This window comes from Microtus pennsylvanicus, chromosome 15 (assembly GCF_037038515.1).
Source record: "Microtus pennsylvanicus isolate mMicPen1 chromosome 15, mMicPen1.hap1, whole genome shotgun sequence".
Lineage (NCBI taxonomy): Eukaryota > Metazoa > Chordata > Mammalia > Rodentia > Cricetidae > Microtus > Microtus pennsylvanicus.
This window is the reverse complement of record NC_134593.1, coordinates 1,655,550-1,727,638: the sequence shown is the minus strand read 5'-3', so window position 1 is coordinate 1,727,638 and position 72,089 is coordinate 1,655,550. Positions and strand designations below refer to the sequence as shown.

Below are 72,089 nucleotides of genomic sequence, written 5' to 3'. Positions count from 1 at the left end.
TTTTCCTGCTCCCATATCCACCCTTCCTCTATCCCAACCATCCCATTCCCCCAGGCTGCCCCATCCACCCCTTCTCACTTTTCTCTCCCCATCTCCCCTTCCCCCCATCCCAACCCACCCTCAAGTTCCCAATTTTTGCCAAACAATCTTGTCTACTTCCAATATCCAGGAGGATAACATTATGTTTTTCTTTGGGTTCGCTTTTTTATTCAGCTTCTCTAGGATCACGAATTATTGGCTCAATGTCCTTTATTTATGGCTAAAAACCAATTATGACTAAGTACATCCCATGTTCATCTTTTTGGGTCTGGGTTACCTCACTCAGGATAGTGTTTTCTATTTCCATCCATTTGCATGCAAAATTCAAGATGTCATTGTTTTTTTTTTTTTTTTTTACCGCTGAGTAGTACTCTAATATGTATATATTCCACACTTTCTTCATCCATTCTTCCATGGAAGGGCATCTAGGTTTTTTCCAGGTTCTGGCTATTACAAATAATGCTGCTATGAACATAGTTGAACAAATGCTTTTGTCATATGATAGGGCATCTCTTGGGTATACTCCCAAGAGTGGTATTGCTGGGTCCTGTAGTATGTTGATCCAGAATTTCCTGAGAAACAACAACACCGATTTCCAAAGTGGTTGCACAAGTTTGCATTCCCACCAGCAATGGATGAGGTTAACCCTTACTCCACATCCTCTCCAGCAAAGGTGTTTTGGATTTTAGCCATTCTGACAGGTGGTAAGATGGTATCTTAAAGTTGTTTTGATTTGCCTTTCCTTGATCGCTAATGAGGTTGATCATGACCTTAAGTGTCTTTTGGCCATTTGAACTTCTTCTGTTGAGAATTCTCTGTTCAGCTCAGTGCCTCATTATTAATTGGGTTAATTAGCATTTTAAAGCCTAGTTTCTTGAGTTCTTTATATATTTTGGAGATCAGACCAAAATATATGTTTGTCTGTTGCAGGGTTGGTGAAGATCTTCTTCCAGTGGGTTGCCTGTTTGTCTTAGTGACAGTGTCCTTTGCTTTACAGAAGCTTCTCAGTTTTAGAAGGTCCCATTTATTCAATGTTGCCCTTATGTTTGGGCTACTGGGGTTATATGCAGGAAGTGATCTCCTGTGCCCATGTGTTGTAGAGTACTTCCCATTTTCTCTTCTATCAAGTTCAGTGTGTTCAGACTGATATTGAGGTCTTTAATTCATTTGGACTTGAGTTTTGTGCATGGTGATAGATATGGATCTATTTTCATTTCTTCTACAAGTTGACATCCAGTTATGCCAGCAGCATTTGTTGAAGATGCTTTCTTTCTTCCATTGTATACTTTTAGATCCTTTATCAAAAATCAGGTGTTCATAGGTTTTTGGGTTAAAATCTGGGGCTTCTATTCGATTCCATTGGTCAACTTCTCTGTTTTTATACCAATACCAAGTTGTTTTCAATATTGTAGTTCTGTAATAGAGTTTGAGGTCAGGGATGGTAAAGCCTCCAGACGTTCTTTTATTGTATAAGATTGTTTTGGCTATGGTGGGTTTTTTGTTTTTACATATAAAGTTGATTATTGTCCTCTCAAGATCTGTAAAGAATTTTGCTGGGATTTTGATGGGGATTGCATTGAATCTATAGATTGCTTTTGGGAGAATTGCTATTTTTACTATGTTGATCCTCTCAATCCTAGAGCAAGGGAGATCCTTCCATTTTCTGGTATCCTCTTCAATTTCTTTCTTCAAAGACTTAAAGTTCTTGTCAAATAGATCTTTCACTTCCTTGGTCACAGTTACCCCAAGATATTTTATGCTATTTGTGGCTATCGTGAAAGGTGATGCTTCTCTGATTTGCCTCTCTGCATCCTTATCCTTAGTGTATAAGAGGGCGACTGATTTTTTGGATTTGATCTTGTATCCTGCCACATCACTAAAGGAGTTTATCAGCTGTAGGAGTTCTTTGGTAGAGTTTATGGGGTCGCTTATGTATACTATCATATCATCTGCAAATAATAAAAGTTTAACTTCTTTTCCAATTCGAATCCCCTTGAACCTCTTATGTTGTCTTATTGCTATTTCTAGATCTTCAAGCACTATATTGAAGAGGTATGGAGAGAGTTTGCAGCCTTGTCATGTTCCTGATTTTAGTGGGATGGCTTTGAGTTTTTCTCTGTTTAATTTGATGTTAGTTGTCGGCTTGCTGTAAATAGCTTTTATTATATTTATGTATTACCTTTGTATCCCTAATCTCTCCAAGATCTTTATCATAAAGGGATGTTGAATTTTGTCAAATGCTTTTTTGGTGTCTAATGAAATGATCATATGGTTTTTTCTTTCAGATTATTTATATGATGGATTACATTGATAGATTTTTGCATGTTGATTCAGCCCTCTATCTCTGGGATGAAGCCTACTTGATCATAATGGATAATTTTTCTAATGTGTTCTTGGATTCGGTTTGCCAGTATTTTATTGAGAATTTTTGCGTTGATGTTTATACGTGAGATTAGCCTGTAATTCCCTTTCTTGGTTGGGTCTTTGTGTGGTTTTGGTATCAGGGTAACTGTAGCTTTATAAAAGGAATTTGGCAATGACTCTTCTGTTTCTATATTGTGAAATACATTAGGGAGTATAGGTATTAGCTCTTCTTGGAAGTTCTGGTAGCATTGTACATTGAAACTATATGGTCCTGGAATTTTTTTGGAAGGGAGGTTTTTGATATCAGTTTCTAATTCTTGGCAACTAACAAGTCTATTTAGATTGTTCACCTGGTCTTGGTTTAACTTTGTTATATGGTACTTATCTTAAAAAAATGTCCATTTCTTTTGCATTTTCCAATTTTGTGGCATACAGCCTTTTGTAGTAAGATCTAATGATTCTCCTAATTTCCTGTGTCTGTGGTTATGTCCCTCTTTTCAGTTCTGATCTTATTAATTTACATGTTCTCTCTCTGTCATTTGATTAGTTTGGAAAGGGGTTTGTCAATCTTGTTGATTTTCTCCAAGAACCACTTTTTGTTTCATTATTTTTTGGATTGTTTTCTGTGTTTCTATTTTGTTGATTTCAGCCCTCAGTTTGATTATTTCCAGTCTTCTACTCCTCCTGTCTGAGTCTGCATCCACAGTGCTACAGGCTACTACAGGAGAAAGGTAATCACTCAGTTAAATGTCCTGTGACCTGTTGCTGTGACCATCCTGCATGATATACTAGTAAAACAGTGGCACCAATGTTATATGAGAAATCAAGTACTTTTTATTGAATTGAATGCAATTTGCATGATCTGAAACACTTTGAAACCCTTACCTGACATTCCTAAAGTAGACATGAACCTGAGACTAGATAGGTCAAGGACCTAAGGGAAAGCCTATCACTCTGTTGAAGAATGATAGAAATTAAATGCATTCTAAAGTTATACTTCTATAACCAAAGTTGAGGGCCTCTTTCAGTAAAGTCTCTTATCTTAGCATGTAAATTTACAAAGAGACCAAGAATGGAAAATGTGCAGAGAGTAAGAGACATTGGAACATTCAGTACTAAAAAAGGTTAAATTTTCATCAAACATATTTTATCAAGGCTCTTGAATATATTTATAAGAGGAAGAAACACTGTAAGAGCCAAAGGGGTCTCCAAATGAAAAGTATCTTCCAGATACAATGTGAGTGATGCACATATGCACTAACAGACACTATGGTAGCTCAAACTAGATGTCCAGCAACAAAAATGGAATGACGATACAAGCTTCCAACCTTAACCAAGATGATTAAGATTTTTTATTTATGATTAATTGGTTTTTTATCAATTTACAGTTGACACTCAGTGGCAAAAGGAAAATCAAGCTTTTCCTAATGGAATCTAACTGGTTATATAAGTCATAATCCAGAGTGTTCCCCATGTCCAAGTGTAGTTGGCCAATATTAAAATAATTCAATGGTTTTTTTGTGATCTTTTCTTTTCTTTTGCTTTCTTGTTTATATTGCTATTGTGGTTTTGTGAATTGTTTTTAAAATTGGCCCTCTCTCCAAAATCCAAAGAAAAAGCATTTTGAAAGAGAGAGAAGAGAATATATTAATAGTGGGTGGGAAGGTACAGATCTTCTAGGTGGAGTTGGGGATGTTGAATAGACCATGAATATATATATATATATAGCAAGATTATTTCAAACAAACAGACAAAGACTAATTAGGCTTCTAGTTCAAGAGGGTTAGAGTCCATATTGCCAAAGTCAATGTTGGTAGAGACAGCTGAGAAATTACACCACATTGAATAACAGGAGTCAGAGAAAACTCGGGGAATGGCAGAAGAGGTTGAAGTCTCAAAACCTGCCCCATGACATACCACATCAAGAAGGCTACACCTCCTAATCTTCCCAAATAGTTTAACAAACAAACTGGAGAAAATGTATTCAAATATATAAGATCATTATCTTATCAGTCATATAATTACATTCCACACTGGACCCCACATTAAAGCAAATATCTCAACTACAAATTTCCAATATTCTTTAGTTCTCAATGACTGAAGTCCTTGGATACTTATAGCTATCTATTTTTTATAATCAAAAATCAAATACATTACTCTCAACACACAATGATGCAGAATCTATTACCATTTTTATAGGAATAATAACAGTATACAATGAGAAAGTACTAGAAAAATACGACTAAAATCTAGCTGGGCAAACTCTGAATCTTATAACTCCATGTAAATTGTGAAAGTGCTTCAGTGTCTTGGCTCTTCCAGTGTTGCTGTCTAAAATAAACTCCCCCACTCAAGCTAGTTTCAATCCCAGTGTGCAGGTACCCTTGTCAGATATCCCATAACTCCGGAACATTTAACATATTTGGGTATTACAGGAAACTCTATAAAACTGTGAACCCAGAGATTGTGTTAATTAAGCAAATTCAACTACTTGACAAAATCAGAGGGCGTCTGGAAGATGGATAGAGAGACACACAGGAATTAGTTGGCAGGGACGTTGAGTATGGAAGTAATTTTTGGTTTGTTGCTCTGGAAGGATGCTCTTTTTCTGAGATTCTGGTGAAGGAAAAAGGTCAGGGAGTTTCTCCACAACCTCATTGAGCTAACAAGTTTTACCCTGCCTCTGACTCCTGAGTCTTTATTGGTAAAATCATAATTGTTTATGTAAAACAATTGGTGGCAAATGTGGAACATTAGGTCATGCCAGTCAGTGCTGCAGGCTTTGCTGCCACCGCTCCTCCACACATCCACATGAGATGCTCTGGCACTGTGTGCTTCTTCTGCTGCAGTGTATTCTGGTCCCAAGCACCTCACAGCCTGAGCAAGAGGCAGCTGACTAGTTCATTTGCCACGACCTATGTGGCAGCTGCCACTGCTGTGAACAAACTGAATTAATCAGAAGATTAGGTGAAATACCTGGAGAGTTCTAATGGGGAGTTAAATAATATTAAAAAATCTTTCCCATGTTAAATATAGGAAATATCATAATGTAGGAGTTAGGACCCTGCATAGTGCTACTGTGGATATCTTGCAAATGGAAGCAGTAAATGAGATCAATGATTTACCTGGGATTGACAGAATGCCAGCTGTGACTACTATTGGTGTGGTAATTCACATTTTAACCTTCACAGCCATGGTTGGTTTTTTTATGTCATTGAAGAAAAATTACAGGAGACACATGTGGATAGGGTGAATCCAAATCTTAATTTCTTTCTTTCTCTTATTGTTTTTTATTGAGCTCTATATTTTTCTCTGCTTCCATCCTTGTATTTCTTCTCCCCCTTCAACCCTGCCCCAAGGTCCCCATGCTCCCAAGTTACACAGGAGATCTTGTTATTTTCTACTTCCCATGTAGATTAGATCTGTATAAGTCTCTTTTAGTGTCCTCATTGTTGTCTAGGTTCTCTGAGATTGTGGTTTGTAGGCTTGTTTTCTTTGCTTTATGTTTAAAATCCGCTTATGAGTGAGTACATGTGATAATTGCCTTTCTGTGTCTGGGTTACCTCACTCAAAATAATGTTTTCTAACTTTATCCATTTGCCTGCAAAATTTAAGGTGTCATTATTTTTTTCTTCTTTGTAGGACTCCATTGTGTAAATGTACCACATTTTCCTTATACATTCTTTGGTTGAGGGGCATTTAGGTTGTTTCCAGGTTCTGGCTACGACAAACAATGCTGCTGTGAACATAGTTGAGCGCATGTCCTTGTGACACGATTGAGCATCCTTTGGATATATACCAAAAAGTGGTATTGCAGGGTCTTGAGGAAGGTTGTTTCCTAATTTTCTGGGAAATCACCACACTGATCTCCACAGGGGTGTACTAGCTTTGATTCTCCCCAGTAATGCAGGAGAATTTCCTTTTCCCACAACCTCTCCAGAATAAGTTGTCATCAGTATTTTTAATCTTGGCCATTCTTACAGGTGTAAGATGGAATCTCAGAGTTATTTTGATTTGTATTTCTCTGATGACTAAGGATGTTGAACATTTTCTTAAATGTCTTTCAGCCATTTTAGATTCCTCTGTTGAGAGTTCTCTGTATAGAGCTATACTCCATTTTTTATTGGATTATGTGTTCTTTTGATTATCAATTTCTTGAGTTCTTTGTATATTTTGGAGATCAGACCTCTGTCTGATATGGGGTTAGAAAAGATCTTTCCCCATTCTGTAAGGTATCGTTTTTGTCTTGTTGACCGTGTCCTTTGCTTTACAGAAATTTTCCAGTTTCAGGAGGTCTCATTTGTGAATTGTTTCTCTCAGTGTCTGTGCTACTAGGGCTATATTTAGAAAGTGGTCTCCTGTGTCAGTGTGTTCAAGTGTACTTCCCACTTTGTTTTCTATAAGGTTCAGTGTGACTGGATTTATGATGAGGTCTTTGATCCATTTAGACTTGAGTTTTGTGTATGGTGATAGATATGAGACTATTTTTATTCTTTTACATGTTAATATCCAGTTATGCTTGCAGCACTTGTTAAATATGCTTTCTTTTTCAATTTATTCTACAAGAATTCTAATGCAAAATTAAGATATTATCTTAGAATGGATCTTTTTAACCATTTAAACCAAGTAAAAATTAAATCCTTTTGTGGAAAAGGTCTCTAAATTAGTTGTAAAAGGAAAATTGAGTCTCTGTCAACTAGCAGATATAGTCCTAGCAGAGATTATAATGGGTTTTACAAGTGATGAAATTTAAAAAAATTATGGGAAGATGTTGAACCTTGGCAACAAGTTTGTACTAATTTTTAGGAGAGATTAATAACATCCAAAAGTGATAGGATTAACCTTATAAAGAGAACTACTTAGATCTTCCCCTATTGTACAGGACACACCAATAACTGGAGCCCATACATTATAAAATGATACAAATCAATCAGGAAAGGCATGTTACAAATCAGAAGATTTAAGTAAGGTGGAACAAAACCCTTATAATTCTGTCCAAAAGGCAGAATTATATGCTATTCTCATTGTACTAAGGGATTTTAAAGAACCTCTTAATATAGTTACTGTTTCACAATATGCAGAAAGAGTTTTCTTGCATATTTAAACCACTGAATTTATATCTTATGATACAGAATTGACATCATTATTCTTACAGGTTCTAGATATAATTAGGAGTAGGCTCTGTCATATATATATATATATATATATATATATATATATATATCACATATCCAAACCTATATGGGTCTGCCAGGTTCTCTAGACAAGGTAATGCAGAAATTGACTGATTATGGATTGGAAATGTGTTGAAGGCCTTAGAAATTCATAAGAAACATCATGTAAATAGCAACAGTTTAAAGAAAGGGTTTCCTATTACATGGCAACAAGCTAAGGAGATTATAAAGAAATGTCCTACTTGTTATTTCTATAAGTGAAATCCACTACCAGCAGGAAGTATCCCAAAGGGTACTCAAAGGAATTAAATGTGGCAGATGGATGTGTTCCACTTTGCAGAATATGGAAAATTAAAATACATACACCACATCATTGACATTTATTCAAGTTTTCAATGGGCAACTGCTTTGAGCACAGAAAAGGCTGATTCAGTAATCATACATTTATTAGATGTTATGGCCATCATGAGTATACCTGCACAAATAAAGGCAGATAATGGTCCAGCATATGTCTCTAAGAAAATGAGACAGTTTTTTGCTTATTATAGTATAAAGTATGTTACAGTTATACCACACAATTCTACAGGTCAGGCAGTTATAGAAAGTTCAAACAAAATTGTAAAGTATATGCTAAACAAACAGAAAAGAATGGAAAATACCCCCGGAAATAGATTACATAATGCTTTATTGTCCTTGAATTTTCTTAATGCTAGTTTGAAAGGAACTACAACAGCAGAGAGACACTGGATAATAGAAAATTCTTTTGAATTAAATCAGGTGATGTATTTCAAGGATGTGTTGACCTCACAATGGAAACGAGGAGATGTATTATGATGGGGAAGGAGTTTTGCTCTTGTTTCGACAGGACAAGGAATGTTACAGATAGTATCAAAATTAATAAATATTCAGTTTAAAAAATAAAAATCTCTTGAGAAAGAGAAATAACAGCTCATCTACAGAGGTGAAAACCAATCAGGTTATAAGGAAACCTCATAAGGGTTGGGGCAGGGTTCGGTCCTTGTCTTTGCAGGAAAATACTCATCTTCAGAAAATCAAGAGACCCTGTACATCTAGATGCCTAAAGAAAAAAAGATAATTATCTAGATAGGATCACAAACCAAAGAGAATTATTACTTGTGAGGACAGGTTATCTCTGGGTCAGAATCTCTGAATATTATTTAGAATAATAGTCATGACTCACTTAAAAATCAAAGCTGTCTTTGGGCGTGGACTCTTAAAGTATAAATGCTGATGCAAAGCATGCTTTCGGCCTTTCTTCTGGCTGTCGGATTTGGTTGCTATTCCCCATTCAAGCAGAGGACTGTGATCTGAGAGTGTATCCCTAATAAATAACTGTTTATTACACTCAATTCTGAGCTAGTGTGGGATTCCATTTTAACATCTGTCTTCAGATAAAATAGAGCTAGAGGCATAGATATTTCACAAGATAAGTTTTTAGGACAGAACCAATATGCTGAATTACAAAAACAGCTTTAATTTGAAGACCATATCTTGGCCTTACCAACATTTTTGAGTCTTAAATGCTTGGGACAAGTTTGAAGAGTCAGAAAAGAGGTCTGAGTCATTCACTAAAGTTATACCAGGTCTCCCATTCATATTTTTTATTACAATGATTGACTTCAGTTTTAAATAGAATGATATCAGTTTTAAGAGTCAGATGACTCTTAATTGCATTTTTGGTGTTATTTCAGAAATGTAATTGTTAATTTAGAAAATGTTAGTTCAGAATGTAAAAGGTTGGTTAGGCCTTTCAGAGTAAGATCAGCACCAATAGATGAGTGAATTGGAAATATGGCTGATATTGGATATATTTCTACGTTTCTAATTGTGCTTGGAAGATAAACTTCTCTTCATCAGACACAGAGCTCATGTTACAGAAAGTCAAATGCCCTCATTGTAATGTTGGCAAAATTACAAGGAAAATTCAAGTCCCAGCAAGAAGAACAAATTCTCTCTCTCTCTCTCTCTCTCTCTCTCTCTCTCTCTCTCTCTCTCTCTCTCTCTCTCTCTCTCACACACACACACATACATACACCCCCCCCACACCCCCACACACCATTTATTACAATTTTTTAAGACTGTGGTCCACTTAATCCAACAACTGCTGCCTATGAAAAGAAAATACAAGAATTCAGTAGTTATGTAGTCTATGAACCTGGACATTTCTGCTGGTTTTCAGTAAATGCTGAACTTCTAAAGAAATAGACTCTGCTGCCAGTGAATGGACTTGCTAAAGAGGCAAGAGTAATCAGGCAAAAACGCAGAAGTTTCTTTTTAATGTCCTTATATAGGCTTCAGGTAGAAGGCATGGTAACATTAGAGGAGAATTTTCCCACCTCAAAAGATCTGGATTAAAGGTGACTTCCATCCTCTATTTCCAGATTTGAAGTGGCCTTCCCATTTCAAAGTAAACAAAAGTCTCTCAGAGATGTGCCCCTGCATTTTTGGATTTTAGTTAATTCTAGCTGTAGCTACATTTACAGATAAGGTTAGTCATCACAAAGCATGTCAGAGCTTAATTTATGGGGGGTAATTAATAAGAAATAAAATTTTGGAGCTTGTGATGGAGATATATGTTAAGGTCCTACTAAAACTGAGACATTGAACCCTCAGATTCTTAAAAGTTTATACCATGTGAAGAAAAAGTCAATATGCCCTTAATAGAGGATACATTGCACACACACACACACACACACACACACACACACACACACACACACACGACCTGAAGTATTTTTTCTTCCCTGCCTTTGTCTGAGGGCATTGATCCCTTATAGACAAACTAGAAGTGACATTCCTTCAAGTCTATGACAGTCCAGTCCAGTTATGGTAATAGAGATGTCCCCCATGGCCTCTAGACCTATAACCAGACCGAAGTTTAAGCAGAATCCTAGAGGGGACATAGAAAGTATATTCATGAGTATGTGTATTACACAACTAAATTGCTTAATGAGTTTACTAATTAATTAAAACAGAGGTCCGTGGATAACATGTGGTAAGGAAATTTAAGGCTGTGAAATAATAATATAAGGAAACTAAAACTGAATTAGTATGAGTTTATCCATATAGACATGCTAAATGGAGAGTCTATGTTTAATACCAAACTGTGTACAGTTAAAAAAGGTGTCAAAAGTTTGTTTGACTGAATTGGCTGAAACATTTGTTAAAAGATGACATACTGAAATATCTGGAGATGCCTAATATCCTTTGGCTTAGTGTTGATAAAGGGATTTTAAGACTTTGAGAAATTTCAATACAAGAATTATTTGCCATGAAAAACTTAATCCTCCACATTGTGGAGGCCAGGATACATTTACTTTATTAATACTGTAATCATCATAATAAAAATGTTAGAGAGTCACAAGCACATTAGAAGTTTTGTTATTACTCTAGAGCCAGAATTAGGATTGGAGCTACTGTCGCTCAGTTAGATGAATTAAACACAATAAGTTTAATTATGCCCTATAATACACAGGTGGACCACCACATGCAAAGTGAGAATAGCTAACATAATGGGCAACCTAGGCAAAGAAATGTCTGTAATGACCTGACTTGACTACGGTGTCTTGACTCCTATGCACTTTGGTACTGGATAATCAGTTGTAGTATTACTAGGAATGAAATAAAATAAGAAGCCTTGCTGTGGGACAATGGTCTTCTACCCTGTAAGGATCTGTCACTTGCATTGATTTAATAAACTGCTGATTGGCCAGTAGCCAGACAGGAAATATAAGTGGGGCAACCAAGCAGGAAGTATAGGTGGGGCAACCAGAACAGGAGAATTCTGGGAAGAGGAAACAGTCTGCAGTTGTCACTCAGATGCAGAGGAAGCAAGAGGAGAATGCCTCACTGATAAAAGGCACCAAACCATGTGGCTAACAGACAAGAATTATTGGTTAATTTAAGATGTAAGGAGAGGGAGGGGGAAAGGAGTGGGGGGAGGGGGAGAAGGGTGGGAGGAGGGGGAGAAGGGTGGGAGGAGGGGGAGAAGGGTGGGAGGAGGGGGAGAAGGGTGGGAGGAGGGGGAGGGAAATGGGAGGCTGGGAGGAGGTGGAAACTTGTTTTTTTTTCTCCTTTTCTCAATAAAAAAAATTCAAAAAAGAAAAAAGAAAACATGAGTTACTAGGCCAACTAGGTCTATAATCAATGTATACCTTTGTGTGTTTCTTTGGGACTGAATGATTGTGGGACCAGGTGGGAAAGAAACTTCCCCTATTCTCTCTAGGGCTGGGATTAAAGGCATGTACTGCCATCATTAAAGGCATGCACCACCCAGTTTCTATGACAAGTAGTGTAACTGCAGGCATTAAAAGTGTATTTCATTATGGCTACGGAGATTAAAGGAGTGTGTCACCATAATCTGGTCTGTAAGGCTAACCAGTGGGACTGTTTTACTCTCAGATATTCAGACAATCTTTATTTATTAAAATACTATTAAAATCCATTACAAAGTCTAGATCTGAATATGCAAAAAAATCTCAGAAATAAATGAAAGAAAGACAACATTGGATCATGAAACCAGGGGACCTGGGCTCATGAACTAATTTCCATACTTGAGCCAGTTTTCAAATTCAGATACCCATGATAAAGTAATGATCAGATTCCATTGAAGAAGGACCTTGCCAAAATTTCTCAGTTTTATTGTTAGCATTTCTCTAATCCTTCCTTTCAGAGACATGCTACAAGGGTAATTGTTGAAAATCAGGTAGATCCAAGGGTTTCCCTGAAACTCCAATCCATAAATAAGGAACATAGTTCCTTGAGTAAAAGCAGGAACTTGTTTGAGTCAATAAAAGCCTGGGCCCAGAGCCTTGGTAAGAGCTTACAACTTTATCCTGTAAGCTCAATTCTTTTTGCCCTAAGGAGCTCTGATTATCAGTCTCTTTCTTGGTCTTCTTCCTTTGGACCCTGTCACTAAATACCAACCTGTTGGTACAGGTCAGTAATTACACACTGGGTGTAAAGAAATAATGAGAGTTTCCAGGATTGTTTTATTAGCAATTTTCAGTATGTGAGTCATGACCCTTTGTATGATCGAACAACCCTTTCATAGGAGACCCATATCAGATATTCTGCATATTAGATATTTCATTATGATTTATAACTGTATCAAAATTACAGGTATGATGTAGGAACAGAAATATTCTGAATTGACACTAACTATATTGGGCTCCCAGGAGTATTGTGGCTCTCCTGTATATGTAGAGGTGTATGGTAGTCAAGTGATTAAAGGAGTTTTGGCTAAGCCAAAGGTCCAGTTGTTTCACAATTCATCATGAGTTTACCCCAGTTATAGAGTGCACTTTGCAGATACATATTCTTAGAAGTGTGTGGAATTCATACACTATTTTTCTGATGTGTGGAGCAGAAGTTTATGCTTGGGAATATCAATTGGAAACCATTGGATTTACCTGTACTGTGAAAATTATTCAGCTAAATCAATATTGTATATCTGCAGGAAATGCAAAACTAGTGTCATGTTCAAGGACTATTTTGGAGATTTGGAAGAACCACATATCCAATTAAAGAGGAAACATGATTTGGAAGCAATATTCTTCCATTATCTCAGATAACTATTCATCATTGAGATACAACTTTTGCATGCAATTAAAAATTAATAAAACAGAACATTTAGCCACTAATTTATGGTGAAACATGAGCTTCCCATTATTAAGTTGATATTAATTGAACAATGAAGTCATAAAATAAGGTATGCACACACAAATCCATTAAATATATATATAATATATATATTTTTCTGATAGAGTGTCAAGATACATATGCAGTACACCATAATTTATATTATGTCTTCTGATTTAATAAACATTTTCAATCATTAATTTTTCAAACAAAAGAAATTCTCATTATTGAAAAATGGTCAAAATACAAATGATTAAAAATAATATTAAACCATTGCTACTAATACAGTAGTACAATAATATTAATTTTTCTTTATTAGTGTATGGTTCAAACATAAAGTGTTAAACAATATATTATCCACAGTCTTTAAATTATCTACCCATTTTGTGCAAAGGCTGAGATAAAGTGTATAGCTCAGTCTGTAAGTTCTACATGAAGCTGACTTGTTGGATCCATAATTTTTTCATAGCTTTCTTCATTTCCTGATTTCTCAGTGTGTAAATAACAGGATTCAGTACAGGAGTGATAACAGTATAAAATACAGCAAGCACCTTATTGCTTGCAAAACTACCAAATGGCCAGGCATAGATGAAGATACAGGGTCCAAAGAACAGAGTGACCACCATTATGTGGGCAGACAATGTGGACAGAGCCTTGGAAAGCCTGCCAGGTGATTTATGCTTTACAGTGACCAGAATGACAATGTAAGAAAGGAGCAAGAGGATGAAACAGATAAAAGACAGCAGCCCACTGTCAGCAATGACAAATAACTCCAGAGTGTTTGTTTCAATACAAGCAAGCTTGATTACCAGGGGGAGATCACAAAATATGTTATTTACAATATTGTGGCCACAGAAAGGCAAATTGACTATCAATACCATCTGACTCATGGTGTGTATGAAACCAATTGTCCAGGAAAGTAATACAGATACATGCAGCAACCTGTGACTCATAATTGTCCTGTAGTGCAGGGGTTTGCATATGGCCACGTATCTATCAAAGGCCATGACTATCAAAAGTGTTGCTTCAGCACCCCCAAAGAGGTGCATGAAGAACATCTGGACCGTGCATCCCCATAGAGAGATGCTCTTGTGTTCTGCAAGCAAGTCTCTGATCATCTTGGGGGTTGTGACGGTGGAAAGACACATGTCCAGAAAGGAAAGGTTTCCAAGAAGAAAGTACATGGGAGAATGAAGGGTAGAATTAGCTGTCACTGTGGCTATAATGAGAATGTTACCCACCACAGTTGCATCATAGATCAAAAAAAATATCACAAAGAAGAAAATCTGAAGTTGCGAATCTCCAGAAAATCCCACTAAAATAAATTCTGTCACAGATGATCCATTTTCATAATCCATTTATTCACTTCAGTAAGCTTCTGGGAGTTTTTTTAATTCAAGGAGGTGGGAAAAAAAAGCAAGCCACAGTTATTGTTAGTATGGACATATTTTTGTTATAAGTACAATGTCAATTGATGATCTGAAAAATTCAATGTTTAACATATCAATATGACTGAATATAACTTGAAATGATTTTAAGCATCACTCACCTTTAAACAATAGTCTCATATAAACTAGAAAGCATTTGAAAGGGTGAAAGTTTCATCATTTTATCTTATCAAATGATAAATTTTGGTAGATCCTATTTTTCCCATTCTTTTATTCACCCAGAAATAAAATTAAAGATTAGATGGTAATAACTTTATTTTTCTCATATATACCAATCTCCATTTCACTTGTGAAGGCGTAAGTCACAAACAATGCCAATTTGGGATTATGATTAATAGGGTGATATTTATTTAAAGGGGAAAAAACTTACAGATCACTTTCAGCCCTCTGCGTAACCAGGAAGGAAGTCAAGTCACCGGCGGAGCAGGAAGTGAAGAGAGAGAGGAGAGGGAAGTGGCTGCTTTTTTAAAGGGAGAGAGACCACGCCCCAAGGGGCTGGTATCTCAGCGACGATAGGCTGGAGGAGTGGGAGGACCTCCCGCAACACCTCCCCCTTCTGTTTAAATAAGAGAGTTCTAAACCTACTATGAAATTATATACAATAAGTACAAATATGCTATTCTAACTAGCTTAGGTCTTGTATAATAAATAACTTGGCCAAGTCATGAGAGAAAGTAACTACATTTATATAGTCTTCAACCCCATCAAAGATCTGAGAAGGGAAATAATGTTACCTGGGTAATTAGGAAGTTCAGTAAAACAACTTCCAAAACATGCAACAAATCACAGAGACAAGTAGCTACCTAGGCAATCACCCAAAGTCACATTAGCAGCGTTGAAGCAACCAACTTTGGCTAAGGCCTAACATAACTGACACACCATTTTCAAAGGCAAGCAACTTTCAAAACTATCTTACCCTGTCTTGGCAGGATAAGACAGCCCTGTTTTATCCATTGATGCATGCTCTGTATCTTTGTCAGTGGTTGAGGTATGGGCATTTCTTTGCCCCAAGGCCAGTTCTGCCAAAAAGAAATGCTCCAGGTGGAGTGTCTTTGGTGCTCAACATTCTCTCGGGAATAGAGTGGTGTTGCCAGGAGCAATTGTGTCTCACTACCACAAAACTCTGAGTTAGATTAAAGGCCATTTTCTACAGCTCTTTGAAGAAGTTGAAGATTATCTATCTATACTGAGTATAATCTCTATATATCTAAAGAACCTGATTAGTCTAATTATAAATGACAAACTTAGATGACTATTAGTCTATATAATTCTCAATATCTATCTAACTTAAAGACTAAGACAATAAACGACTGTGAAACAAATGAGGACAATGACCTCCAAATATAAACAATGTACAAATATACATTGCAGTGGGTAAATATATACCAATACACGAACATTATATAAGTATCTTAATCAGAGGTAGAAATGTACACTGCAATATGGTAAATATATACAATATATATATGTCAATACATAAAAAATGTTTTAAACAGAGGTAGAAACATGAATGCATACAATAGTCAATACAATTTAACTTTGTATCAATATACAAGAATCTATATCAATATATTTGTCTAACAACAGTAACTCACAATTACAAATCTATTATCCCATCATCCCTCTTTTTTTTTTTTTTTCAAAATGATCCCTGAGCTTATAAAATTCCTCCCCCAACCCTCAATCGTATACTAATTATAATCAACCCCTAAATGATGTCCCTAAACCCAAGGGCAAACTTTACTGGGAGAGGGGACGTCGTCCTCTAAAATTACTTCCAGCTGTCATAGGGGCGACGTTCTTTCTGGGGGATCCTGTGAAAGTAAAATGATGGTTAAATTTCAAGATCAATGTCTTTTAAAATTGCCAATAGTCTCTGAGTATTTTGTGGAGGTCTGGCCAGAATGTTGTACAAGATGTGCACCATTTCAGCTAACCAAGTTGGAACTGTCTTGTGCAGCTGGTACCCAAAGCAGGTCTTGTTGTAGCGCTATCAGTATCTGACGTCATATCAACCAGGTGTAGTTGTTGTTATGGGGCCCCATCTTCTTCCTGGAAACTTCAAATGTCACTTCAGGAAAAACTCATTGTTCATTATGAAAAACTTAAGCATTAATCATATAGACATATATATATATATATATATATATATTCAATGAAAGACATGATAGATATATTCAATGAAAAGTATGATAGATATGAAGAAAAGCAAAGATGTTTTCTAAACTCATATTTCTTTCTGTCCCACATCATGGCTCTTGACATGAGACAGAAACTCCAGAAACTCTGGGTTTTTCTCTTACTAACAGGCTTGGAATTGGAGAGGGACTGAGCCAGAGTCCAACTTCAAAACCAGCTTTATAAATTTAGAAATATGGTTTAATATTACTTACACAACCCATTCAGTTTTCTTGATATTTCCTATCGGGCAGGTATTTTTCCATCTGTCAGTATCCAAACATCCAGGGTCCCTTGAATTTCTCAAAGATGAGTGTTTTCCTGTGGAGATAAGAACAGAACCCTGCCCCCATTCTATATGTTTTTCTTACCACCTGTATGAATATCATCATTGTGGATAAGTTGTCATTTCTCCTTTCCAAGAGGTTTCTCCTCTTCAAATCGAAACTTTATTAATTTTGATGGTATCCACAATTTTTCTTCTCCTGTGGAAACAAGAGCAAAACCCCTTCCCCAACGTAGCACATCTCCTGGCTTCCACTGAGAGGTCAGCACATCTTTGAAATAAATCGGTTGATTTAGTTCAGCAGACTTTTCCATTATCCAATGTCTTTCTGCTGCTGTCGTTCCTTTCTCATTAGCGTTAAGAAAATTCAAGGTTAATAAAGCATTATGTAATCTATTTCTGGGGGTATTTTCGGTCCCTTTCTGTTTGTTCAGCATATCCTTTATAGTACGATTTGATCTTTCTATAACTGCCTGACCTGTAGGATTATTTGGTATACCTGTAATGTGTTTTATATTATAATAATCAAAAAAGCGTTTCATTTTCTTAGATACATATGCTGGACCATTGTCTGTCTTTATTTGTGCAGGTATACCCATGATGGCCATAACTTCCAATAAATGTGTGATTACTGAATCAGCCTTTTCTGAGCTCAGGGCAGTAGCCCATTGAAAACCTGAATACGTGTCTATGGTGTGGTGTACATATTTTAATTTACCAAATTCCATAAAGTGGAACACATCCATCTGCCAGATTTCATTTCTCTTAGTGCCCTTTGGGTTACTCCCTGCAGGCAACGGTGTTTGATTATAGAAAGAACAAGTAGGACATCTCTTTATAATGTCCTTAGCTTGTTGCCAAGTAATGGAAAATTCTTTCTTTAGGCCTTTACTATTGACATGATGCTTCTTATGAAATTCTGAGGCCTGCAACACACTTCCAATCAATAATTGATCAATCTCAGCATTGCCTTGGGCTAGAGGACCAGGCAGACCTGTATGGGAACGGATGTGTGTTATGTACATCGGACAAAGCCTGTTCCTGATTATGTCTTGTACCTGGATAAACAATGAAGTCAACTCTGTGTCATCTGGTATAAATTCAGCGGTTTCAATATGCAAGATAACTCTTTCTGCATATTGTGAATCTGTAACTATATTAAGAGGTTCTTTAAAATCCCTTAGCACCATAAGAATGGCATATAATTCTGCCTTCTGGACAGAATTATAAGGGCTTTGTTCCACCTTACTCAATTCATCTGACTTGTAACCTGCTTTCCCTGATTTATTTGCATCAGTATAGAACGTACGGGCTCCAGTTATTGGAGCATCACGTACAATTCTAGGAAGAATCCAAGAAGTTCTTTTTATGAGGTTAAGTCTACCACTTTTGGGATAGTTGCTATTAATTTCTCCCAAAAAATTAGCACAAGCTCTTTGCCACGGTTCATTGTCTTCCCATAACTTTTTTATTTCTTCAGTAGTAAAAGGCACTATAATTTCTGCTGGGTCTATACCTGCTAGTTGACGAAGTCTCAGCTTACCTTTTATAATTAATTCAGAGACTTTTTCCACATAAGTTTTTAATTTTTTACTTGGTTTATTAGGTATAAATATCCACTCTAAAATAATATCTTCCCTCTGCATTAGAATCCCTGTAGGAGAAATTCTGGAAGGCAATATGACTAGGATGCAGCTAAGATTTGGGTTCACCCTATCCACATGTGCCTCCTGTAATTTTTCCTCAATCATTGTCAGTTCCTTTTCTGCTTCAGCTGTCAGTTCTCTTGGACTATTCAAATCTTTATCACCATCTAAGGTTTTGTTTAAATGAACTATTAGATCAGGTGTTATCCCAACAGCTGGTCGTAGACTGGAAATGTCTCCTAACAATCTTTGGAAGTCATTAAGAGTCTTTAAGCGGTCTCTCCTAATTTGTGCCTTTTGCGTTTTAATTTTCTCTAACCCTATTCTGTAACCTAGGTAATTAATAGAGTTTCCTCTTTGAATCTTTTCAGGGGCAATTTGTAATCCCCACCTAGGCAAGACTTTCTTTACTTCTTCAAACATCCTTTCTAAAGTATCTTTATTTGAATCAGATAACAAGATGTCATCCATGTAATGATAAATAATGGACTTGGGGAATTGTTTACGAATTATTTCCAATGGCTTACTTACAAAATATTGGCACAGTGTAGGACTATTGAGCATACCCTGTGGGAGGACAGTCCATTGATATCTCCTATTGGGCTGAGAATTATTATAAGTAGGCACTGTAAAGGCAAATTTTTCTCTATCCTTTTCTTGTAACGGTATAGTGAAAAAACAATCTTTCAAATCAATAACTATAAGAGGCCATCCTTTTGGTAACAGAGAAGGCAAAGGAATTCCAGATTGTAGTGAGCCCATAGGTTGAATTACTTTGTTGACAGCTCTTAGATCTGTCACCATTCTCCATTTACCAGATTTCTTTTTTACAACAAACACAGGAGAATTCCAAGGGCTGGTTGATTCTTCAATGTGGTGAGCATCTAGTTGCTCCTGCACCAGCTGTTCCAATGCCTGTAGTTTATCTTCAGCTAGAGGCCACTGTTTGATCCATATTGGCTTCTCAGTTAGCCATTTTAAAGGTAGGGCTGTTGGTACCTCTAAAGGTTTGGTATTTGCTGTATGTTCTTGTACAGCCTGAATGGCTAGTGACCTTTTTCCATAATACCTCATCATATACTTCCCAGAATTATGAGTTCCTGGAACTACAGGAATGTTAATCTGGGTATTCCATTGCTGTAGCAGGTCACGGCCCCATAAATTTATGGCAATATTGGCTATATATGGCCTTAGTCTTCCTATTTGCCCTTCGGGCCCTATGCATTCAACCCATCTTGTGCTTTGTTTTACACGAGATAGGGTTCCAATTCCCAGGAACTGAACATCTACCTCTTGAAGAGGCCAATTCGGATGCCAAGATTCTGGGGTAATGATACTTACATCCGCACCTGTGTCTAATAAGCCTTCAATAAAAGTGCCATTTATACAGACTCTTAGCTTTGGTCTTTGATCATTAATAGAAGTCTGCCAAAATATACGTTTACTCTGTCCAACTGGGTTTTTTGACTCATCCTCCACATGGATTTCATCATTTAGACCAGTATTACTTTTTACAGCAGAAATTGGAGCTTTTAATTTTCTTGGTGAGGCACGTTCTCCACTGTGACTGGGAATGACTGGGCCACTGTTGGCTTGGGGGCCTGCGAGAGGCCCCTCAAGGAGTTTCCCGACGGTATCGGGTTGCCTTGTTTGTCTGTTGTTGACCTGCATTCATTGGACCAATGTCGGCCTTTACCGCATCTCCTACATATACCTGAAGGCCTAGGTCTCCTATCTTTGTCATTCCCAGAGGAGATAATATTCCTAGAAATTCTGTGCCTGCAATCCCTTTTCAGATGTCCTAATTTACCACAATTAAAACACCTGGCAGTTTGATGTCTCCTCATTGCTGTGGAAATCGCTTCTCCTACCCAAGATTCATCGTTATAGCTAAACATCTCAACATTCATCGTATGCTGAATCCATTCATCCATAGGTGCTGATCTAGACTTTAAAGGCCCAATTATCTTTTTGCATTCTATGTTTGCATTCTCAAAAGCTAGAGATTCAAGAAGTATTCGTCTAGCTTCTGGGTCTGTTACCCCTATGTCCAGAGCCTTAATTAATCTTTGCAAAAAGTCAATAAAGGGTTCTCTCTGTCCCTGCCTAATTCTGGTATATGATTCAACCCTTTTTGCTGGATCTTGTATCCTATTCCAAGCATTTAAAGCTGCTTGGTGACATAGACACAGTACTTCATCATCATAAAGAGCTTGGACCTGTGGATCAGCATATTCTCCTGCACCAAGAATTTGATCTTGGGAAACCTCAATACCTTTTGCTCTTCCTTGCTGTTCCATATGTTTGGATTCTTCTCTGAAATAAATTCCAAACATCAAGGAAGGTCCATTATCTAAAACTGCAGACACTAACTGATGGAAATCATGGGGGGTAGCTCTAGCATTAGAAGCCCAAGTCCTTATCATTTCCTTTACGTATGCAGAGTGCAAGCCAAAATTAACAATAGCTTGCTTAATTTCTTTTAGATCATTCATTGCTATTGGCGTCCATCTAGCTTCTCTGACTCCCTTTGAGCCTTTAGAAGTTGACGCTTTGTCAGAATTAAGTATAGGGTATGCTGCTAAAACCTTTGGTAAGCCAGTTCTAATAGCTGGTGTTGGCATTGTATTCTGTCCTTGTGCCTTATTACTCTGTTCACCAGCTCCAATCATTTCTTCAATCATTTCAAGTCTTTTTATTATTGTCTCTTTTGAATCCTTAATCTCCTGACCTGCATGAGTTTCTAGTAAAGATTGTATGGTTCTTAGGAGTGCCATGATCTTCCTAAATGATAGAATATGCAAAAAAATACTGAAACCTAGTAACCAGTAAATTAAGTTATCCCCATAGTCATATAAACCTTGCATGATATAACCCATTGTATTGGTAACCAGAACAGTAAAATTCGCGTTGGAAACGGGAACTGCCATATTACCTATTATCCAGCAGGTGGCGCTGTTGCCAAGTCTCGACGAAAACACGGTCCTGTTTCAAAGTCCGCCTAGTATTTGTTAAAAACTGGAAAATGTAAGTTGCTCAACAAAGTAAATGTAATTAAATCAATTCCAGAGATGGAACCAGAAACCAGAATCCAGGGGTAGGGAAGAGCAACCTGGAAGCCGCTTATGCCTCCACGTGACAGAGTCACCCTGAGGGGTTGCAGCTTTCAGCAACCACGTGCTCTGGTTCGCGCCACTTAAGAGCTGTGCTTGCAAGGGAGATTTGAAAACGACTCAGAAAAGAGCAAATCACGCGGGCAGAGACTTCGCGGGCCTGTGGAGTTTAAATCCACAGGCAGCGGCTGAGGAAGCAACTGCTCCCGCCAAGCTGAACAAGCGCCCGCCAAGCCGAACTTGCGGCCGCCAAGCCGAACTTCCGGCCGCCAAGCCGAACTCGCGGCTGCGAGCCGGGAGAGGTTCTAAAACCAAACGTTGGGCGCCAAATGAAGGCGTAAGTCACAAACAATGCCAATTTGGGATTATGATTAATAGGGTGATATTTATTTAAAGGGGAAAAAACTTACAGATCACTTTCAGCCCTCTGCGTAACCAGGAAGGAAGTCAAGTCACCGGCGGAGCAGGAAGTGAAGAGAGAGAGGAGAGGGAAGTGGCTGCTTTTTTAAAGGGAGAGAGACCACGCCCCAAGGGGCTGGTATCTCAGCGACGATAGGCTGGAGGAGTGGGAGGACCTCCCGCAACACACTTGATTCCTTAAACTCAGATGATTCAACTATAACTATGATGCAGAATCATACCAATACTTTAATCTTTATTTCTTAAGAACTCAACAAAGATTGCTTATTGTTTTTTAAATAAAGACACAAGTTAGAATTCAATTTGTATATTGAAACCAATCTTCAAATTCATTAAAAATCAGTTTTCCTTTTAATCCTATCTGATATTTTATAAAAATCTCAAGAATATATATATTCAGACTCAGATTGTTTTAAACTTTTTTTGTCAAGTGCTTCATTGCCAGTTAAGAAAGATGGGCTCTTGTGGAAAATGTATGTATTTGTACATACTAGTTTAGAAGCAAATAACTAACATGGTGTCTCAGTTTTCATATATAAATTATGTTTGTATTTTAATGAGTAATGTTAAACTATCTCAACTGGCCTTTTTACACATCATAATTTGGGGGTAATAAAACATTATTAATTATAGGAAAGTGTTTGTCAAGTATTAGACTTCACTCTAAATATTTAGTGGACATTAAAGTTGTTTAGTGCTCATAACAAACATATGAAACAAGAATATTACTGATGCCATGTATATGTAAGGAAGCTATGATGTACAATTTATTGAAATAAGTATATAGCTAACCAGAATGAATGCTAGTGAGTAAAGCAGATCAATCTGACACCAGAATCTGTGTTTATATCAATATGACAAATGCATTAAAAATTCAAAGAATATATTTTTTTAAACTGTAATAAAGAGTTTAATTTTATCATTATGAAGTATTCTAAAATCAAAGACAATGATATATGCGTCAGCCATATCACACAAAAGACATTTACAATGGTTTACATTTCCTTTTTATTTGTTTCTAGAATATTGCATATTGCAGATTTTTCATGAATGAAATATGGAATTGAGCAGATCCTTTTTCTACAAAATTATGGTATAAACTCGCTCAAATTTCTATCTCATTGTTAATAATCCTTACAGGTGCACAATTTGTAAAGTTACCCCTTAAGGTCTGAATGTGTAGCATGCTTCAAGGCATGAGAAATGAGCTAAAACCAAGCTTTCACATAAACCTACATAGGGACTGACACAGCACTGGATGCTGGTAAACATCTTGGCACAGGGAGAAATTAACAGGTGACACAGCTCAGTCCTGAACAGGTTAAGTAGAAACCCTCTTATATTATTGTTTCTAACCATCCATCCCAAGTTACAGTGCTTGAAAAATAAAACAAATGCGACACAGAAAAACCACACATTTGTTCAGTACTCACCAGAAACACAGCTGTCATGGAAAAAAATGTCCATCAACTTGGTTAATAATCAAATAGCATTTTCTTCCAAATAGGAATCCCCTGCCAACAGATTTTTCTGATTAAATAACTAGTTGGGTTAATAAAAATTCACATTAGAATTTCTTTGTGGTTGGACAGATAGACCACTTTCTGTAAAGACAAAAGCAGTGGTGGCATCCTGCCATACCTGGCATCTCAGCACCTGGACACTAAGGCAGGAAAGTTTAAGAATGCCCTGAGGTGCTACATCGGTGAGATCCTTGTTTCATGGAAAACAAACAAAAAGCCTTAGCAAGCATGCTTGAGGCCCTAGCTTTGACACAAAACAGAAAAGTGCAAAACCAACAAGAGATGGCAGTAAGCGTGACAGACGACTCCACTAGTCAGTGGTGCGTGAGGAAGCTGCCATAGTATAAGAGCAGCCTACAGAAAGTTCAAAATCCACTTGTGCTCAGCTCCACAACCATATAAAGGGCGTCCCTCATCCCATAGTTTTAGCTTTAGCCTGCCTCCTGATCTTTTGAAGAATTTGATAAACATTCTTTGAATTCAAAAGTCTCATGTGAAATTCTTACAAGGTACAATTCAATAACAAAAGAAATATCTTTAAAATGTACTTAATTACCACTGTTCTTATGTAACCAAACTCTGTTAGGAAGAGATTTATAATCTAGAAATACATAATTATAAAGAAAGTAAGTCATGTGAGAAAAGACTTAACCTAGTGTAGGAATTATGCAAAAACAAAATAAAGATTATTTTCATGTAACATCTTGAAGATTGAAATAAACTTTATGGTCAATTAACCAAAAAGTAAGCAATATGGATAACATATGAATATCTATAAAATGAAATCTGTTAAGTACTTCTTTAAAATCTTTAAAGTACTTTTTAATTGCTTGAAATCGAATCCATTTCCCTCTAAGGCAATCCAAAGCATGTTGCAGATCAAATCTATTGCATTTTTTTTCACATTTTTTGCAGTCATTTGATGGGGTACATACTTTGACCGCCTCTTTTATTTGGAAACTAGCTGTTTTGCTTTTCTTACAATAGGTAACAATCATGATAAAATTCTTAAATTCTTTACATTTTCTTTTTTCATTGAATGTACAACATCTTATGCTTTCTCCCTTTTATTCAATGACCACTCTTTTCTTTTTTTTTAGTTTATGGTCTAAGGATTATATTTACAGAGATTTTATAAATATCTGATTAAGAACACAATGTCATTCTCTATTTCCTCCTCAAATGGTGAATATACACAAGTATTTATATACTCTGTAAACTACCTGAATCTTGAAAAGAACAATAGTCCTAGTTTAATCTTCGTTATATTATGGGCTTTATGAATGATCATATGACATTTCTTATATTCATTGTAATTACTCATGAACAGACTAGTGTCAATTTTTTCTCTGCAGTATAGTCCTGAGAGCATATTTTCTCTCAATTTTCACAGTAATTGTTAGTTCTAGTTTACCACAAATTGATATTAAGTAAGCTCTTAATTCCAGGATTTGATGGCTTCAAAGACTAAAACTTTCTTCTGGCCAACACAATTATTAAAATGCCATTTTAGTCATACTGAAGTTAATGAATTTGTTTTCTACAACACTTTCACTTACCTTTACTAACATACAGTATGAAGATCATGATATTCAAGGTAGTATATAAATTGAACCTACGCTTCTTATTTTCTTTAATGGACTGCATATCATTCTTCAGAGTATCTCCACTTCCTTTAAAGATGTGGATCATTTACTGGAGATAGATTTTGGGAGTATTGGGAATGCAAACCTCAGTGGGAGTTGTTAGAAATGAGGCTATTGTGACTTTAACATGACCATGAGAGATTCTTGCATTTAATTTCTCACCTTGTAATGAGCTGTGTTTCTTCATGTGTGGTGCCTTCATTATAATAGACATGATATTCTTGGTGTTTGGTAGTGATATGATAAGTTTAGAATGATTTTATTGAGTTAACTTCCTTCTTATACATTACTTCAAATCATTCCTATTAACTTCCATTTTGTGAATTTTTTTCAAAGAATAATTCATAAACAATTTTAGTACATTTTCAACAAATAATTTTATACATAAATTGTTGATAATGAAGGAAATGGAAATTTTGAAATATTAAAAAATGTTTAATAATTCTAGTGGAAATATTATATGAATATCAAGTTATAGTACAGAGCTATCATCATGACAATAGTATGGTACTAGCCCAAAAGTAAACATAGATAAATGGAAAACAGTAGAATACACAGATTAGAATCCATGCTTTTACAGGCACTCAATTTTTTACAGAGGTTCCTGAAGCACCACACACTGTAAGAATGTGATGGAGGAGGGTTATCTTTCTATCTGTTGATTTCATTGGTTAAGCAATAAAGAAACTGCTTGGCCCTCATAGGTTAAAACATAGGTGGGTGGAATAAACAGAACAGAATGCTGGGAGAAAGAAGCTGAGTCAAGGAGTCGCCATGATTCTCCCATTCCAGACAGACACAGGTTAAGATCATTCCTGGTAAGCCAGCTCGTGGGCTACACAGATTATAAGAAATGGGCTAGTCCAGGTGTGAGAGTTAGCCGAGAAAAGGCTAGATATAATGGGCCAAGCGGTGTTTAAAAGAATACAGTTTCCGTGTAATTATTTCAGGGCATAAGCTAGAGCTAGCCATGTGGGCGGCCAGGTGCAGGGGACGCAGCCCTGCTGTCCTTATTTCAACAGAGTGGTGCCCAACGTGGGGCTAAATCCACTTAAAAACCTGAGAAGGCTTTAAAATAAGGGAGAGAGAATTTCACACAGATTTTTGCTGTTTGTTGGTGGCATGCCGTAGAGAGATTTCCTGATTCGGCATCAGCAGCAGAAAAAACGCTGTGTCAGTTTAAAGCACAGCTTCCTGGGGCCGTGCTGCCAGCGTGAACTCTGGCTTTAAAGCATTTCAAGGGATTTTATGGGACTGGATGTTTGTGTTGCTGCTTGGGATTGGAAGGAGAGTGCTTTGAGACCGTGCTGATGGCTCAGCACTCCCTGCCTGCACCTGGGCAGACAGCCGCATCAGGCTTAGGCAGGTGGAAAGGCATGGCATGTTTTCAGACTGCGCATTGCTCTGCGTGTCAGATTTGGCTGTTACTTGGATGAAAAGAATTTCTGTGCTGCACGCTCAGTCTCAGAATTAAAATGCTGAGTGCCGCTCCTACCTGGCGACCCCAAAGCTAGCACAAAATGGTACGTCCTCCATTTTGAAATTTTCCTGACTCAGCAGCAGGAAAAAACTGGCTGTTTTAAAATGCTGGCTTTCTGGGCTGTGCCGCCATTGCAATCTCTGTGTGGCTCCTGCGGGAGACAGGGCTTTTGAATGGAGCATTTGGAGTAAAGTGCTACGATTTGTTTGATGGCAACTAGACTGCTGTGTGCCTAAAAGGGGGACATTGCATGCCGCAGCTTAGAGGCACAAGCAGCTCCGCCATGTTGGACTGGGCGGGGCCAGCAGGCAGTAGCTGTTTTTGACCTAGGAATGTCACAGCTTAGATTCTTAAGCGCCTAGTGATTTAAAGGCGCAAATCAAAAGGGCTCCTGGATAGTAAAAAAATTGCGGATTTACAATAGGACAGATTCAGACCACTAAATGAGTCACACTGTTGGATGAATGTATGTAGGCTTGAGAGAGAGAAGAAAAAGAATATAGAGAATAAAGTTAATGGTTTAAAAAAAAGGTACAGTCTTTAAAGAGACAGAGTGCAGATAGTTATAGATTAAGAGAAATAAAGAAAAATAAGCCACGTAAAAATGGAAAATTCACAGAGAGTCTGGATTCTTTGTGACATTGTGTTTTCTTTAAAATTTTTGACTGTGAAGGAGCTAAGTACATAGAGACATTTCATTACATGGGCTGCCAAGCTAAACCAGAATGGATATAAGGGTATTACGATTTCAAAATTTGGGTCTAAGGATATGATGCTTTGGAGAGGGTCTTCTTGTGTTTTCACAGAGGACCAGACCCTGTGGATTGCATCTATCCCTATATGGTATGATACACCACGACCTCCCGAAAAGTTCCTGTGAACACCCTCAAAAAATTACTTCACTCAACTGCCAACTGAGATAAACCTGGCACACAGGTTACACCCTAAATGATCTGATTAACAGTGCCCCCATTCAGCAGGAAGCAGTTTGGAGACAAAAAACTGCGCCCATGTTCCCAAAATATTGTTTATAAATGTTCTTTTACATTTAAAGGGGGAAATGATATAGGTATAAATAATTTGCATTGATATGGATTTTAAGGTCTATTTTGTTATATGTATATGTATTTCTGATATTGATTAAGGTATTGTGATTGTGTGGTTCATTTTTAAAATATAATGTATAATTAGGAAATATAGGTTGTTGATGGATAATCATTAATAATAGTCAAGTTTGTAGTCATGTTACTTAGATTTTCTAGATATATAGAGATATATTTCAGATAGGCATTCTTCATAGCTCTCAAAGGCTACAGAATATGGCATTTAAAATATTTTAATAACTTAGGACTTTTCATGACAATGAGACATGTCTGCTCCTGGCGGCACCAATCTACTTCAAGAGGAAGATGGGCATCGAAGAGGATCCTTATGGAGTTTGATAGCCATTTGGGCAAGAAATTGCTCCTGCCTGGACTGTTGCATAAAATGGACACAGAGAACCCACAGAGAAAGGACTGCTAAACTTGCCTAAAGGTGAGACGGTCTTTTGGGGTGCATGACTCATGAAAGAGTCTGCGAGACATTCTGCAGGACACAGCAGTTAGTGACTGAACTGTCTTTGAAATTTCCTGCTTCATGGAAATGTCTGCTGGATACTATGGGCCTGAAGGCTGAAGATGGATGCCCCAACACTACAGAGGAACTTTGGGTGACTGTCCAGATAGCGAGATGTTTCTGTCATTTCTAGAGTTTTGGACTTCGTGTTTGCTTGGTAATATTATATCCTTCTGGAGTCTTTGATGGAATTGAAGAATGGTTACTATAGTTATAGTTTTCCTTAGTTGTGATAAAAGATATAAATATTATAACTGTAATTCTTGCTTGATAACTGTTTTGCTATATGTAATTTTACTATGTTAAAGTTAAAGCCTTTCTTTTTTGTTTAAACAGAAAAAGGGGAAATGATGGAGGAGGGTCATCTTTCTATCTGTTGATTTCATTGGTTAAGAATACAGAAACTGCTTGGCCCTCATAGGTTAAAACATAGGTGGGTGGAATAAACAGAACAGAATGCTGGGAGAAAGAAACTGAGTCAAGGAGTCGCCATGATTCTCCCATTCCAGGCAGACGCAGGTTAAGATCATTCCTGGTAAGCCAGCTCATGGGCTACACAGATTATAAGAAATGGGCTAGTCCAGGTGCGAGAGTTAGCCGAGAAAAGGCTAGATATAATGGGCCAAGAGGTATTTAAAAGAATACAGTTTCTGTGTAATTATTTCAGGGCATAAGCTAGAGCTAGCCATGTGGGCGGCCGGGTGCCGGGGACATAGCCCCGCTGCCCTTATTTCAACAAGAATGTTTGTGTTTAGCAAAAAGTATTAGCAAAACTGAATATGTACATGCAGGAGGTTAAAACTGTCAGCTCCAAATAGCTCAAGGACCTCAATATAAGATTATGGACTTTAAATCTGGGAAAAGGAACTTTAGTTAAGAAATGCTAAAATACTAAGTGTACATGAGGACTTTCTGCACTTTTGGGAAGAACTTTAGAATATTCAGCCTTGCTGAAAGGAGTACAGTACTGGGCATTGAAGTAACATGGTCTTGCTCTACACCCAATTCACTCTCTCTACTTCATGCTTATTTTTGAAAATATGAGCTCTCAACTTCTTACTCTGACATAATGTCGCCTTTTTACATGCTGCCTATGATGGATTCTTATACTTCTGAAACCTTTAATCCAAATAAAATCTCTGTTTTATATAAATTACCTTTCTCAGGGTTTTTGTAGTGGCTTGAATTAGTATAGGTCCCATAGACTCATGTGTTTTAATGTCTGGCACATAGGGAATGGCAAAAACAGGAGGTGTGGCCTTGTTGAAGTAGGTGTGGCTTTTTTTGAGGAAGTGTGTTAATGTGGAAAGGCTTTGAAGTCTCATATAATCTTAAACTAGGCCTAGTGAGATAGTTTACTCTTTTGCTGTGGGAGCTCCTTCCTTTAAGGACCACTTGGGCGTGGTCTCTTTTGCTCTAAAAAGCAGCAGGAGCCCCTATCTCTCTCTTTTCCTTCCAGCTCTGCTTCTGACTACTAGACTCTGTTCCTGGCCATGCAGAGGGTTGCTGTCTAGGACAGTGATCTGTAAGTTTTCCCCTTACATACATAACACTTTTATTAACCATAATTCCAAACTGTTGCTCATGTGGATTTAAACTTTATGCCTCCTGGGCTCTGTGCACCTAGACAGTCTCTGCCCACCTGGATTGCTATTTCCTGAGTGGTTTTTAAATACCCTTTGCAGCACAGCACCAAAACAGCGCTAGTCAGGGTGACTCTTTGTTGCTTGGCAGTGTATGTGGCTTCTGGGTTGCTGTTCTCTGCCCCTGGATTCTGGGTTTCTGCCTCCGTGTATGGGATTGATTTAATTACATTTACTTTGTTGAGAAACTCATATTTCCCAGTCTTTAACAAGTACCAAGGCAGACACTGAAACGGGACCATTTTGTCATTTTTGCATTGATTCTAGATGCAACTCAGCAACAGTGCCACCTTTTGGATAACAGGAACAACAGCAGCATTGGATAATGGAAAAAAACTTCTGAATTGAATCAACCGTACATTTCAAGGAAGTGTTGACTTCACAATGGAAACCAGGAGATGTACTACATTGAGGAAGGGGTTTCATTCTTGTTTCCACAGGAGAAAAAAAAATTATGAATACCATAAAAATTAATAAAGATTCACTTTGAAAAGGAGAAACCTATTGAAACAGAGAAATGACAGCTCATGCACAATGGTGACACCCATACAGGTGGTAAGGAAAGCCATACAGGTTGGGGCAGGGTTCTGCTCTTATCTTTGCAGGAAAATACACATCATCAAAAATTCAAGAGACCCTGGATGTTTGAATGCTGGCAGAAGAAAAAATGACTATCCACTAAGGAGCACATAGAAAACAGAATATTGGAGGTAGCGTTGGAGTATCCAAAGGGCCTCTGGTGACAAATATAAATGCTATTTCAGGTTGTTTTGCCAATCAAAACTATCAATCATATTTACAGAGGAAGAAAAACATTTCATGAAAAAAAGAAATTTAAGAAATATCTATCTACCAAAACAGCTGCACAAAACACTAAAATGGAAACGTAGGTCTAAAGAGGTTCACTGCAATTAACAGGTCACAGGGAACAAATAACCTGAGAACAATAAATGAAAATAGGGTAAACTTTCTGGCCATGCAGTGGGGTCTTCTCTCCCCGGCTACTGCCTTTCTCTTTTTATCCCATCCCAGCTTGCCCTCAAGCACCCCTTTCCCTCTGCGGGGTCATATGATCCCCCAATTCAGCCTGCTTCGGGGCTGAGGGTCTGGAGACAAAGTGGTGAGCACAACTTTGTTGTTTCCTTGTTCCACTAAACCTGAATCCAGCAAGCCCACCTTGTTGTCTGCAAGGTCCCTGGCCAGCAAGTAGCCCTGATCCTGTGTGTGCCAGACCAGCTGGCCAGCCACCCTGGAAGGGAGCACAGGCACCCTCCAATCCCCTAAACTCTCTGGACATTCAGTGGGGGCTTCTCCCTGGCTACTGCCTTTCTCTTCTTATGCCATTCCAGCTTACCCCCAAGCACCCCTTTCCTTCTGTGGGGTCAAAAGATCCCCCAACTCAGCCTGCTTCAGGGTTGAGGGTCTAGGGACAAAGTTGTGAGCCCAACTGCCGCAGGAGTTTCATTGTTCCACTGAGCCTGCACCTAACCAGCCAATCCTTTTGTCTACAAGGTCCCTGGCCAGCAAGTGGCCCTGCTTCTGTACCAAAAGTTCCAACCGGAAGGGTAAGTGACCGTATGGCCAGATACCCCAAGAATAGAGCACAGACACTCCCAATCCCCTAAACTTTCTGGCCATTCAGCGGGGCTTCTCCCTGGCTACTGCCTTGCTCTACTTATCACATCCCAGCTTGCCCCCCAAGCACTTCTTTCCATGTGCAGGGTCCTTAGATCCACCACCACAGCCTACTTCAGGGTGAAGAGGATCTGAGAGATAACTCCAATGCTGAGGGGTTCTAAGAGATGGCAGACCAAGAAAAACTACCAAGTACAGAGATAGCCATAGCAAAGATCGAACCAAGCTGCTGAGACTCTCCTAACAGCATTTGAAGGTAGAGATGGGCAAGTGCAAATGCAAGAATTCCTCCAACTATCTGAAAAGTGACATGATAACACAAGAATTCAGTGAACATACAACAGGAAGACTCGAACACCCTAATTGAGAAGAAGTAGAAGAAATAGACTTTAAACATAACATCATGAAAATGTTAGAGACCATTAAACAGGAAGTAAATAATTCCTTTAAAGAAATGGATGAGACAACTAACAAAAAGGTAGAAAAAATGAATAAATCTCTCAAAGATACCCAAGAAAACCAAGAAAAAGCAATCAATCAAGGTAAGAGAAACAGTCCAAGACTTGAAAACTGAAATTGAGGCAATGAAGAAAACACAAACCGACAGATGGCAGGATATGGAAAATCTGGATAAATGAACAGAAACTACAGAAACAAGTATAACCAACAGAATACAAGAGATAGAAGAAAGAATCTCAGATGCTGAAGATACTATAGAGGAAATAAATGCAGAGATCAAAGAAAACAGCAAATCCTAAAAAATCTCATCACAAAACATTCAGAAAATCTGGAACACCATGAAAAGACCAAACCTAAGAATGATGGAGATAGAAGAAGGAGAAGAATTACAGCTCAAAGGCCCAGAATATATATTCAACCAAATTATAGAAGAAAACTTTCCCAACCTAAAGAAAGATATTGCTATGAAGGTACAAGAAGCATACAGAACACTGAATAGACTAGAACAAAAAAAAATCATCCCCTTGCCATATAATAATCAAAACACAAAAATACAGAATAAAAAAAATATTAAGAGCTGCAAAGGAAAAAGGTCAAGTAACATATAAAGGTAACCCTATCAGAATTACACCTGACTTCTTTTTGGAAACCATGAAAGCCAGAAGGTCATGGATAGATGTGCTGCAGAAACTAAGAGACCATGGATGCAAGCCCAGACTACTATACCCAGCCAAGCTTTTGTTCACCATCGATGGAGAAAACAAGATATTCCAGGATAAAAAATTTAAACTATACAAACCCAGTCTTACAGAAAGTACTAGAAGGAAAACCAAAACCCAAGAAACCCAACAACACCCACAATAGCACAGACATCTGACAACCCTCCACCAGCACAACTCAAAGAAGGGAAACACACAAACTCTACTACCAAAAAGAATAATGAGAGTTAACAAACATTGGTCATTAATTATTATCAATGTACTAAATTCACTTATAAAAAAGGACAGGTTAAGAGTGTGGATGCGAAAATACAATCCAACATTCTGTTGTATATAAGAAACACACCTCAACCTCAAAGACAGACATTTACTCAGAGTAAAGGGTTGGGAAAAGGTTTTTCAAACAACAGACCTAAGAAACAGTATGTGTGGCTACATTAATATCTAACAAAATTACTTCAAACTAAAATCAATCAGAAGAGATGGAGATGGACACTTTATACTCATAACAGGAATAATTTATCAGGATGAAGTCTTAATTTTGAATATGTATGTCCCCAATAAAAAGCATGCACATATGTAAAAGAAACATTACTAGAACTAAAATCACACATCAACCCCACACATTAATAGTAGGAGATTTCAACTCTCCTCTGTCATCAATGGACTGGTCAACCTGACAGAAACCAAAGAGAGAAATAAGAGAACTAAGAAATTTAATGAATCAAAAGGACTTAACAGACATCTATAGAGCATTCCATTCAAATAGGAAAGAATATACCTTCTTCTCAGCATCTCAGGGAACCTTCTCAAAAACTGATCATATATTGGGTAACAAAGAAAGCATCCACAGATACAAAAAAATTTAGTAACTACTTGTGTCTTATTGGATCACCATGGAATAAAGTTAGAATTTAACAACAATTCTACCCCCAGAAAGCCTAAAAACACATGGAAATTTAACAATCAACTACTGAACCACCCCTGGGTCAGGAAAGAAATAAAGAAAGAAATTAAAGTCTTCCATGAATTCAACGAAAATAATGACACAACATACCCAAACTATGGGACACTATGAAAGCAGTGCTAAGAGGAAAGTTCATAGCACTCAGTGCCCACATTAAACAAAGGAGAAAGCTCACATTAGAGACTTATCATCACAGCTGAAAGCTCTAGAAAAAAAGAAGCAGAATCACCCAGGAGGAATAGAAGACTGGAAATAATCAAACTGATGGCTGAAATCAACTAAATAGAAACACAGAAAACAATCCAAAGAATCAATGAAACAAAGAGCTAGTTCTTGGAGAAAGTCAACAAGATTGACAAACCTTTATCCAAACTAATCAAAAGTCAGAGAGAGAACACACAAATTAACAAGATCAAAAATGAAAGGGGGGACATAACCACAGACACTGAGGAAATTCAGAGAATCATTAGATCTTACTACAAAAGCCTATATGCCACAAAGTTGGAAAATGTAAAAGAAATGGACTTATTTTTAGATAAATACCATATGCCAAACTTAAATCAAGACCAGGTGAACAATTCAAATAGACCTATAAGTAGTTAGGAAATAGAAGCTGTCATAAAAAAAAGCCTCCAACCAAAAGAAGCCCAGGACCAGATAGTTTTAATGCAGAATTTTACCAGAACATTCAAGAAGAGCTGATACCTATACTCCTTAATGTGTTTCACATAATAGAAACATAAGAGTCATTGAAAAACTCTTTTTATGAAGCTACAGTCACCCTGATTCCAAAACCAAAAAAAGATTCAACCAAGAAAGTGAATTACAGACCTATCTCGCTTATGAACATCAATGCAAAAATTCTCAATAAAATACTGGCAAACTGAATCCAAGAATACATCAAAAAATTACATATTATGATCAAGTAAGCTTCATCCCAGAGATGCAGGGCTGGTTCAACATAAGAAAATCTATCAATGTAATCCATCATAAAAATAAACTGAAAGAAAAAAATCCATATGATCATTTCATTAGATGCAGAAAAAGCATTTGACAAAATTTAACACCCCCTTATGTAAAAGGTCTTGGAGAGGTAGGGATACAATAATCATATATAAATATAATAAAAGAAATATACAGCAAAACAACAGCTAATATCAAATTAAATGGAGAGAATCTCAAAGCCATTCCACTAAAATCAGGAACAAGACAAAGCTGTCCAATCTATCCATATCTCTTCAACATAGTGATTGAAATTCTAGCAATAGCAATAACACAAAGTAAGGAAATCAAGAGGATTTGAATCAGAAAGGAAGAAGTCAAACTTTTATTATTTGTAGGTGATATGATAGTGTACATAAGTGACCCCCAAAACTCTACCAAAGAACTCCTACAGATGATTAATATTCTTAGTAAAGTGGCAGGATACAAGATCAACTCAAAAAATCAGTAGTACTTCTACAGACAAAAGATAAAGAAGCAGAGAGGGGAAATCAGAGAAACATCACCTTTCATGATAGCTACAAGTAGGATGAGGTATCTTGGGGTAACTCTAACAAAGGAAGTGAAAGATCAATTTGACAAGAACTTTAAGGCTTTGAAGAAGGAAATTGAAGAGGACACCAGATAATGGAAGGATCTCCCATGCTCTTGGATTGGGAGGATCAACATAGTAAAAATGGCAATTCTACCAAAAGCAATCTATAGATTCAATGCAATCTCCATCAAAATCCCATCAAAAATCTTCACAGACTTTGAGAGAACAATTATCAACTTTATATGGAAAAACAAAAAACCCAGGATTGCCAAAACAATCCTATACAATAAAAGTACTTCCGGAGGCATTACCATCCCTGACTTCAAACTCTATTACAGAGCTACAGTAACGAAAACAGCTTGGTACTGGCATAAAAGCAGAGATGTTGACCATTGGAATTGAATCAAAGACCTGGATATTAACCCACAAACATATGAACACCTGAATTTTGATCAAGAAGCTAAAATTATACAATGGAAGAAAGAAAGCATCTTTAATAAATGGTTCTGGCATAACTGGATGTCATCCTGTAGAAGAATGAAAATAGAACCATATCTATCACCATGCATAGCATTCAAATCCAAATGGTTTAAAGACTTCAATATAAATCTGTACACACTGAATCTGATAAAAGAGAAAGTGGGATGTAGCCTGCAATACATCTATCGGCATGGGAGAATACTTCTTATGTATTACCCCAGTAGCACCAACAATTAGAGCAACAATTAATAAATGTGACCTCCTGAAACTGAGAAGCTTCTGTAAAGCAAAGGACATAAAGACAAAATGGCAACCCACTGATTGGGAGAAGATCTTCACCGACCCCGCATCAGACAAAGGTCTGATCTTCAAAATATATAAAGAACTCAAGAAACTAGGCTTTAAAATGCTAATTAACCCAACTAAAAAATGGGTCTCTGAAATGAACAGAGAATTCTCAACAGAAGAAGTTCAAATTTGAACCGGTACCTAACTAGAAACTTCATTCCCACTTACTAGCGTTCACAGTGCTGGAAGGTATACTACAGGCTACCATGGAAGAAAGGTAATCACTCAGTTAAATGTCCTGAGACCTGCACTGACCATCCTGCATGATATACTAATGCAATTGTAGCACCAACATTATGTGATAAACCAAGTACTTTTTTATTGCATTTAAGGAAAATTCCTTGAGCTGGAACCCATACCTGCTATTGCTAAAATGGCTATGAACTGGGGACTAAATAGTCTAAAGAAAGACCATTATTATTATTATACAGTTAAAGGAACATAGGAATCAAATGCCTCCTAAAGTCATACTTCTATCACCATAGATGAGGGTCTCATTCAACACTCATCAGAAAAGTGTTTTTTTAAAACATGAAAATTAGAAAATATGACCCATAATTGTACAATAGGCAGAGAGTAAGAGACATTGAACACTCTGTCCTAAAAGTTAAATCTTCTCAATCCTATGCTCTTATGGCTCATGGATCTATTTAGAAGAAGAAGTAATACTGTAAGAGCCAGAGGGGCTCCAAATAAGAAGTGTCTTTCAGGTACAACAAGACTGATGCACGTATGCACTAACAGAGGCCGTGACAGCTCTAACTAGCCCTCCTGCAATGAAAAGGGAAAGTAAATACCAGGTTCCAACCTTATCCAGGAAAATTAGGCTTTTTGTTTATTATTAATTGATTCTTATAACCTTAAAATTAATACTTAGTGGTGAAGGAAAATCAGTTTTTTTTCCAATGGACTCTAACTGGATTTATGAACCATAATCCAGGGCAGTCCCCATGGCCAGAAGTAGTCTCAAAATTTGCCCCATGACATACTTCCTTCAAGAAGACTAGACCTCATAATCTTTCCCAAATTTTTTGAAAAGTGGAGGATCGGGGCTGGAGAGATGGCTCAGAGGTTAAGAGCACTGATTGCTCTTCCAGAGGTCCTGAGTTCAATTCCCAGAAACCACATGGTGGCTCACAACCATCTATAATGAGATCTGGTGCCCTCTTCTGGTCTTCAGCATATATGTAGGGAAAATGCTGTATACATAATTAATAAATAAAAATGGAGGATCAACTATTCAAACATATGAGCTTACTGAGCTTACTCATTTTCATCTCTTTCAAATCACTATAGTCCACTCCTGTGACCTACCTTAATGCAAATGTCTCAACTACCAAAGACAATGACACTGGGTTTTGATTCTACTGCATTTACTGGCTTTGTACATTCTTTAAGTTCTTAATCTCTAAAGTCTTTGGATACTCATAGCAACCTCTTAATTATAATCAAAAATCAAATTAAATACTTTCAACACACAATGATACAGAATCCATTACCATTCTTTTTAGGGATAATCAGAGTATAAAATGGGAAAGTACAGGACAAAAATAATAATAAATCCAGCAGGGCAAACTCAAAATCTTATAACTACAAGTAAATTGTGAAAGAGATTGAGTGTTTCAGCTCTTCCAGTTTTGCCACTTGAAATATACTCCCTCACTCAAGCTAGTTTCGCTCGTTGTGTGCAGGGATCCTTAGTTTATACCTATAACTCTCAATCATCTAAAATTGTTGGGTTTTGCAGGATACTCAGTTACACTGTGAATCCCTAGATTGTATTAGTTAAATAAAATCATCATTGGATCAGGATGCAGAGACAGCAACTTCTTGACAGAGAGTAGTTATAAAGAGCCAGAGGGAGTCATGAAGATGAATGGAGAGACACATAGGAAGTAGTCAGGAGGAACTTTGAGTATGGCAGTAATTTTTGTTTTGGTGCTGTGGAAGGATGTTCATTTTCAGAGATGCTGGCTAAGGAGGAAGGTCAGGGAGTTGCTCCACAACCTCATTGAGCTAACAAGTTTTACCCTGCCTCTGACTCCTGAGTCTTTATTGGTAAAATCACAATTGTTTATGTAAAACAATTGGTGGCAAATGTAGGCCATTAGGTCATGCCAGTCAGTGCTGCAGGCTTTGCTGCCACCGCTCCTCCACACATCCACATGAGATGCTCTGGCACTGTGTGGTGCTTCTGCTGCAGTGTATTCTGGTCCCAAGCACCTCACAGCCTGAGCAAGAGGCAGCTGACTACTTCATTTGCCACGGCCTATGTGGCAGCTGCCACTGATGTGAACTAACTGAATAGTCACCATATTAGGTGAAATACCTGGAAGTTCTCATGGGGAGCTAAATAATATTAAAAAGAAAAAATCTTTCCCATGTTAAACATAGGAACTATCATAATGTAGGAGTTAGGACCCTATATAGTGCTACTGTGGGTGAGCCTGCAAATGGAAGCAGTAAATGGCATAAACGACTTACCTGGGACTCACAGAATGCCAGCTGTATGTAACTACTATTAGTTTGGTAATTCACATTTTAACTTTCACAGCCATGGTGGTTTTTATACCAAACATAAAAAGTGATTTGATAATTGTGACAAATATAAAAAGTTGAGTCATAAGATGCAAGCTTTAGAACAACTTCATAATGAAAACAAAAAAAAACTGACTGAAAAGGTACAAGCCTTAGAAATTTTTATTAATGAAAGTAAGAAAAGTATTTTGATGCAGACAGAAATTTAGACAAGAACCTATCATGCCACCACATGATGAAACTTAAGAGGAGTAACCTGAGGTTTTGAGAAAGTCAACTTTTGTTTATCCAGCTATTACTTAGAATGACCAGCAGATGATAGGCACTCCAAGGTTATGAGAAAGTTAAATAAAATTCTATAGAAATATTAGATTTGAAGATATTTAAGGCAGTGGCTATTTCTTATGGCATGCATTCACTCTATATGAAGTGGTAAATAAATTCATGGAAGAACTCAAAATAAAATTATCCCTCAAGACTGGAAAGAATTGTTGAGAGTAGTTTTGGAAGCTGATCCTCAGTCACAAGGGTGAACATGGTAGACAGTGGAAGTTAGGGTCATACAAGAATGAAATAGAGTTATAAGCATTATTATTTGCCAAGATCAGTTTCTAACACAGGGTCAATATGCCGAATTACAAAGACAGCTTGAATTTGATGACCATACCTTGACCTTTCATCATTTATGAGTCTTAAATGCTTGGAAAAAGGTTGAAGAATCAGAAAAGAGGTCTGAGTCATTTGATAAAATTATATAAGACTCCCTTTATTAATTTTTATAAAGATCTACTTTAGCTGTAAATAGAATTAGATCAGATCTAAAAGTCAGATGACTATTAATTGAATTTCTGCCTTTTGAAATGCTAATTCAGACTGCAAAAGGGTTCTCAGGCCTTTCAAGGTAAGATCAGTCCCAATAGATGAGTAGATTAGAAATATGGCTGATATTAGACACATTTTTATGTTGCTAAGTGTGCCTTGGAATAGTAACTTCTCTCCAGAGGTTACAGACCTCAATTTTCAGAAAATCAAACTGAAGTCCTTATTGTAAGATTGGAAAATTATAATGAAAATTCAAGTCCTAGCAAGAATAAACCCCTCACACACCATTTATTAAAATGATTTAAATGTTGTGGTCCAGCCAGTTCAACAATGGCTATCTACGAATGGATAATATAAGAATTCAGTAGCTGTTCAGTATAAGAGACTGAATGTCTCTGTTGGTTTTTAGTAAATGTTGAACTTCCGAAGAAGTAGTTCTGCTGCCAGTGATTGGACTTGCTAAGGAAGTGAGAGCAATCAGGCAAAGAGCAAAAGCTTTTTTATGTCCTTATATAGGCTTCTAGCATAAGGCATGGCAACATTAGAGGAGGATCTTTTCACCTCAAAAGATCTGGATTAAAGGTGTCTTCTAACCTCAATTTCCAGATTTGAAGTGAACTTCCCATTTAAAATTAAAGTCTCTCAGAGATGTGCCCCTGCATTTTTTGGTTTTAGTTAATTCTTGATATAGTTAGGTTGACAGGTAAGATTTGTCATCACAGAGGGTGTCAGAGTTTAATTTATGGGAGAAAATTAATAAGGGATGGAGACGTGTTAGGCCCCTAACCAATTCTGAAGACTTTTAATGTTCAGATTCTCAAGAGTATATATAACTTGAGGAAGAATTCAATGTTCCCTTAGCAGCGAATGCATTGCAGCTCCACTCACACACATACACCTTGAAGCATTTTGTCCCTGCCTTTACCTGAGGGAATTGGCCCCTCATGGCTAAACTAGAAGTGACAGTCCATGAAGCAGATGCCAGTGATGTTCCTCATAGACTCTAGACCTGTAACAAGACTGAAGGTTAAACAGAATCCTAGAGGGGAGATAGAAAGTATCCTCCATAGAATATGCATTACATCACCGAAGTGTTTAATGAGTTTAGTAATTATTTAAATAGAATTCTGACAGGTATAAGATAAATCTCAGAGTTGTTTTGATTTGCGTTTCTCTGATTGCTAAGAATGTTGACCATTTTCTTAAGTGTCTTTCAGTTATTTGATTTTTAAGTTCTTTTTATCTTAATGTTGAGAGATGTGTTCATGGGTTTTGATGTGCATCATAGCCAAGACAACGCTTTAAAAATGACTTAAGCTTAGGTTAAGATGCTTTGTTAATATCTTTGATGTAAAAAACCTGTGGAAACAATCTAAAGTTTAGAAGGGCCCATAGGTGAGTGAGGAACTCGTTGAGACCAGCAAACAAGAACAAAGCAGACTGGTTATTATTTGCTGACATGCCTTTCTGGGTAGCATGGGTTGGTGATAAAAGATGATGATTAATTTCTTATGCCCATTTCTGCCTTCTGCTTCTTGGTATAAAAATCTGTTGACAAATGGATATGCACCCTAAGTATTTAAAGTAGAGCTGACTGATTGGTTTTCATATATAATATTTTAGATTTGTGATTCTTCTAAGATTTATTATAAGGTTACTTTGTGAGATAAATAAAATAATTGGTCCTTTCTTTGTAATCACAAAATGCAGGCTACCAGCAAAAGAACTGACTGAGAAAAATACATTATTTGTTTACACTCTGTTAATGTACAAATAATTGCTTGAATATGAATGTTCGTGTGTTCTTTGAATAATTTCTTTTTTGCCTGTAATACATAAAATTTTTTAATGATGTCAGGAATATGGAAAAAAAGCAGAAGTCTGGGAATTACCTGTGGGAATGAATTTTAAGGAAGTGAAAGAATGGTGGAGCACAAAAGTGAATCAGCATGAGCTTATCTGTACAGGCACACTAAATAAAGAGTCTCTGCTTTATACCAAAGTTTGCACAGTTAAACAAACTGTCAAAAATTTGTTTGATTGAATTGCTTAAAGCATTTGTCAAAAGATGACACACTGAAAAGTGTCTGTAGATGCCTGATATCCCTTGACTTAGTGTTGCTTTAGAGACTTTAAGACTCAGAAAAATTTCAAAGCAAAATGTATTTGCCATATAAAACCTAATCTTCCACATTGTGGAGGCACAGATACATCTCCTTTACCAATAGCATAATTATGATAATAAAAATGTTTAGAGAGGCACCCAACACATTAGAACAGTTTTGTTATTAACTCTAGGGCCAGAATTAGGATTGGAGCTACTGTTACTCATTTGAATGAATTGAATACAGTAATTTAAATTGTATCCTATAATACCCAGGGTGAAGTAGTATTAAACCATCATAGGCAAGGGGAACATAGTTACCTGATGTGGGATTCCCCCCTGTATGCTGTGAATATGTTGTGTTACTATTGGTTAATAAAGAAGCTACTTTGGCCTATGGCAGGGCAGAATATAGTCATACTGAAAAAGATATATAGAAAGAGTAGGCTGAGTCAGAGAGATGGGCCATGTAGCTGACCAAGAAGCAAGTGGTAACAAACTATGAGCCTCGTGGTAAAATATAAAATAATAAAAATGGTTAATTTAGGATGTAAGAGTTAGTTAACAAGAAGTCTGAGCTAATAGACCAATCAGTGTTGTAATTAATATAGTTTCTGTGTGATTATTCAGATCTGAGCGGTTGGGAATGAATGAGCAGTTTCTGCCTACAGTTATCAGAAAGGGTAACATAAGCAAAGAAATGCCTATAAAGGTCTGATTTTCAATGGGTAGCGATTTTTGTGGTGCCATGACACCTATGCATTTGCTGTTGTCTGGGAATAAAATAAAATAAGTCTACTAAACATTTGGTTGGTTTGTATAAGAAGAAAAATTCTCAGGAAGAAATGAAAGACAACCTTAGATCATGGCACCAGGGGACCTGGGCTCATGAACTCATTTCCATACTTGAGCCAGTTTTCAAACTCAGATACCCATGATGAAGTAATGATCAGATTCCCTTGAAGAAGGACCTTGTTAAAATTCCTGAGTTTTATTGTTAGCATTTCTCCAATCCTTTCTTCAAGAGATATGTTAAAATGCTAATTGTTGAGATCCAGGCAGACACAAGGGTTTCCCTGAGATTCTGAAGTATGGAGCAGGGACATGGTTCCTTGAGTAAAAGTAAGAACATGTTTGAAAGAGTCAATAAAAGCCTGGGCCCAGAGCCTTGGTAGGAACTTACAACTTTATCCTGTAAGCTCAATTCTTTTTATCCTAAGGAGCTGTGGTTATCAGTCTCTTCCATGGTTCTCTTCCTTTGCATGCTGTCACTGAAGACCAACTTATTGGTACAGGTCAGTAATTACAGCCTGGGTGGAAAGAAATAATGAGAGTTTCCAGGGTTGATTCATTAGCAGTTTTCAATGTGTGAGTCATGACCCTTTTGAGTGATCGAACAACCCTTTAGCAGGAGTCACATATCAGATATTCTGGATATCAGATATTGACATTAGGATTTATTACAGAAGCAAAATTACAGTTATGAAGTAGAAACAAAAGTTATTTTATGGTGGTGTTTATCACAACAAAGAGAACTGAATTAAGGAAGATTGAGAACCTAGAACCACTGATCACAGATTCTGAATTGATTCTAATTATAATGTACTCCAAAGATCATTGTGACTTTCCTGTATATGCAGAGGTTTTTGGAGGTCAGGTGATTGATAGAGTTGTGACTAAACCCAACTCACATCAGGTCCAGTTAATTCACAATTCATCCTGACTTTTTCCCCAGTTACAGAATGCATATTTGGGACAGACATTCTTAAAGTGGACAGAATTCACATGTTCATTTCCTGATGTTTGAAGTGGAAGTTATTATGGTTGGGAATGCCAATTGGAAATCACTGGAGTTATTCTATTTGGAAAAATAGTGAACTAAAACCAATATTGTAAATCTGCAGGAACTGCAGGAGTTAGTATCACTTTCAAGGACTTGAGAGACACAGGGATGTTGATTTCCACCACACCTTATTTTACTTTTCCTATCTAGGCTGTGTAGAACACAGACAGTTCATGGAGTGAACCTCACAAACTTACTCAATTGTGACTCTGATTGCATCTGCTGTACCAGATATGGTGCCCTTATTTGAGCATCTTAACACTTCACCTGGTATTCATACATGGTATACAAGGCCCTTTTTAAATAACTTATTTTGGAGGATCATCAGAAGCAATTTTCTTCCAGGGGGCAAGGCCAGCAGTATACATTCACAGTTTTGCCCCTTTGATATGTTATTCTTGAGCTCTGTGTCATCGCTTAGTTTGAAGCAGTCTTTGCCATCTGTCTCTTCCACATAATCACACTGATTCTCCATATTGATGATGTTATGCTGTAGTAGCAAGCTGCTTGTTTGTCACCATCCATGTAGCCCCCAAATAACCACACAGAAACTGTATTAATTAAATCACTGCTTGGTCCATTAGCTCTAGCTTACTATTGCCTAACTCATATATTAATTTAACCCATTTCTATTAATCTGTGTATTGCCACGTGGCAGTGGCTTACCAGCTAAAGTTCTGGCGTCTGTCTCCAGTGGGGCTACATGGCTTCTCTTTGACTCTACCCCCTATCTCCCAACATTCAGCTTAGTTTTCCCCACCTACCTAAGTTCTGCCCTATCAACAGGCCAAGGAAGTTTCTTTATTAATTAACGGTAATCACAGCATACAGAAGGGAATCCCACACCATTATACTGATTGAACCAAGTGAGCAGGAGGTAGCCAGTGCTTTGGACTTGATAACACATATACAGATGAACAGATGTGAAATAAATATAAACAAAATTTAAGGTCCTTCTACTTCAGAGAAAAAAATTATGAATCCAGTGTTTTGGGGCAGTCAGAGATATTTCTTCTAAAGTGAAGAATACATTTTTGTGCTTGGCCCCTCTGACCACTATGAAATAAGCACAATATTTACTGGGTATATGCAGATCATAGAGACAGCGTATTTCTCATTTTATGTGTACTCTAGCATGTACAAATAATTTGAAAAGCTGATGGCTCTTAGAGCATCCTGGAATAGGAGAAGGCTCTTCAAAAGGTCTTGGCTACTCTGAAGGCTGCTCAACCACTTGAACCACATAATCCAATAGACCTGATGATAGAAATCTAGTGAAATGGACATTTGTTTGAGAAATATCTCCTTGAATGAGCAAAAGATCTGAAGATATTTTTATCTCAAAAGGTGACTTCAGCTGAGGAGGAATTCAATAATCAAGAAGGTAGGATAACCCATTCTGTCAATATTTAGCCACATTACCTGGTTATTCCTCTTATTTCCCAATGGTCCCACAAAAGTGCCCATATTGGAAGAGATGGGTCTCATTCATGGTGTATGTTTCCACTCATCAAGACTGATTTTGCAATAGCTGATGCTGAGTACCACATATGCCAACAACAGACCCAACACTCAGCCCACAACATAGCTTCATTCTACAGGGTGGCCATTCAGTACCTGGAGACAAGTTGACAATAATAAACCAATTCAATGCTTTGTCCTTACTGAAAGAAATGATTACTCTACTTTTGAATTCAAATTTTCTGCGCTAATGCATGTGGCAAAACTATCATCCCTGGACTTACAAAATGTCTTATCCAGTGTCATGATGTTCAAAAAAAAATTAATGCTTTTGACCAAGAAATTTACTTCACAGCCAGGGAAAAGCTAATGTGGGCCCACATCTCCCATAGCCAGGGTACACAGAACCAGAAATCAAGGTGTATAAATGGGAATATTTCCAATCATTAACACATATAATGACCCACTAGAACAATTTTTATTTCCTGTTCTAGTGACTTCAAATTCTGCTGGCCTAGAAATTTTGCTTTCAGATTTGAGAGTTCTCTAGCTGGGAAACATAACAAATAATCGATTGAATTGGAAGCTCAGACGTTCTTTAACCACTTTGATCTTCAGATGCCCTTAATCAAACAGACTAAAATAAGAATATAACTCTTAGGAGGGGTGATTTTTCCAAACTGCCATGTAAAATTGTCTACTTCTTCTCAAAGGAGGTGTATGTGTGTCCCTACAAATGCTAAAGCAAGCAGAGTGATGTTCTGCAAGAGTATTTCTGTAAGAAAAAGTCCAGTTCAACACAATCTAGATTGTATTTGTTCAAACTTCCAGAGTCTGACTTTGAGCAGTGTAATTTTCATGTATTTAAGCATGGTACAATTTTAATAAAAGTTTTCTCATGGTGATAATTACAATAAATATGACTACCTTGAAACTCTTTTGCAAAGTACATGTCTTTTTCAATGTACCTGTGACCACTACCATAAGAATGGGTTTTATTGACTCAGAAGCCATACTCAGGATAAAGGCCTCTGGTGGAAGGATCAGGGAAAAGCAGATCAACAGACTTTTGCAAGTACATGGAACCTCTTTCATAAGAACGGGCCTAGTGATTGGGAAACAGTGCTCAGGGGTCTGGGGAATTCTGGTGATTCCTGGCTCTACAGGTAGCCAAAGATCACAAGTTCATTAACTATATCCAATTGTAGTTTTACAGGCAGTTATCTGTGCACACAGGAACTGTGCTCTCTACATCACAGTCCTGATCTAGATCCTCTTGTTAACATTGATCACTTCCTTGGAAAAACATACTTGACAATGGCTCAGGCAGTGTGGTTTTACTATGAGACAGCCAAATCTTATTTTTCCTTTTTTTATTTATTTGATTGAGCTATACATTTTTCTCTGTTTGCCTCCCTTCCTCTCCTTTCTCCTTGAAACCTCTCCCATGGTCTCCATGCTCCAAATTTACTGAGGAGATTTTGTCTTTTTCTGCCTCCCATGTAGATTAGCCAAGTCTGTGAGTTTCATTCAGAGAACAGGAACTTAGGAAATGAGAGAAACCCTCCTTTCTTGTTCTTCTTGGAACAACCTGTTGCAACCTAAGATTGTGAATTTGGTACTCTAGACAGTACCTGTCCTTGAAGAAGCTACTGAGCCCTGCTTAGGGCAGAACACTATCTTCCAAAGTTTAGAGGAGCAAATATTGCCTGCTCCCAGACATGGCATTGGGATACTTCACTTTGAACGGTGTGTCTGATGAAAACATATGTATCTATAACTATGCACACACACACACACAGCACACACAAACAGGCACACACACACACAGCACACACAAACAGGCACACACACACATGGACACACACATGTATATACATACATATATGAATAGTACCATAAAGATTGTAAGGATATGCATTCAGTGTACCATAATTTATATTATATCTCCTGTTTTAATAAATGTGTTCACCAGATTTAATAATGCAATAAGGAAAATTCTCATTATTGAAAAATATTTGAAATAAAAATGATGAAAAATAATATTAAGCAATCACTACTAATATATTACTATCAAATTCTCTTTATTAGGGTGTGGTTCAAACATAAAGGTAAAGCAGTACATTATCCATAGTCATTAATTTATCAAACTATGAAAATCAAATGCTCTGTCAATCATGTACAACTCAATATATATGTTCTACATAAAGCTAAATTGTTGGATCCAAAATTTTCTCATAGCTTTTTTCATTTCCTGATTTCTCAGTGTGTAAATAACAGGATTCAGTACAGGAGTGATAACAGTATAAAATACACCAAACACCTTATTGCTTGTAAAACTACCAAATGGCCAGGCATAGATGAAGATACAGGGTCCAAAGAACAGAGTGACCACCATTATGTGGGCAGACAATGTGGACAGAGCCTTGGAAAGCCTGCCAGGTGATTTATGCTTTACAGTGACCAGAATGACAATGTAAGAAAGGAGCAAGAGGATGAAACAGATAAAAGACAGCAGCCCACTGTCAGCAATGACAAATAACTCCAGAGTGTTTGTTTCAATACAAGCAAGCTTGATTACCAGGGGGAGATCACAAAATATGTTATTTACAATATTGTGGCCACAGAAAGGCAAATTGTATCAATACCATCTGACTCATGGTGTGTATGAAACCAATTGTCCAGGAAAGTAATACAGATACATGCAGCAACCTGTGACTCATAATTGTCCTGTAGTGCAGGGGTTTGCATATGGCCACGTATCTATCAAAGGCCATGACTACCAAAAGTGTCATTTCAGCACCCCCAAAGAGGTGCATGAAGAACATCTGGGCCATGCATCCCCATAGAGAGATGCTCTTGTGTTCTGCAAGCAAGTCTCTGGTCATCTTGGGGGTTGTGACAGTGGTAATACACATGTCCAGAAAGGAAAGGTTTCCAAGAAGAAAGTACATGGGAGAACGAAGAGTAGAATTAGCTGTCACTGTGGCTATAATGAGACTGTTGCCCACCACAGTTGCCCCATAGATCAAAGAAAATGTCACAAAGAAGAAAATCTGAAGTTGCGAATCTCCAGAAAATCCCACTAAAATAAATTCTGTCACAGACGATCTGTTTTCATAATCCATTAATTCAATTCAGAAAGCTTCTGGAAGTTCTTTCAATACAAGAAGATAGAAAACAAAAGAAAGCTATAGTTACGGTTAGTATGTTTATATTTTTTGCTATCTGTTAATAATATCAATTGATGATTTGAAAGCATACAATATTTATCATATCAACATATAAGAGTATATTTGAAATGATTTTAACATCACGTGTTAAAACCACATTTATATAATATAGAAAACATTTGAAAGGGTGGAAGTTCTATTATTTAATGCTATCAAATGATATATTTTGGTAAATCCTCATTTTCTCATACATTGATTCACACTCAAATGAAAATAAAGATTATATGGTAATAGCTGTTTATTTTGTCTCTAATATATTAGTCTTATTTCACTGGGTTCCTCACAGTTAGGTGATTCAAATATAGAAATATGCAGAATTGTACCAGTAAATACATTGATCTGTATTTCTGAAGAGATCAACAAAGATTATTTAGTGTTGTTCTAACAAAGATGCAGGTTAGAATTCAATTTGTACAAGGAAACCAATCTTCAAATTCATTAATATAATTTTTCATTTTAATCTTTTTTGATATTTTATGAAAATCTCAATAATATCTCAGACTCAGATTGTTTTACACTCTTATTTTGAAATACTTCATTGCAAAAACACAAAGAAGGACTGTTGTGGAAAATGTATGTTTACATATTCTGGTTTAGAGCAAATAACAAGGTGTCACAGTTTTCATGTATAAATTCTGCTTATATTACAATTTTAAAAGTTATACCATCTTAACTTGGCATTCTAGGCATCATTCATAATTTTTTGAGTAATATAACGTTTTTAATTACAGTAGAGTGTTTGTAAGTGTTAGAATTATTCTAAATATTTAATGGACATTTGAGGAGTTTAGTGCTCATAACAAACACATGATGCAAGAGTATTATTGTTGCCATGCATATATAAGAAAGCTGTGAAGCACAAAAGTATTATTGTTGCCGTGTATATATAAGGAAGCTGTGAAGCACAGGAGTATTATTGTTGCCATGTATATATAAGGAAGCTGTGAAGCACAATGTATTGACATTTACAATTACATAGCTATCATGAATTAATACTAGTGATTAAACAAGTCAACCAGATAACAGAATCTTGGTTTATGCCAACATACCTCATACCACCAGGATGGAAAGAATGAATATATTTAATTATCAAATTGATAAATATTCTTAGACCTCATATGTCTCATATGAATTTCTAACAAAATACAATTCAAAGACAAATAAATGCCTTAAAGATATAATTAACTATCACCGTTCTTATGTAACCAAAATCTATTATGCAGAGAGCTTATAATCTAGAAATGCATGACATTAAAGGAAATAAGCTATATGAGAAAAGCCTCAACTTAGTGCATGACTTATGCAAAAACAAAATTAAGATTGTCTCCATGTGACACCTTCAAAACTGAAATAAAGTTTATGTCCAGTAAACCAAAAAGTTTGTGATATGGGTAACCTATGAATATCTATAAAATGAGATGTGTTAAGTACATCTTTATAGTACTATCCCATTGCTTGAATTTAAATACATTTCCCTTTAGGGCAACCAAAAGCATGTTGTAGATCAAATTTATTATATCTTTTTACATTATTTCAAGCTTTTGTTGGGTTACATACTTTTGGCTGCCTTGTTTATTTGGAAACTTGCTAGTCTAGTTTTTTTACTCTAAAGAATATTCATGATAACAATCTTAAATTACTTACATTTTCTCCTTTCATTTGAATGTAAAACATCTTATGCTTCTAATTTTTATCCAATGATTACTGCTTTTTCCCTATTTATAGTCTAAGAATTATTTTACAGAGGTTTTATAAATATCTGATGAAGAACAAAATGTCATCCTCTATTTCCTTCTCAAATTGTGAATATACACAAACATTTATGTACTCTTTAAACCACATGAATCTTGAAAAGAACAATAGCCCTAGTACTTAATTTTCAATTGTAGTCTGACTTTTGAATGATGATATAAAATTATTTATATCCATCCTTATTATTCTTTAACAAACGAATCCCAATTTTTCTTTGCCTTATAGCCTTGAGAGCATATTTTCTTTCAATTTTTCACAGTAATTGTTAGTTTTAGCTTACTATTAAGTAGTGTTGTTAGCTCTCATTTCAAGAATTTCATGTCTCAAAGACTAAAACCTTTCTTCTAGGCAACATAATTTATTAAAATACCATTTTATTCATAATGAACTTAATAAATTTGTTTTCTACAATATTTTTACTTACCTTTACTAACAAACAGTATGAAGATCATGATATTCGAGGTAGTATATAAATTGAACCTATACTTCTTATTTCCTTTAATGGACTGCGTATCATTCTGGAGAGTATCTGTACTTCCTTTAAAAATGTGGACCAATTACTGTGCAGTCAGATTTTGAGAGTACTGGGAATGCAAACCCCAGTGGGAATTGTTAGAAATGAGGCTATTGTGTCTTTAGCATGACCAAGAGAGATTCTTGCATTTAATTCTTGACCTTGTAACGAGCTCTGTTTCTGCATGAATGTTGCCTTCACTGTAACAATCATAAAATTCTTGGTATACTTGTGATGCTATAATAAGCTTACAATGACTTTGTTGAATGGAAGTCCCATTTTCTTGTCTTACTTCAAATCGTTTTGTTAAGTTCCATTTTTGTGGATATTTTTCAATGAATATTTATTAAATAATTTTGAATATATTTTCAAAATGTTATATATATATACATATATATGTGTGTGTGTGTGTGTGTTAAGTTGCAGATCAGGGAGGAAATGGAAGATTTGGAAGATTAAAAAATGTTTAGTATTACTAGAGGAAATATACCAATCTGAAGTTAGAGTACAGTGCTCTCATAATGAAAATGGTATGGTTTTGGCACAAAAGCAGACACACATATCAATGAAAAATAATAGAATATGCAGATTATAAGTAACTAATTTACAGCCACTTTTTTAAATTAAGAAGACTCCTAAAATACTGCACATTTTTTGAAGGAAAGACATTATGTTTAACAAATGATATTGGGAAAACCAGATGAGGACATGCAGAAAAGTAAAACTATGTTTATTCCTTACCCTACACATGTTAGCTCAAAATAGATCAAGGACATCAATATAAGACTGTGCACTTTAAATCTCCTAGAAGAAATTTTAATTAATGCATGCAAACATATAAGTGGAAATGAGCATTTTCTGCATTCTGGAGTGGTAGAGGAGCTTTAGGAAGTGCAGACGTGCCGAAGGAGGTACATCACTGGGCTTTGAAGTAACAAGTCTTTCTCTACATCCAATTCACTCTCTCTACTTCTTGCTTATCTTTGAAAATGTGGTCTCTCAGTTTCTTGCTCAGACACAAAGTTCTCTGGTTTTATTTTGTTTTTTACCTTGCTTCCCCACTCTGATGGACTTTCATCCCTCTGAAGTCCTTAACCCAGATAAGCTCCGTTTTTCTATAAGTTACCTCAGTTAGGGCTTTTTATCAACTAGCAGAAAGTTGCCTAGTGCAATGTCATTTTTTATTCAAAAAAAAAGGTCAACTGTTTTTTGCTGCAGTTTTGAAAATCATTAGTATTCAGAATTAGTAGAGAAAGTTGTCTATTCATCTCATTTTGTTTATTTTGGGGTATGTTCTCAGGTGTCTTTTGTTTAACTATTCTGGCATTATTTATTTGTTTCCTGTAATCTCTTGGCTGTTTTTAGGATCTCTTCATATTGAAGTATTGCTTCTCATTACCTCTAGAGAGCTAATTTTGTAGCTATAACTTCTTTTTTTCTGCTTTTACCTTAGGTGATTTTCATTTCACTTAATATTATTAAATAGCTGTGTTGGGTAGAGTCAGTTGGACAGCTGTCTCTGGGATTTGGAGAGCATCTTTGAAGGCACTTACGTCTCTAAAGGCTTCTGTGAAATAATCTTTTCTTATTCTTTCTTGAAAAAATATATATTCACATTTATTTTTAATTGAAATATAATTGTATCATATCTCTAATTCTACTTTATCCCTCTCACACCTTTCATGTACTTCTCTCACTCCATTATAAAATCATGGCATCTTTGTAAAAACGAATTATTGCACATGTGTATAGTTGCACAAATCTGTGGATACAACCTGCTTAGTACTTTTAGTATAGGGTGTATTTATGATTTCTTGTATAATTATCTGGCTTCTAATAATCAGTTATGACTGATGGGCCTGTATTTATTAATGTATTTCACTTTTTTGTCTGTCTCTTTCCAATACTCTATATTCTATTATTCATATAGTTTTAACTAGATTAGGCCATGGAGAAAATTTTGATGGTCTCATCTGTTTTGTATTTGGTAGATCTCACATATATTTTCTCAAACAACTCAGTTGGGGTTATCTTTTTCTAGATTTGGAAATTTTTCTTTCTAGTACTTTACTGAAGACAACTTTGTGACCCCCATTATGGTATTCTTTCCATTCTCTAAAATCATAGTTCAGAGTTCTTTCAATGCTGTCACAAACTGCCATGTACTTTTCATACTTTTGAAAATTTATCAGTAATATTTTCTGAATGACATAATTTCCCTATGTTGTCTTCCATCGCTAGCTTTATATTTCTACATATTTAATCTATGGGTGAAACCTTCCTCTGATGTTGTAACTACCTTATTCAGTTTTTCATTTCCAAGATAGTTGCAGTTTGTATTTTCTTAAAACGTTCAAAATCTATTTACATGTCTTGCATTGACTTAATTATTTTATTCATGTCCTTGTGCTTTCTTTATTAAATTGTTTGAACATACTCATAATGATTCTTCTGAATTCGTTGTCTGCTTGAACCATTGTCAACAGAGGCCATTACAATGGGAATTTTATATTTTGACAGGAGCTGTAGTATTTTTGGTGTTTCTTTTTCTGCCTAGAAATAAACAGAATCACATTTATTTATGTTTTATTTATTTTTGTTTTTGAGACAGAATTTCTCTTTTTAAACAACTGTAGCTGTCCTAGAACTAGCTCTGTTTACAAGATTGGCCCTGAATGCACAGAGATCTGCTTGCCTCTGCCTTTGCCTCTGCCTTTGCCTCTGCCTCCTGCATTCTGACACCACCAGGCAGAATCATATATCTTTAAAATGAAAGCATAAAGTAACTAAAAAATATTAAGAAAAAAAACCTTACTGAAAGGTGTGGCACATGCCTCTAATCCCAACATTTGGGAGGCAGAGGCAGGAGGATCTCTGTCAGTTTGAGGCTAGCCTAGTGAGAAGAGCTAGTTCCATGGCAGGCGCCCAAAGCTACAGAGAAACAGTTTTGAAAAATCAAAAACAGAAAAACAAGCAAAAAAAAAACCCCAGTACCTTATTGACATTGGTCACATTTTAAGAACACAAACAACCAGCAGAACTAATAGCTTCTGAGATGTTCAGAATAAATATGCATTAGTTAATTTTCTATGCTTTAAACTTATAAAAAACTTATAAAAGAAAACATTTGATTCCTGTCTCTCCAGATTACTCTTCAACCTGTTGTAGCTATCCTGTAGAAGACCACTTCCCATTCTGACTTAATTACCTGGTGTCTATCTTGGTGCAGATCCTGGGTCACCCTAGCCCTTTCTCACCATTCATCAATTGTAACATCTGTGCTACTACATGTACTATGGTACTATGCCTATAGCATACCACCTACACTACAGGATGGCTGGCGAGCTGGACAAAGGGCTAGAAATTGAAACACACAGAGACAGACACGGGTCATCCTTGGGACAAGAAGGCCAACTTGAATCAAGAATGCCAACTTTATTGTGTTCCAGGGCAGCCTACACAGGTTCTCTCTAACCCATGATCATGCCACCACACTCAGCTGCAAGCCCAACAGAAATCACTCCCTGTCTTGTGCTCAGAGCTCTGCAAGGAAAGGAAAATAAGTTGTTTTGCTCAGAGCAGTTGCAAGCATAACAAGTTGTTTACTCTAGCATGAAAGGAGGTCACAGGAAACCCAGGGTCTGGGGGTCCACAGTCCCCAACAGTCAGCCACTTCTTCCAACACATCTTCATCCCTTTAGTTCATTGGTTCATCTTCAGAAGCACATTCTACTAGGGATATTAGTGGCCCCTCTAGTCTAGACTGCATGCAGTCAATTTTCACTATCCTTCCTTTTCATTATTCTGATCTCTCTAGAATTAATATTAGTCCTGCTGCAGTGAGTAAATCAGGGACACTATGAGAAGACAAAACCTATAAATGGTGTGTATAGCGGAAGGAAAAGAAAAGCAGTTCATAAACACAGATTATATGTTTTAAAAGCCATAAAAGAAAAATTTCTCAGTCTAAAGAAATAGATACCTGTCACAGTATAAGTAAAGTACAAAACATCAAGTAAACTGGATAAGAAAAGAAATTCCCCTTGAGGTAAGGGTAAAAAAAAGGAAAAAGAAATTGCCCTTGATATATTATAACCAAAACACTCACTGTAAAAAGCAAAAAAGCGATACTGAAAACTACAAATAGAAAAGACCAAGTAACATATATTAATGTAACACTTAGCTTTTTAATGAAGTCTATAAAAGCTAGAAATCCCAGGAGATATAGTCTACTAACTATAAGAAAACATAAACACTAGTTGAGGTTATTATGCCCACCAAAACCATCAATCACAATTGGCAGAGAATGAAAGATATTTCATGACAAAAACAAATTTAAGAAAAAAAAAAAAGAAATAGCTGCCAATCCATCTGTAGAAAAAGGCACTAGAAGGAAGCCATAAGTCTGAAGAGGTTCACTACAACTAACAGGTCAGAGGAACAAATAATCTGAGAACAGTAAATCAAAAGGGGGAACACTCACAAAATAGCAATAAAATACAGGAATCAATAAGCATTATCACTAAAAACTCTAAATAGTGATGTTCTCAATTTCTCAATGAAAGACATGGACTACCAGATTGTATTTTAAAAAAAGCTTGATCTTTTCACTGCATCCAAGATACACATTTCTTCAGTATGAATCAATATCACTTGAAAGAAAAATTATAGAGAAATTCACCCTAGGGTAAAATTATAGAGAAAGGTATTATAAGCAAATAGATACAAGAAGGAACATATAATAGCTATACAAAGCATAGCTATTATAACATCTGGCAAGATAGCCTTTATACCAAAACTAATAATAAGAAGAGATGGAGAAAGACACTACATACTCATTAACAGAATAAGCCACCACCCAAAGAATATTACAAATATAAATATTAAAGAGCCAAACATATGTGTGCCCAAGTTAATAAAAGTTAATAAAAAACAGTATCATAGATAAAAATCACATATTGAACTCAATAAGAGTATGAGTTCAATACTCTATTTTCAAAAATAGACATGTCATCAAGAAAAAAACAAAACAGAAAAATGCTGGAGTTAAATAACTTCATAAATTAAATATCAAACATGTGGAGAACATTACATCCAATACTATATTTTCTTTCTCAGAAACTCAAAAACTTTCTCTAGAACAGTTCCTGCTATTGCACTGAGGCTACTCACCCAGAGGAATGAGTGTGCATCCACCAGGCCAGAGGGAAGTGAGGGCATCTCTAGCTCCTGCTGCAGGGCCTTCTTGGTTCCACATGACCCTCCCCTATCCCTCCAAGTTTGCCCATTTGTCTGTGGGGTCCTTGGACCTCCAAGAGTCCTGTCCCTGTTCTGAGGAAAACCTTTCATACTGGTGTGTGGGTGCCATCACAGGGTGGGGCAGAACATCCGGAAAAGTAGCACTGGCCCCTTCAGCTCCTGCTGCAGAGGCTTCTTTGTTCCACACATCCCACCCACACCCCTCATCCCTGCACTATTGTCTGCAAGGTCCTTGGCCCAGGAACAGTGCCTGCTCTTACACTGAGGTTATCCACCCAGAGGGGAACAGTTCTTGTTCCTGCACTGAGGAGATCCACCCAGAGTTAGACACAGCATAGATTGGACCAAGATGCCAAGACTCTCCTGGCTGCATTTGAAGGAAGAGATGGGCAGGCCCCAATGCAAGTATTCTTCCAACAACCTGAAAGACAACATGACAACAGCAGATACCAGGGATCACGCAACAAGAAGACTTGAACACCCTATTCCAGAAGAAGTACAAGAAATCAACTTTAAATGTAACATTATGAAAATAATAGAGGACCTTAAACAGGATATGGAAAAACTGCTGTAAAGAAATCGAGAAGAAAACAAAAAAGTAGAAGAAATGAATAAATCTCTCAAAGATACCCAAAACAAACCAAGATAAAGCAATCAAACAGGTAATGGAAGCAGTTCAAGACATGAAAAATGAAATGGAAGTAATGAAGAAAACAAAAACCGAGGGAAGGCTGGATATGGATAATCTGGGTAATCGATCAGGAACTACAAAGACAAGCATAACCAACAGAATACAGGAGATAGAAGAAAGAATCTCAGACACCGAAGATACTATAGAGGAAATAAACTCATTGATTAAAGAAAATAACAAATTTAACAAATTCTTAACACAAAACATCCAGGAAATTTGGGACACCATGAGAAGATCAAACCTAAGAATAATAGGAGTAGAATTACAGCTCAAAGGCCCAGAAAATATTTTCAACAAAATTATAGAAGAAAACTTTCCCAACTTAAAGAAGGATATTCCTATGAAGGTACAAGAAGCATACAGAAGACCAAATAGACTGGATCAAAAAAAGCATCCCCTTGCCATATAACTCAAAACACAAAACATACACATAAAGCACAAATATTAAGAGCTGCAAGTGAAAAAGATCAAGTAACATATAATGGGAAACATATCAGAATTACACCTGACTTCTCAGTAGAAACCATGAAAGCTTGAAGGTCTTGGATAGATGTGTTGCAGACAATAAGAGACCATGAATGCAAGCCCAGACTACTATATACAGCAAAGCTTGCATTCACCATCGATGGAGAAAACAAGATGTTCCAGGACAAAAACAGATTTAAACAATACACAGCCACAAACCCAGCCTTATAGAAAATACTAGAAGGAAAACTACAAACCAAGGAAGCAAAAAACACCCATAATAACACAAGCATCTAACAACTCTCCACCAGCACAACTCAAAGAAGGGAAACACACAAACACTACCACAAGAAAAAAATAACTGGAGTTAGCAACCACTGGTCATTAATATCACTTAATATCAATGGACTCAATTCACCTATAAAAAGGCAGAGGTTAAGAGAATGGATACGAAAACAGGATCCAACATCTGTTGTTTACAAGAAATACACCTCAACCTAAAGAGAGACACTACCTCAGAGTAAAGGGTTGGGAAAACGTTTTCCAATCAAATAGTCCAAAGAAACAAGCAGGTGGGGCTATATTAATATCTAACAAAATTGATTTCAAACTAAAATCAATCAGAAGAGATGGAGAAGGACACTTTATTCTCATAACAGGAACAATTCAGCAGGATGAACTCTCAATCCTGAATATCTACACCCCTAATATAAAGGCACCCACGTATGTAAAAGAAACATTAATAGAACTCAAAGCATACACCATACCTCAGACTCTAATAGTAGGAGATGTCAACACTCTGCTCTCACCAATGGCCAGGTCAAATAGACAGAAACTTAACAGAGAAATAAGAGAACTATCAGAACTATCAGATATAATAAACCAAGTGGACTAAACAGATATCTATAGAACATTCCAAATAGAAAAGAATATACCTTCTTCTCAGCATCTCATGTAACCGTCTCAAAAATTGATCACTTATTTGGTAACAAAGAAAACATCCATAGATACAGAGAAATTGTAGTAACCACCTGTGTACTATCGGATCACCATGGAATAAAGTTAGAATTCAACAACAATTCTACCCCCAGAAAGCCTACAAACTCATGGAAACTGAACAGTCAACTACTGAAGCACCCCTGGGTCAAGGTAGAAATAAATAAAAAATTAAATTCTTCTTTGAATTCAATGAAAATAAAGACACAACATACTCAAACGTATGAGACACTATGAAAGCATTGCTAAAAGGAAATTTCACAGCACTAAGTGCCCACATAAAGAAAACGGAGAAAGCACAAATTGGAGACCGAACAGCACACCTGAAAGCTCTAGAAAAGAAGAAGACTCACCCAGGAGGAATAGAAGACTTGAAATAATCAAACTGAGGGATGAAATCACCAAAATAGAAACATGGAAAACAATCAAAGAATCAGTGAAACAAAAAGCTGATTCTTGGAGAAAATCAACAAGATGGACAAACCCCTATACAAACTAATGAAATGGCAGAGAGAGAACATGCAAATTAATAGGATCAGAAATGAAAAGGGGGACTTAAGCACGGACACAGAGGAAATTCAGAGAATCATTAGATCTTACTACAAAGTTTTTATGCCACAAAGTTGGAAGATGTAAAATAAATAGACATTTTTTAGATAAGTACCATATACCAAAATTAAATCAAGACCAGATGAACAATTTAAATAGACCTGAAATTTGCAAAGAATTAGAAGCTGTCATCAAAAACCTCTCAATCAAAAAAACTCAGAACCAGATGCTTTCAATGCAGAATTTTATCAGAACTTCCAAGAAGAATTAATGCCTATATTCCTTAATGTATTTCAGAAAATATAAATGGAAGAATCAATGCCAAACTCCTTTTATGAAGCTACAATCACCCTGATACCAAATCCACACAAAGACTCAACCAAGAAAGAGAATTACAGGCCAATGTCATTCATGAACATCGATGAAAAATTCTTAAAAATACTGGCAAACCAAATCCAGGAACACATCAAAAAATTAAACATTATGGTCAGGAAGGGTTCATCCTAGAGATGCAGAGATGCTTCAAATACAAAAATCTATCAATGTAATCCATCATAAAAATAAACTGAAAGAAAAAACCATGTGATCATTTCATTAGATGCTGAAAAAGCATTTGACAAAATTCAACACCCGTTTATGATAAAGGTTTTGTAGAGATTAGGAATACAAGGTTGATACCTAAATATAATAAAAGCTATATATAGCAAGCTGACAGCTAATATCAAATTAAATGGAGAGAAACTCAAAGCGATTCCACTAAAATCAGGAACAAGACAAGGCTGTCCACTCTCTCCATACCCCTTCAATATAGTGCTTGAAGTTCTAGCAATAGCAATAAGACAACATAAGGAGATCAAAGTGATTTGAATTGGAAAGGAAGAAGTCAAACTTTCATTATTTGCAGGTAATACGATAGTGTACATAAGTGACCCTAAAAACTCTACCAAAGAACTCCTACAGCTGATAAACACGTTTAATAATGTGGCAGGATAAAAGATCAACTCCATAAAAATCAGTTGTCCTCCTATTCACAAAGGATAAAGAAGCAAAGAGGGAAATCAGAGAAGCATCACATTTCACGATAGCCACAAATAGCATAAAGTATCTTGGGGTAATTGTAACCAAGGAAGTGAAAGATCTATTTGACAAGAACGTTAAGGTATCGAAGAAAAACAATGAAGAGGACACCAGAAAATGGAAAGATCCCTCATGCTCTTGGATTGGGGGATCAACACAGTAAAAAAGGCAAATCTAACAAAAGCAATCTATAGATTCAATGCAATCCCCATCAAAATCCCAACCAAATACTTTGCAGACCTGGAGAAGACAATAATCAACTTTATATGGAAAAACAAAAAACCCAGGATAGCCAAAACAATCCTATACAATAAAAGTACTTCTGGAGGCATTACCATCCCTGACTTCAAACTCTATTACAGAGCTAGAGTAACGAAAACAGCTTGGTACTGGCATAAAAACAGAGATGTTGACCATAGGAATTTAATCAAAGATCCAGATATTAACCCACAAACGTATGAACACCTGATGTTCGACAAAGGCTCAAAAATTATACAATGGAAGAAAGAATGCATGTTCAACAAACGGTTCTGGCATAACTGGATGTGAACCTGCAGAAGAATGAAAATAGAACCATATCTATCACTATGCACAAAACTCAAGTCCAAATGGATTAAAGATCTCAATATAAATCTGCTCACACTGAACCTGAAAGAAGAGAAAATGGGAAGAAGACTGCAAAACATGGGCACAGGAAACCACTTCCTACATATAACTCCAGTAGCACAGACAATAAGAGCAACAATGAATAAGTGGTACCTCCTGAAACTGAGAAGCTTTTGTAATGCAAAGGACACAGTCATTAAGACAAAAAGGCAACCTACTGATTGGGAGAAGATATTCACCAACCCCGCATCAGACAAAGGTCTGATCTCCAAAATATGTAAAGAACTCAAGAAACTAGACAATAAAACTCTAATTAACCCAATTAAAAATGAGGTACTGAACTGAACAGAGAATTCTCAACAGAAGACATTTCAATGGCCAAAAGACACTTAAGGTCGTGCTTAACCTCCTTAGTGATCAGGGAAATGCAAATCAAAACAACTTTGGGATACCATCTTACACCTGACAGAATGGCTAAAATCAAAAACACCAATGAAAGCCTATGTTGGAGAGGTTGTGGAGTAAGGGGAACACTCATCCATTGTTGATGGGAATGTAAACTCATGCAATCACTTTGGAAATCAGTGTGGTGGTTTCTCAGGAAACTGGGAATCAACCTACCTCAGGATCCAGCTGTTCAACTCTTGTGAATATACCCTTGAGATGCCCAATCATATTACAAAAGTTGAACAAAAGTTCAACTATGTTCATAGCAGCACTATTTGTAATAGCTAGCCAGAACCTGGAAACAACTTAGGTGCCCCTTAATATTAGAATGTATAAAGAAGGTGTAGCACATATACACTTTAGAGATCTACTCAGCGGTAAAAAGCAATGACATCTTGAATTTTGCAAGCAAGTGGATGGAAATAGAAAATACGTTACTGAGTGAGATAACCCAGGCAGAAAAGGAGAAATATGGTATGTATTCACTCATAAGTGGATTCTAGCCATAAACAAAGGACATTGAGCCTATTGTTAGTGATCCTAGAGAAGCTAAAAGAGGTGAAACCAAAGAAAAACATATATTTACCCTCCTGGATATTGGAAGTAGTCAAGATCACAGGGCAAAAGTTGGGAGCAGGGGGGTGGTAGTGGGTTGGGGGTAAGGGGAGATGGGGATAAAGAAGGGACAAGGGGAGGATTGGGGAGAGTTTGGGGGAATGGGATAATTAGATGGAGGAAGGGTGGATATGGGAGCAGGTAAGAAGATATCTTAACTAAGGGAGCCATTTTGGAGTTGGCAAGAGACATGACTCTAGAGAGGTTCCAAGGTGTCCAAGGGAATGTTCCAGCTAGGTCCATGAGCAGCAGAGGAGAGGGTGCATGAACTGGCCTTCTCCCATAGCCACACTGATGAATATCTTGCATATCACCATAGAACGTTCATCCAGCAATGAATTGAGGTATAGACAGAGACCCACACTGGAACACTGGACTGAGCTCCTGTAGCCCAGATGAAGAGCAAAAGGAGGGAGAACATAAGCAAGGAAGTCAGGACCGTGAGGGGTGCATCCACCCACGGAGATGGTGGGACTGATCTGATGGTAGCTCACCAAGGCCATCTGGACTGGGGCTGAAAGAGCATGTTATCAAACCAGACTCTCTGAATTTGGCTGACAATGAGGGCAGACTGAGAAGCCAATGATAATGACACCGGACGTTGATTCTACTGCATGTACTGGCTTTTTGAGAGCCTAGTCTGTTTGGATGCTCACTATCCTAGGATGGAGGGGGGGTCTTGGACTTCCCACAAGGCAGGACACCTTTATTTCTCTTAGAAATGGAGAGTGAGGGGGAGAAGGAGAGGGAGGAGTGGGAGGAAAATGGGAGGATGGGAGGAAGTAGAAATTTTAAATAAATAAAAAAAGAAAATTATAATTTTAAATCAAAATTTTAATTTTTTAAATGACATTTTTGTTGGTTTTCATTGTCACTGCTTGGTTACTAACTGTGGGGGTTGAACAGTTTCATCTCTATGAGATATTCTTATAACCTGTTTTGTGAACTACCTGTCGAAAACCCTTCCCCTAGATTCTTGATTTGTGTGTGGACTTTTACCTTCAAGGGTACTAACTGCTAAACACAGCTTAAGTTGTGGCTTTTATAACCTGACTGAAAAATAGTTGCATGCTGGAGATATTCTTATTTTGTATCTTGTAAAACTCTTACTTCACTTTCCCATTTAGAGTAACATGAATGAAATGGATTGTTTTGCTTTATTTTATTTTATCTTAATTTTATCTAGTTGTTCAACACCACTTACCATCATCACGAAGCTAGTACAATGGTACCTTGTTGATGCAAGCTAGGACATCCTTTTTATATTTTTTTCTATGTATCTGTGTATGTGTTGTTATTTGAATGTGAAATGCTTACAAGTTTGAACACATGGCCTCTATCTGGTGGCACTATTAGGAAAGTTATGGACTCTTTAGGAACAAGAATCTTACTGGAGGAAATGAGTTTCAGGGGCTGAGTTTTTGGAGTTTATAGTCAGCCCTATTTCCTTTTACTTGCTGCTTTATAAATTCAGATACCACTGTAAGTCAAAGTCAGTGCTTTCTCCCTTAAGTTGCTTTTGAGTATTTCATTACAGCAAAAGGAAAGGAAATTAAGAGATAAATTGATAATGAGAAGTTGGGCAATGCTGGGCGAACTCCTTTAGCCTTTGAGATCCTGGACCACTTTGGGCGTAACCTTGGGTATTATAAAACAGATGTAGAATTGTGCACACTCTCTCTTGGTTGCTGGATTCAGTTCCTGTTACCCCTCTGGTGCAGAGGACTGTTGATCTGTGAGTCTACCCCTAAATAAAGAACCCTTTATTACACTCCATTCTGAGCTGGTGTGGGACTGCTTTATTGTACTCTACTACATCTGACGCCCAGTGTGGCAGTGGAACAGGGTGGACCCTATTGACCAATCAAAGACTATTTACAATTATACCAGACAGTAATCTTGAAATTTAACCATCACTTTAGATTATTATTATTAATTATTATTATTAAAAAATTTCCCCCTCCTCCCCTCCTTCCATTTCCCTCCCCTTCCCCCCATTCCCCCTCCCCCCCTCTCCCCCCCTCTCTCTCCAGCCCAAAAAACAGGCAGGGTTCCCTGCCTTGTGGGAAGTCCAAGGTCCTTCCCCCTCCATCCAGGTGTAGGAAGGTGAGCATCCAAACAGACTAGGCTCCCACAAAGCCAGTATATGCAGTAGAATCAAAATACAGTGCCACTGTCCTTGGCTTCTCAGTCAGCCCTCCTTGTCAGCCACTTTCAGAGTCCGGTTTGATCACATGCTGTGTCAGTCCCAGTCCAGCTGGACTTGGTGAGCGCCCATTAGATCAGCCCCACCATCTCCGTGGGTGGATGCACCCCTCACGGTCCTGATTTTCTTGCTCATGTTTTCCCTCCTTCTGTTCCTCATTTAGACCTTGGGAGCTCAGTCCAGTCCTCCAATGTGGGTCTCTGTCTCCATCTCCATCCATCACCAGATGAAGGTTCTATGGTGATATGCAAGATATTCATCAGTGTGGCTATAGGATAAGGTCAGTTCAGGCACCCTCTTCTCAGCTGATCAAGTAATAAGATGGGGACATCTCATTGGACAACTAGGAACCCCTCTAGAGTCAAGTCTCTTGCTAACCCTAAAATGACTCCCTTAATTAAAATATATACTTCCCTGCTCCCATATCCATCCTTCCTCCATCCCAAATGTTCCATTCCCCCAAACTCTCCCCATCCTCTGCTTCTCACTTCTCTCTCCCCATCTCTCCTTACCTCCACCCACAACCACCCCCATGCTCTAAATTTTTGCCTGGCAATCTTCTCTACTTCCAATATCCAGGAGGATAAATATATGTTTTTCTTTTGGTTCACCTTTCTACTTAACTTCTCTAGGATCACAAATTATAGGCCCAATGTCCTTTATTTATGGCTAGAATTCACTAATGAGTGAGTACATACCATATTCATCTTTTTGGGTCTGGGTTATCTCAATTTGATAGTGTTTTCTATTGCCATCCATTTGCATGCAAAATTCAAGATGTCATTGTTTGTTTCTTTGTTTTTACCACTAAGTAGTACTCTAATGCATATATATTCCACACTTTCTTCATCCATTCTTCCAGTGAGGGGCATTTAGGTTGTTTCCAGGTTCTGACTATTACAAATAATTCTGCTATGAACATAGTTGAACAAATGCTTTTGTAGTATGATAGGCCATCTCTTGAGTATATTCCCAGGAGTGGTATTGATGGATCCTGGGATAGGTTAATCCTGAATTTCCTTAGAAACAGCCACACTGATTTCCAAAGTGGTTGCAGTTTGCATTCCCACAAGCAATACATGAGTGTTCCCCTTACACCACATCCTCTCCAGCAAAGACTATCATTGGTGTTTTTGATTTTAGCCATTCTGACAGGTGTAAGATGGTGTCTCAAAGTTGTTTTGATTTGTACTTCCCTGATCGCTAAGGAGGTTGAGCATGGACTTAAGAGTCTTTTGGCCATTTGAACTTCTGTTGAGAATTCTCTGTTCAGTTCAGTGCCCCATTTTTTTAATTGGGTTAGTTAGCATTTTAATGTCTAGTTTCTTGAGTTCTTTATATATTTTGGAGATCAGACCTTTTTCTGATGTGGGGTTGGTGAAGATCGTCTCCCAATCAGTAGGTTGCCTTTTTGTCTTAATGATAATGTCCTTTGCTTTACAGATGCTTCTCAGTTTTTGGAGGTCCAATTTATTCAATGTTGCCCTTATTATCTGTGCTACTGGGGTTATACGTAGGAAGTGGTCTCCTGTGCCCATGTTTTGCTGTTTACTTCCCACTATCTCTTCTATCAGGTTCAGTGTGTTCAGATTTATATTGAGATCTTTAATCCATTTGCACTTGAGTTTTGTGCATGGTGATAGATACGGTTCTATTTTCATTCTTCTACAAATTGACATCCGGTTATGCCGGCACCATTTGTTGAAGATGCTTTCTTTCTTCCTTTTATACTTTTAGCTTCTTTGTGGAAAATCAAGTGTTCATAGGTTTGTGGGTTAATATCCAGGTCTTCTATTTGATTCCTGTGGTTGATAGGACTATGGAGCCTAGAAAAAAACTTAGTATTGCCACTTCACTAAACTAATATAATGCCTAACTGTATTCTTTATACTTATCCTTATATTTACAAATTAATGTAACTCTTACCCCTCATTAATGAATTTTCTTTTTTCAATAAGAATATTTCAGAAAACTGCAAGAGATCAAACCATAGATGACTGACCATGGGTTGATCAGGTTTATACAATAAATGTACAGCACAACCCCAACACCTAAACCTCAGAAATGATTATGGAAGAGGAAGTAGAGGGACTGTAAAGAGTGATAGGTCTGGGATGGGATATGTGCTGTGAGATGTGTCTCTTTATAGGACATGGAAGTTGCAATCAGGAAAGCTCAACCTAAAACTGACAACTCCAATGGTTATGCCAACATGGATGGGAAAGTTCCAACAAGACTTCACCCCTAGAAGAAGAACTATAGTCAATAAGTGGATGCTAAAAGAATAGTAAGTCCTTTCCAATAGGTCAACTCAAAACACAAATGAGCAGCACTAAATGATCTAAGGAAGTTACAGCTATAAATTTATATACATATTATTCAAAAATTTTAATTAAAGAATAAGAGACTAGAATTTGAGAAGTAGTGAAAGAGACATGGAAGGTGTTATGTGGAGGAGTGTGAGGAGGAAATGATGTTAACACAGTATTCATATTTAAATTTCAAGAAATATATTTAAAATGTTAAAATAAGACCTCATATCTTCTAGACATGACAGGATCATTGAAGTCATGAACTTATAGAAGCTGTGGTTGCCATTGCAAGACCTGAAGAAGATCAAGTTTATCAAAATTAGTGTATGGATGTAGTAGGGCCCATAAATTCCCTTCCAACTGAAGAGTATTTCACAATGATTGCTTCTCAAGAAGAGAAGCAGTTTCCTTCAAGAGTGTATCCTCTGGTGCATTTAACATTGTCAAGATGATGCCTCCATAGTCATCATTATTATGAGCACCACAAATTGGATGTAGAGAATTATGAAAAAATAAGAGGACACAAAGTTGGGAGGGAGTGTGAGAGTGAAGAGTAGATACAGGTAGAGTTATGGAAGGAGTTCTCAACACCTTCCCAAATTTGACTGTACCAGTGTATCAAAGTAAAAGTCTTTGTCTGTAGAGTTTGGACTACACAATCAAGTAGAGAAATGCATGCTGGAGGGTTCTGTTTATTGCACAGCAATATCCACAGTGCTGAAAACGTGTCAAAAGCAGATTACTGTGTTGCACACTACTGGCATTTGCTTTCTTTTGCAATTTTAAGATCTGTTATTTCTTATGATCAAACTACTTTGCTATTGAGTCTTCAACATTAGAAGATACGTAAGTAGAAATTGCAAGAAAGTTAAAGGAGTAAGTTATTAATATAACAGTATAAACAACCAAGGCCAAAATTTAAATCTACTCCCTCACCTCTGTACCCATGCTAAGTTGTCTACATCATGCCAAGTCTTACATGAAGTCCTGGTTGAAGGCATGCTTGGGTAACTAAAACCTTTGTTGACGAGGCACCATCAGGCTAAGACACTAAAATAGCATGGAAGCTCTGAAAGTCACTCTAGTGAGTATGCTAATTTTAGTCTTATTTTTCTCATCTTATTTTTCATAATTGAGATTTGATTCTTTCAACATAATTATATGTATTAAGCGTTCAGTCACAGGAAAAATCCCTCAAGAGGAAATCTCAATAATGAACATTTATGCCCCAAATACAAGGTCACCTTCCTAAGTAAAAGAAACACTTCTAAAGCTTAAATCACACATTAATCCCTACACAATAATATTGGGAGACTTCAACACTCCACTCTCACCTCTGGACAGGTCAGTCAGACAGAAAATTAACAGACAAATAAGGGACTAACAGATTTTATGAATAAAATGGACTAAACAGACACCTATAGAACACTCAATCTAAACATAAAAGAATATACCTCTTCTCAGCACTACATTGAACCTTCTCAAAAATTGACCACATACTAGGTAACAAAGCAAACCTAAACAGATACAAAATATTGGATTAACCCCATGTATCTTATCAGATCACCATGACTTAAAATTAGAATTCAACAGCAACATTAATTCCAGAAAGCTCACAAACACATGAAAATTAAACAATGCCTACCTGAATCACCAATGTGTCATAAAATAGATAAAGTAAAAAATTAAAGAGTTTCTAAAATACAAGGAAAATGACCACACAACATACCCAAATTAATGGGACACAATGAAAGCAGTGTTAAGAAGAAAGTTCATAGCACTAAATGCCTACATAAAGAATTTGGAAAAATTCTGCACTAGTGAGTTAACAGAACACCTCAGATTTCTAGAACAAAAAGAAGCAAATAACCAAATTGAGAGTTGAAATCAACAAAATAGAAATAAAGAAATCAATACAAGAATTAATGAGACAAAGAGTGGTTTCTTCAAGAAAACAAAAACAAATAGACAAACCTTTATCCAAACTAACCAAGATGCAGAAAGAATATTCAAATGAACAAAATCAGAAATGAAATAGAAGCATAACAACAGACATGGAAGAAATCCAGAGAATCACTAGGTCATATTTTGAAAACCTGTACTACACAAAATTGGAAAACTCAAAGGAAATGTACAATTTTCTGGATAAATATCTCTTACCAAAATTAAATCAAAACCAGATAAGCAGATTAAATAGACCTATAATTACTAAAGAAATAGAAACAGTCATCAAAAGTTACCCAAGCAACAAAAGTCCAAAACCAGATGGTTTAATCACAGAATTCTACATGATTTTCAAAGAAGAATTAATACCAATACTCCTCAAATTGTTCCAAACAATAGAAACAGAAGGAACATTGCCAAATTCTTTTTATAAGGTTACAATGACCCTGATACCCAAACCACACAAAATAATTATTAAGAAAGAAAATTAAAAACCAATATCACTTGTGAACATTAATGCAAAAATACTCAATAAAATACTTGCAAACCAAATCCAAGAACACATCAGAAAAGTCATCCACCACGATAAAGTTGGCTTCATCCCAGATTTGCAGGAATGGTTCAACATACAAATATCTGTCAATGTAATCCACCATATAAACAAACTGAAAAAAAAAGCCTACATCTTCTCATTAAATACTGAAAATGCCTTTGACGAAATACAACATCCCCTTATGATAAACGTATCGGAGAGAGCAGTGATAAAAAGAATATACGTAAAAATATTGAAGGCAATATGCAACAAGCCAACAGCAAACATCAAACTAAATGAAGAGATACTCAAATTGATCCCACTGAAAACAGAAACAGGACAAGGTTGCCCACTCTCTTCATATCTATTCAATATAATACTTAAGATTATAGCTAAAGCAATAAGACAACAAAAGGAGATCAAGGGGATACAAATTGGAAATGACATCAAACTCTCACTATTTGCTGATGATATGATAGTTTGCATAAGTGACCCCAAAAATCCTACCAATAAATTTCTACAACTCATAAACACCTTCAATAATGTATCAGAATATAAGATTAACTAAAAAAAAACAGTAGCCCTCCTTTACACAGATGGTAAATAGGCTGAGACTGAAATCAGAGAAGCATCACCCTTCACAATAGCCACAAATAACATAAAATATCCCATAGTAACTCTAACCAAACAAGTGGTAGACCTGTATGACAAAAACTAAATCATTGAAGATAGAAATTGAAGAAGACAGCAGAAAATGGAAAGATCTTCCATGCTCTTGGGTAGGTGGAATTAACTAACAAAGTAAAAATTGCAATTTTACCAAAAGAAATCTACAGATTCAAAGCAATACCTATAAAAATCTCAATAAAATTCATCACAGACCTTGAAAGAACAATACTTAACCTCATATGGAAAAGCAAAAAAACTTAGAATATCCAAAACAATTCTATACAATAAAGGAACTTCTGGAGCTATCACAATCCCTGACTTCAAACTTTATTATAGAGGTACAGTACTGAAAACAGTCTGGTATTAGCATAAAAACAGACAGAAGAACCACTGGAACCGAATCAAAGGCCCAGATATCATCCACACTCCTACGAACACCTGATTTTTGACAGAGAAGCAAAAAATATAAAATGGAAAAAAAGAAGCATATTTAACATATAGTGATGGTATAACTTGATAACAACATGTAGAGAAATAAAAATAGATCTATATCTAACACCATGCATAAAATTCAAGTCCAAATGGATCAAAGGCCTCAGCATAAATCCAACCACACTGAACCTCATAGAAGAGAAAATGGAAAGTACACTTGAACTCATTGGCACAGGAGATCACTTCCTAAATATAACCCCAGTAACATAGACACTGAGAGAAGCAATTAAAAAATGATACCCCCTGAAAATGAAAAGCTTCTGTAAAGCAAAGGACATGGTCAACAAAACAAAATGGCAGCCTACAGAATGGAAAAAGATCTTCACCAATCCCATATCGGACAGACGACTGATCTCTAAAATATACAAAGAACTCAAGAAATTTGTCATTAAAAGAACAAATAATCCAATAAAAAATGGGATACAAACCTAAACAGAGAACTGTCAACCAAGGAATATTAAATGGCTGAAAGACAATTATGGAAATGATCAACATCCTTAGTAATCAGAAAAATGCAAATCAAAACAAGTCTGAGATTTCATCTTAGACATGTAAGAATGGCCAAGATCAAAAACAATGATGACACCTTATGCTGGAGAGGTTGTGGGATAAAGGGAACACTCCTGCATTGCTGGTGTGAACGCAAACTGGTACAGCCCCTTTGGATATCAGTATGGTAGTTTTTCAGAAAATTAGAAAACAACCTTTCTCAAAGACCCAGTACTATCACTTTGGGTATATATTGAAAGGATGCTCAATTGTGCAACAAGGACATGTCTTCAACTATGTTCATAGCATCATTGTTTGTCATAGCCAGAACCTGTAAACAACCTACATGCCCTTTAACTGAAGGATGGATAAGGAAGATGTGGTACACTTACACAATGGAACACTACTGTACAGTAGAAAAAATAATGACATCTTGAAATTTGTGACCAAATGAATTGATTTAGAAAATATGTTGGGGGGCTGGAGAGATGGCTCAGTGGTTAAGAGCATTGCCTGTTCTTCCGAAGGTCCTGAGTTCAATTCCCAGCAACCACATGGTGGCTCACAACCATCTGTAAAGAGGTCTGGTGCCCTCTTCTGGCCTGCAGACATGCACACAGACAGAATATTGTATGCATAATAAATAAATAAATTTAGAAAAAAAGAAAATATGTTGGGTGAGGTAACCCAATTCCAGAAAGACAGATGTCTTTCTTACACATAAGTGGCTTTTAGACATAAAGCAAAGAAAAAACAGCCTACAATTTACAATCCCAGAGAACCTAAACAAAAAAGAGAGACATACATGGATCCAATCTACATGGGAAGTATAAAAAGACAAGATCTCCTGATTAAATTGGGATTATGGGGACTATGGGAGAGGTAGAAGAGGAAGAGAGAAGAAAGGAGGGGAGTGGATAAAAATATATGGTTCAACAAAAACAATAAAAAAGAACATTCACATGTGGATCTCAAAGAGTGATAGTTGGAGAAAACAAGTTAATTTTTCTTTTATTTTTTGAAGCTGTGCATTTTAGTTATTGATAACATTATCATATGCTAAATTTTAGTTCAATGCATCTATCTCTTCTTGGGTTTCTCATTTGTAAAAGAGTATAATTGCCATTTTGACTTCCTTGGGGTTTTATTAAGGCATATGGCTATTTAATGACAAAGTCAATATGAAAAATATAATTTCATAGTTTTTATATTATCACTGTAAAATCACAGTATGGTATCACACTTTTCATGTGTGTCATGACAGAGGCAATCATTGTGGAATGCAATTTCTGTAAGTAAAGCTCAGTAAGTCAAATGTCAATCTAAGTATTACATGTGTAAGCAGTAAGGGAACATTTATGAAGAGCAGAAATAAAATCCAAGAGCAGCTATTATTATACGTGGAAGAATCAATTTGACAGAAATGATTAACCACCAATAAATGACAGGTTTTCAGATTCCAGTATCTTCTGATTATAGACCATGTAATTGGCATCAGAAGTAACAGGAACAAATGAACTTAGGTGAATTCCATGCACTCAAACATTTTCACAGTCCAAACCATGGTTTCCATTATATTTCTTGAGTGTGTTTGGTTTGTACACTTGGGGAACAAACAATACTATTGGTTGACGGTTAATTCTACTTTTTCTTGTTTTGGTTGCCCATTCTGTAAGAGAAAACTTACACTATAATGAAGATACAAAACACTGATGATATTTATGTCTGTCTTCATTATGGGTCACTCATCTGATTTATGGAAATTATTGTATGACATTTGATATTGTTATTGAGACATAACATTTCCAATTTTCTATAATTTTAATAACTTTTAGCTAATTCTAATTCCATATCCAGAGATTAATATTAAGTAAAATATTCATTGGTGCATATAATAATAGAAAGTTCTTCTGTCCTTGCATTTCTGGTCTCATTGAATGAAGCTTCAAAATAGTAATAGCCTATTTTTTATCATACACAAAGAGGTACAAAACCCCTTTCAGAGGATGAAAATTATTTTTCTCTCAATTAGGCATAGCATTCCTTCCATGAGCTCTTTAATCTTAATGGAGGCAGAGGTATTTATGTGA

The 72,089-nt window shown here is 36.7% G+C and overlaps 1 protein-coding gene and 1 pseudogene across 1 annotated transcript; both read right to left on the bottom strand.

Moving 5' to 3' along the window:
* Positions 1–13,666: 13,666 nt before the first annotated feature.
* LOC142836099 (olfactory receptor 4L1-like) lies at positions 13,667–14,596 on the bottom strand. Its single transcript, XM_075950112.1, has one exon. It carries the CDS (start codon positions 14,594–14,596, stop codon positions 13,667–13,669), a length of 930 nt encoding a protein of 309 aa, XP_075806227.1.
* A 32,755-nt stretch (positions 14,597–47,351) lies between these two features.
* Positions 47,352–48,279, bottom strand: LOC142836098 (olfactory receptor 4L1-like; annotated as a pseudogene).
* Positions 48,280–72,089: the final 23,810 nt, after the last annotated feature.

Bases quoted from the DNA above. Each gene is read 5' to 3' on its own strand.
- LOC142836099 (XM_075950112.1), bottom strand. From the start codon at position 14,596: ATGGATTATGAAAATGGATCATCTGTGACAGAATTTATTTTAGTGGGA.